The sequence below is a fragment of the Coloeus monedula genome (assembly GCF_965178545.1).
Source record: "Coloeus monedula genome assembly, chromosome: 2".
NCBI classification, from domain to species: Eukaryota; Metazoa; Chordata; class Aves; order Passeriformes; family Corvidae; genus Coloeus; species Coloeus monedula.
The window spans coordinates 45,544,000-45,602,714 of NC_138782.1; the positions used below are offsets into that span (position 1 = coordinate 45,544,000).

The window sequence follows — 58,715 nt, forward strand, 5'->3', positions numbered from 1 at the left end:
TGCAGCCAGGGATGCCTGATGTAGGGCTGGTACTTGCAGCAAAAGGAGACCAACAGCTGCAGCATGGCTTGGTCATGACCTTCAGGGGAGCTGGAAGCAGGAGATACCCAAACAGCAACATACTCTGGATGCTACAGCACAAAGGCATAATGATTTAAGAAAAAAAAAAATACAGTGGTTGAGGGGTTTGTGATTCGCCCTTTCAGTGTTTATTGTCCACAGCAAATATATAACTCTGACAGCTGTACTATATATTATTAGCACCACCTGTAGCTTATTAGCCAAAGCCAGTAATTCTTTTTAGTAAGGATACTTTTCAGAGTTTTACAAAACACAAGGTGCCCTTCCATGAAACAGCCTTTATTTTTGCGCCCTCAATACAGAGAGTATTGGGCTGGGTTTTCTTTTTACCTGTGTTCAAGCCTCATCTAGAGGGACACAGCAGACCAGCTCATAGGCTCGGCATGGTCTGGCTCTTTGTGCACACTGCTGATGCCTGTCTAGTGCCTCAGGTGGACCCACATGGGTGGTGGTGCAGGAGATAAAGATTTGGGCTGTGCTCACGTCCCACCCTTAGCTCCACTGGCCTCTAAGGGACCAGCTGTCTCCCCAGGTCTGCCTGTGGGAAGGACTCCCCAGGGTAGAGGGGAAAGAAGGGGGATGGCAACCGAAAACCTAACTTGATCTTTCGGCATTTAGCTGAGCGAAATGTATTTTTCATGGAGGAACTACTTCTCCCTTTGCTTGTATTCTTAGCTGGGCTAGAAGCATTTTAAAGCTGTCTGGAGATGGTGCAGATGCTCAGGGATTGTTCTGTGGGCAGATGCTTCCTCAACTGAGATGCTCAGGCAGCATGAGGACAAAACACCTTAAATATTTCAAGCTGTTTGTTTAAGCCTTCAGTGTGTGATAGCATGTTATACAAGCCTGGGCTCAGAACCACTTTTGGACCTCATTAGAGTGAAGGTAATCAGTTTGTTTAAATGAAAAGCAGAACTGCAGAGACAGAAATTTCTCATCTCTTTAGCATTAGGCACCTGGCACACAGCCCTTGGGCTGGCTGGACTCAGCTGTTCCTGTCTCCACCTTCATCTCCACCAGCTCCAGCTGCCCAGGTGCACTGAAAACATTCCCCTCTCTCAGCTCTCTCCTTGAACCCAACATGTAGCTGGGCACTGTGGTACAAATCATGCCTGACTGGCCCTCTAAAATCAAAGCACAGATGATAAATCAGCCCTACTCCTGTTAGAGCCATGGGATTTTAACTACTACGAATAACAGGGGCACTGAACAAGACCCAGTCTGATCAATTGCATTATCCCTGGTTTGATTCACTGTTTATTTGCTTAAATAGGAAGAAAGGGTACACCAAAGTTGAAAGATTGTTTCAAAAGCAGCAGAAAGATCTGCAAATCCCAACCCCTTTTCCCAAATAAGACTTGGGAGACTGAGACTGGGACGGATGAAGTCTTTGTGATCCAGCTCTGGCAACCTCACCTATCTGGCTTTCATCTTCTCTATTTCAACACGTTTTGTTCAAGAGGAGAAAGAACAAAGCCTTGACATTCTGAACAGATCAAGAGGGAAAGAAGGGGTAAAAACTGAGAGCTAAATCACTTTATTCCGCAGTAGCATACACACCTCACACACTGGTGTGTCCCCAGGCTGCAAGGTAGAGATTAAAGGCAATTTACCTGTGAAGACAAAAATCTGATCCAACCATACAACAAATATAAGTACAAAGACATCTGCATTCTTTCAGTCTGGCCCAAAATGAGGTATTTTCAGCTCCTATAATCAGTTATTCTGCATAGTAAAACGCCTGTGTCTGTCTTAGTAAATGTGTAACTGCAGGCTTCACAAGTGCGCTGGGTCTGGCTAAAGGTTGTGTATCCACCCGGGGAACTTTCTATGCAGCTGGTGTTAAGGCAGGTTCAGGTTTCATTGGGGCCTGCCTGGCCTGAGGTAACTTTTCTCGGCCCCCCAGGCTGTGATGTAAAGCAGCTTTGCGCAATGCCGCCGCAGCCGTGTAGAAAGGGCAGAATTCCGCCCGCAGTCCCACCGCCCCAGGGGGAGAGGTGTCGTGAGGAGCTCGCCTGAGGGACGACAGCATCGGAGGGACAACAAAGGGGGTCGCCCCCCAGGACAGAGGCGAGTAAGCACTCTGACTGGATTTGCTTTGAATGCTGCTCTTTCAACTCAGGTGTTCACGCTTTCCCAAAGGGCTCGGGGCTCTCTTCTTTGGCCAAATAAACCAGGCTGACTTTCCATAGATGGGGCTTAGGGTAAGTGCTTGGCAGTGAGAACTACTCCTCTTGCTTCTGGTCATGGAACAAAAGCTGACAGGGGGGCTCCGGCAGCCAGAGAGAAGTAACCACTGGGTGCCAATGGTGCCTAATGGCACAGCCTGCCTGGGTGGCACAGGGTCACCCTCCCTGCTGTGCAGGAAAGATTAAGTAATGCCTCAAAAGAATTGTATGATGGAGAGAACGGTGTGGGGAGGGCATTCCTTCTAATTTGTGGCTTTTTGGTTCATTTTCCTGAGCATCCCAATGGGAAAAATGCATTGAGTATTCTAGAAATCCACTAGCACAGTAGCTGGGCTAACTGTGAAAGTAAAGTTGGGAAGGCACCTCTCAAGATAATTTTTTAACCAGTCAGAAGCAATGAATAAGCTCTGTCATGCATGTCACATGCTACCAGCAGGTTTGGGGAGGTGAAGAGGGGCCAGGAGCAGAGGCGACAGCAGCACAACTGTGCTGCCCATACAGTAGTTTAGAGGATGAGGTGGGAGTTAATAGGGAAGAACAATCCTTGGGTGAAGGCACAGGGACAGATCCACAGCAGGTCCTCCCCTGCATGCCTCTGGGGAGCAAATATTTTCAGGCTTGACCTACAGGCATTCAGTACGAAGACACTTAGACATCCTGAGTGACCATCACAGCAACAGAAACTCCATTTGCAAACTCAGCAGTTAGATAGGAGCCTACAGCCTGGGAACGTAGATATCCATGTTAGCTGGCATATGTACTTAGCAAGATATGTCTAATTACCAAGCATCTGCACATCTCCATTTTTGTATGTGCAAGAGAGTGGTGATACTGGGATATTATTAGGTATTAAATACTTGGGGACCCCTCAGGGGAAAGAATATGGTTATGCATTGTAAATTAGGCTGGGAAGGGGCCGGGTCTTGAATAAATAGATTTAAACCCAAGCAATTCCACCCTGTGTAAAGTGTTGGTGAGACAGACATTGCTCTGTGTGCTCTCAAAAGGCTCAGGCTACCAGAATTGCAATACCTGACAGACTGGTGTGTCTCAAAAAGCCTTGGAGAAAGAGAGCAGGGCTTGGGTACTGCCAAGGCATTGACAGCATTTTGCCCATCCAATGAGCTCTGCAGAACTTGAAATGGGTGAAAGAGGGTGAACAAAGCTACAATGAACAAGGAATTACTAGAAGAATAAAAATGCAGCTCTGAATAACAGCATTTTGGCTGGTGATGTGCGTTACAGATGCATAATTTTCAACACATTTGGATTTCAAATACACAGATTAACAGTCATATACTAGAAATCCAAGAAAGGTGTACAGCAGAATTACCAAAAAGCTGGATATAGGAAAAGAGAGAATTCTAAATACATAAAATTTGTCAGTGGGTATACATGTGTGTGTTTGTGTATCCATGACATTCTCATTCCCAATATGCATGACATCTTTTGTAAAACAAGAGCAGCAGGTGGTTTTTTAACTCAGGAGAAGACTGCCTGAAAACCAAAGTAAAACCCAGCCTAACCCTTCTAATTATGTATTCAGATATTGAAGGTTTCAGTGTGAGCACATTTATATAAGGGAGCCTGGAGTGTGTTTGCCTAGAAGCTAGAATAAATGTTTGCACTGGGCTATGAAAAGATACCATGCTCTGCTAGTGCCAAGTATTTTGCTGACTAGACATACAAAGCAGGATCATTCCATGTCTGGACCTTAAGAGAACTGGTTTCCAAACCCACTTCCTGCATAACAGCAGGCAAATTGCTTAGCCTGTCCGTGTGTCAGCAAGGCTCAGTGCAGCAGTTTGCAGAGATGGCTCTGACCAGGTCCCAGGAACAAATGGTGTTGCATTTGTTGCAAACCAAGGTTTTGCAGAAGTTGCATGCTCTAGGTTTGCAGGCATAACCAGCATCCACAACCTTTCCCATGCTAAATCCTTAGAGTACTGCAGTGGGTAATGGAGTCACATCCGTTTTACAATTTCCCACCTGCTGCCATTGGAACTGGTATCTGTCTCATCCTGGGCTTTTGAGGGGGCAGAGTCAGACCAAACACCACTAAATGCTGAAGTTCCCACCTTTGTAATGCCAATGCAGCAGTAGCACCTCACTCTGTGATTAAGAAAACTGTACTTAAAACAGGCTGACCAGTCTCCTTTCCTCATTTCTTCTTTCAGCAGACACCGTGGAGGCAATTTTCCAACATGAATCTGGCAGCAGATCTTCTCTGTTTGTTGGCTTGTCTTACCGTGGTGACTTGTGACCGGGTCTATGTCCATCCTTTCAATTTGTTTTCTTTCAAAGAGAGTGACTGCGACAAGCTGGAAAAATTGGTTCAGGAGGCAAACACCATTGTCCCTGTCTCCATTGAGTCCCAAACCACACCTGAGTATGAAGGTGACGTGAATGACAACAACAAGCTGGAAGCCCCAAGCCTCAATGCCTGGGGGAAGGAGGAACGGGGCTACCTGAGGGACTTGGTGTACGTCCTGGGTATGCGGTTTTACAGCACACTGCAAAAAGCACAGAGGGGCCAAAATGTGCTCCTGTCCCCAACCAGCCTCTACAGCTTCTTGGTGTCTTTCTACCTGGGCGCCTCAAACCAGACAGCACTTGATTTGCAGGGTTTTCTGGGATTTGTTCCCCCCTCTGGAAACCCTGACTGCACTTACACGGCAGTTGGAAATAATTTACTTTCCAGCCTGAGGACGATCGAAAGGCTTGCGAACAGCGGGGATGAGGAGCTGCTCTTCTCCAAGACACTGAGCCTGTTCTCTGCCCCTGGCATACCCCTATTCCAGCTGTTCATGGAGCACTTGCTCCTCAGTGCTGATGCATTCTACACCCGAGCTGTTGACTTTACAAATCCAGGCAAGGCAGCAAAACAAATAAATGCCTTTTTGGAGGCCAAAAGCCAGGGACAAAGCAAGTGCTTACTGGCAGACATCGACCCAGCCGCCGACCTGCTGTTTGCAGTGGATGTCCGCTTGGCAGGTATGAGGCAGCACTGCTCATTTTGGGAACAGGCATGGGGAAGGATGGGCAGTAAGGAAGGAAGCAAGGTCATGCCTGGCCAGTGGGGAAAGGGAAGGACTCAGATAAAAGGCTGGACCTCTGCTCCCCACCACTGTGCCAGGGGTCCTGCCTGCACTCTGCCATGAGCCAGTAAGGGCAACTGGGAAGGAGGAGCGGGGGGGATGGCATCCAAGAAATTTTCCTCATCCAGGACACTAAGGATTAGGAAAGGTGCGGGAAGGTGCATGAGAAAGAATTGCGCAGCATTTCTGGCAACAAAGGAACTAAAAGTCAAGAGGGGCCTCCAGCAAGGTTGATCTGGGTGTAGCTTTAAAGAAAGCCAAAGTAGCTGGGAGTAGCAGGCCAGAGGTACAGATACAAAAAAGGCTAAAAAATATAATGGGCATGACTCCTCCAGTGGCTATTAAACACAGAAGTCTGGAGGCAACATCTGGCTCAGGAAGCAATCAAACAGTTGCTTTATCAGTTATGGAAGCAGGGCAGCTTCTACAAACCTAGAAGAAACAAGGCAATTATTTTCATTGACGCTTCATTGCCTAGAGTCATTCCATGCTGCTGGCCCAGAAATCCCCCTGCACTGCAACTGAGCCTTCTCTTCTGAGTGTAGCCACTTTCCTAGATCCTCATCACTGAATGTAATACAAAGACTGCACACTTCAGACAGCTTGCCTACCTGTAACAGTATTTCAGAAAACTTGCAGTGAGCCCTAAGTTCCTGAGTGGGCCTCTACTGCGAAAGGTGGAGTTGTGCTGCCCAGAAAAACTTTTTGTGCCTCCATCTTCCCACCTCAAAATTGGATGTCAAGTTTTCTTTGCCTTTCATGGGTGCTGTCATTCTCTCAGCAAGCTGTGTGCATCAGCTTTCTCTTCATTGCAAGGTCTACCACAGATACGATATTACAAAAGTAATCGTGTTACAGACTTGAGCATGGTCACAAGAGCAGATTTTTCCTTTAATAGAACCATTTTTTCCTCTTCTCCTGTATTGCAAACTTGTAATTTGTATAAGCTTAGAAACACATGCTCAAGGGTCTGCCTCACTGGGTCAACTCTACTGCCTCCTCTCTCACAGAAGGTGCATTTGAAATGTTGTAGTCTCCACATGTGGGATGGACAAAATTGGCTCAAGAACAAATGAATTACATAAGCAACTCTCTTCTAATAAACACAGAACATGACTTTAGCATTTGCTTTGCCATTTGGTTGTGAAGGGGCATCCATGGCAGCTGATGCTGTCATGCTCCTTGTCTGTCCCTACAGCTGCAAAATGCAAAAAGTACATTTTTTGCTCTGGAGCATGTTATATATGCTCTGAGATGCTATTAACCGCCATAGCATTGCTAAAGTGACATTAATCAATACAAAACAACAGCTAAATGTTCCCATGGTCTCAAGTGTTGTTCATTTGCACACAGTTTTTTTCACATTTGTACACTTGCTGCCAAGCAGGGTCTGCCATTTAGAATTCAATGCAGAACATCAGGTGCAAGTTTCACTGATAGACGTAGTATTTAGTTCTTCGGGGTCTTTTTTTAGTTGCGAAATAATTACAAAATGTATGAAAATAGCACTGTGGGACTGCACAATCTTAAGCACCCCCCTGGTTAAACTCTCTTGAACAGACAACTCGTACCAACTTCATTTTTAACTAGAAATTTGTTAGGATGTTTTTTGCTTTTGTTTGCTTGTTTTGGGGTTTTGTTTGTTTGTTTTTTAAGTAAAAACTTTCCACAGAAAGTCATGCTCTCAGTAAGTTTGTCAGGCTGGCATAAAGCCTGTATTATAGAACATGGAGATCATCACCTGAAGCAGAGGAATACACCATTTATTTCCTGCACTCCCAAGTCAGTACTGCAAACTACTATTTTACCCTCCCAGGCTATGTCTTTGCTCTGTGACTGACACCATTTTTCACCTCAGTCATACTGTAGACAGTGGTTTCTTTCCTAACCCAGTGGGGTGCCAAACCTACAACTTCTGCGTCCTGATGTGAGAGATGTCCATGTAAGAAGCCACTTCTTCCAGTGTGTCAGCTCTCACCTTCTATAGATGGAAATAGCCATATTAGGGCCTTTCAGGAGAGTACATACCCAGTTACGTGTCTGAGGGCACACCCTCACCTAGCAGGGAGCCATTTCCAACACTGGGCTGCTGATTTGATACTGTTCACAACTGGCACAGTATTAATGGACTCACTCCCAAAGTCAGTAGCAGAGCTTTGAAATTTTGCAGTATTTTCACAAGAATATTTAAAAGCAATTACTACCCCATCTTGTTACATCTGGCTACCTGCAGGCTCTGTGCTTTTTCCTTCTTACAGTCTTGACTTCTGCAAATTCTGGTTATACAGACCCTGTGAAAGTGGCTCCTTTCTGCTTGCATTCCTTATTCTTACAAAAGAAAAAGGTGAACAACTCTACTTCCTTTTTCTTAGTTTGGTTACACCTTCCCCATCTCCTAACTGCCGCTTCTTTTGGTGAAGTTAGAGTAGGTGAAAGTGCCTAAATGCTTTTTTAACGCAAGCCCATTCAAAAGGCAAGTGTTCATATGCTAAAAAACCACTTACTGCAGATTAAATATGTTAGGATCTAGCATTTAACTGGATTTAATGGAGGAAAGAGTAGTTAACAGTACATCTAGACCAGCTTCTATTTTAAATTAATATACCAATAGTAATTAATTTAATGTAAGGAGCTGCTTTCTTTACTACAGAATATACATCTGTTTTCCTAATTCTGTAATTCCACTAAACAATTTCAAGATTTCTGATCTCTGCCCTTCTCACTGAGGGCAGTAGTTTCTTTAATGCTAACAGGATTATCTGTCCAACTGGGCAGCAGCACGGATCTATGGCAGTGAGAAGATAACATGTTGAAATGCAAAGCTGCACAGAAGCAGTGGGAGGTGAGAGCAAGGATTCTCATAGTTGTGAACTGGGAAAGAAATTTATTTTAAGGTCTAGGAACTGTTCAAGTATGTCCTTTTTAACCTCCTTGGCTCAACCAACACTTCAGTGTTGTGCTTACAACCTTCCCCATTGCTTTGGTTTGTAAGATGGTAAAAAGGGTGAGACCTCAGGCAGAGCTTGTGCTGCCTTCCCTCTCCTGAGCCCACCCAGCTGCCTGAGAGTGCTCCTGCAGCAAGGGCTGGCCCTGATGGATGTGCTTCCAAACATGCCATCACCACACTCAAGGGAAAGAGAGGAAATCAAGCAGACCCTCTGCACAGGCCTGTGAGCCCCTGGGGACTATGTGGCAGCCTGGGAGGAAGCAGGCAACCAAGCAAGCAGGGACACTTTCTGTCCTCAGGAAAGGCCACAAAGCCAACAGAAATACAGCAGCTTTGGTCACAGTCCTGATGGTTGTGGTCCCTGTGCTGTGAGCTGGTACCACCAGAAGGCAGATTAAAGGGGGGATATGTTTGCAGTAGCTAAATGTGATTTTATACACGCAGTCCTTCTCTAAGGCACAGTGTGTTGTTCTTAAAAAGACCGGCTAAGGGGCAGAGGGGAGTAGGGAAAAGAGAGAAGAATCAATTCCTCCTTTCTCAATCTGTTTTTCAGTGAATTTTAAGCAAGCCTTCCTGCTCAAAGAGCCTCAGGAGTTCTGGGTGGATTCAAACAAAAAGGTCTTGGTCCCTATGTTGTCTATCACGGGGACGTTCAAGTACAAAACTGATGCCAGTGGGGCTTTTTCTGTGGTGGAAGTCCCCATCAGCAAGACGGCGCTGCTGGTGCTGCTGCAGCCCATCAATGGCACTGACCTGGAGCACGTGGAGTCTGAGCTGACATGGCAGTCCTCAGCCTGGCTCCAGCAGCTGTCCCCAAGGTAGGGAAGGGGCACATGCACCCTCCCATAGGGAGGGAGGGGATGGGGTGAGCCACACAGGCCTGCCTGCTCACCTGGGGTCGGATCCAGCCAAGGAGGCTTTATTACCAAGCACAAAGAGAAACCCCCTGCACAGCCAGGGGGCTCACTTCAAAGGAGCTCAACTTTGGTGGGATCAGCTTTTTATCTGGGGGTATTTCAAGGAAATGAGCAAGTCCCTTTGCATCCCACCCATGAAGTGGGATGATCTGGGGTTTAGCAGCAGACCCAGGGTGAAGTCTGGGTCAGTTCACACTTGGAAACAGTAACAGGCACCCACTGTGTTTGTGCCCCCACACCAAGCACTTGTTGCAGCTGTTTTCACACGCCCATTCCCCAGGACTGCCCAGCCACGATGTTTTCACAGTGGAGAACAAGCACTCACTTGCCTCTCTCTCTCCATCTCTCTGCAGAGAAATTAAATTAACGCTGCCGGCATTGACACTTGAAGACAGCTCTGATTTACAGGAGCTTCTTGCAGATATGGAACTGCCAGCACTGCTGGGGAAGGGCGCAGATTTCAGTAAGATAAGCAACGCCAGTATAACAGTTGGAAAGGTACAATATTATCACCGGCATTCAAAAAAAATCATGCTTCCTGCAGAGTTTCAGCCTCTTAAACTGAATAAATTTACCTAGAACAAAGCAGTTAGAACCATGTGGGGGACTGAGTATTACATACAGTGTATGTTTTGGATTTAGAAGGAGAATAATGTTGATAACACAACAGTTTCAGTTGTTGCCAAGTTGTGGGAGGAATGAGTGAGCAGCCGTGTGGCACTCAGCTGCTGGCTGGGGTTAAACCATGACACAAAGGTAACATGATTACAGACCAGCCCAGTGTAAAAGCAGTTATACAGCTTTTGCATGTTATGGACAAGTACTCCCAACACTTTTTTTAAACATCTGTGGAGTACAATGTGCTTTATTATTTACTCAGACTCTCATTTGTCCCATCATGATCATGCTCTGATGACTCCAGAGTTACCCATACGTTTTTCCTTTCAGGTAATAAATAAAGCCTTTTTCAAACTGGCCAGTGATGGAACAGATCAGCCAGAAGAGCCCGCAGCACAGAAGGAAGATGGGGCGTACGTGGATGTAACACTGAACAAGCCATTCCTTTTTGCTGTTTTCGAAAAGCAGTCAAGAGCAATGCTTTTTCTTGGCAGAGTAGTAAACCCTCTGCATGAGGATTAAATGCAAACACAGAGGATAAGAAAGGAGTGGAATGATGCACATTTCCCATCACCTTCTTCTTATTCATCAGATACTTTTGTGATGTTGTTGAGTGCTCTACTTAGCTTTGAGATGAAGCAGTTAGCGTTTGAAATACAGCTTTTTGAAAGCTAACACCTTGCAACATTTCATCCTTGTTCATTTATTTCATGTGAGGTGACTGACATCCTTCCTCCAGCTTCCATTTATTGTCTCCCTTTTGCTCCTAGTTCCCTTTTTGGATGCCGCAGGGCAGGGCAGGGTTTTGATGCAAGGCATCACCTTGAAAAAAACAGATATATAAGCAGCATTTACTATAGAAAAGAACCTCTTCATTCTTTAAAAAGATTTTTTAATTGTATGGTCAGTTTTGCAAGAGAGACCCCCTTTTACATTGCAGTGAAGATTTTACAACTATCCACAGAGATTTCTAGCTTCATCAGCAACATTTCCTTTCAAAATGCTGCCAACAGCACAGGAAAGCTTCGCTTGTCCCACTTTGACAAGAATTTTTGCCTTGGAAGCAAAAACATGCTTAGAGGAAGTTTCTTCTTTCTGCAGCCCAGATGGATGTGTTCACTTCTTAACTCTATGGAAATGCTAAAAATAGGGTTTAGTAGTACTAATGAACTGTGATGGATAAATTCTCAGTGTGACAGAATTATCTGATTTTTTTAGGGAAAAAAAACCAAACCACAAGGTCTACTATTCCAATACAATTCAATTTCTTGGATTACTTTATAACCTGTGAGGCATTCCTTACAGCCTTATAGTAAAGAAGGACATTACTGGTTAGAGTCCAGTTCTGTAAACTTTAACATCCAAACCATATGTTCTTTAAAAATAGCATTAATGGCAACAATATATATTAGTATAAATAGTGGATGTGGTGCTGCTTCTTGAGAATAAAATGATTACAGCAGTCCAGTCCAACTCTTAACAGAGTCATAAAAATTTGGATCATTAAAGTGGAACAACAGATTATTAGATGACTGTTGAATTAGGAAGTGAGGAATTGGGAAACAAACCTTGGTACTAAGGAAAGCCTGGAACAAGGATTTCCACGTCCCATCTCTTGATTTATTGTTAGCACTGATGGCACTTAGGAAATAACTGGAAGCCTCTTTGGCATATCATGTGAGACATATCCTACAGCGCACAGCAGCTCATTATCATCCACAGTGGTCGAAATGTGTATCTAATCTAAATGCACTAATGCCAGCAGCTTGCTATCAGTGACGTTGATATGTGACACATCCTTGTAGTTTAATGGAAAATGCCATAACACTACAAATAAAATAACCCTCAAGAATATTAGCCTACAGCATCCATGTATTTATCCATTTATATTGTATGTATTCCAGATGCTCTAACATCTAAATACTGTACTTGTTTATATACAGAAGTAATTAAGTATGAATATGCAGAGTGGAAAGACACAAATAAACCCACTTCCAAGTTTCTTTGCGACAGTTCAGTTGGGCTTTTGTCCATAAATAAGTTCAGGCTTCTGAAATCTGCTCCGAATCAGATTTATGTCTTTAAGACAGTAAGTTGCATATTATTAAGCACTACAGCCAATGGCATAGCTGTAAGAATGAAAGCGGCAGCTTCATAATAATTCAAATGTTATCCCATTTACTTGTTGAAGTCAGAAGGTAGCATTAGCTACAAATGAAATTTCAGATAATGAAATGTTACATTTTTATGAAGAAGGTGGAAAATAAGGAAGGGAGCCCCGGGATGCACTGACAGAAAGTTCAGGGGAAAATGCCCTTATCCACAGACAGGGGATCCATGCTCTGGGACTCCATATACACATAATACCCTGTTTAGCGGGTAAAGGAAGAAAAACAAAAAACCAAACCCAGTAAAAGCCGCATGCGGGTAAGGCTGGTGCCAGGGAGAACAGTGTGGAGAGAGCAATGCTGGGGCAGTGCCGCCCTGGCCTTGGCGTGCCTTTTGCAGCTGCAGCGTCCCTGGAGCTCTGGGCTTTGCGGTTTTCTCAACCCTAACCCTAAGTATAACCCTAACCCTAGGCGGAGCATTAAAAGCCACATGGGGGTAAGGCTGGTGCCAAGGAAAAAGTGTGGCGGAAGCAATGCTGGGGCAGTGCCGCGCTGGCCTTGACATGTGTCCTGTTCCGCTGTATAAAGGGAGTCGGGGAGGATTCTTTCTGATAGATTTCTCGGACGAAAATAAAGCGCAAACGCGGCAATATTGTATCTGAGAACTATTTATTGACAGGAAAAGGGTAAGTATTACTAAAGGGAGGTAGAAAAAGGAGGAGAGAGGAAAAAAGAGAGGGAAAGGAACAGAAGACAGGGACAGGGATACCACAGGAATTCCGAGCCCTTTGTCGGCGTCAGCTCAGCAGGCGGAGCGTGTGTGCTGCGAGCCGCGGTGCATCTGCGTCCGTCTCGCGGCGGGCTGGGCGCGATGTCCGAACAGGAGCCGGCTGCGTGTCCCTTCCGTCGGCAGAGAACTGGTTGCTGTGGTTACGGGCGTGCTCCGGACTCTCAGAGTCCGGGCGCAGCTGCTGCAAGGTGGGTGCTGCGGGGTCGGCTCTGGGTTCCTTACGCGGCGGTCGCGGCTCTGGCTGCGCCCGGCAAACGCGGCGTCCGCCCCGTCGGGAAGGCAGCGGAGCACCAGGTCTTCGCGGTGACGGGCTAATTCACAGAAATGGCAAAGCAGGGCGAAACAGGTACAGGCAGGAAAGCAGGGCCACAGGGAAGAAAAAACGAAGGGGGGAAGGGGGCGGGGCTGGCCCTACAGGCGAGCCCCCCAACCTCCAAAAAACCCAAAAGCAAAATGGCTCTCGTTTTGTTGCAGTTAACTGTTTTCTGTGTGCTAAGGCACCTCCCACAAACCAATTTCGCAGCCTTCAATCCGGGCTTTATCCCACAGGCTGAGCGTGGAGGGTTTTTTTGCCCTGATGGGTTGCTAGAAGAACCTTCCCCGGGACAGGGTTGCCACTACATGTACAGCCTTTCTAGGAAAAACATGTGTTGAGGCATTAAAAAAAAGTAAGATCGGTTCCTCTCAACATGCCTTTTAGAGCTGCAGTGTCCCTGGAGCTGTGGGCTTTGTGGTATCCTCAGCCCTAACCCTAACCCTAGGCAGACCATTAAAAGCGGCATGGGATTAAGGCTGGTGCCAAGGAGAAAATTATGGAGGAAGCAGTGTTGGGGCAGTGTTGGCCTTTGCATGTCTTTTGCGGCTGCAGTGTCCCTGGAGCTGTGGGCTTTGTGGTTTTCTCAACCCTAACCTTAGCCCTAACCCTAACCCCAACCCTAGGCGGAGCAGTAAAAGCCACATGGGGGTAAGACTGGTTCCAAGGAAAAAGTGTGTGGGGAGCAATGTTTAGGCCACTGTCATGCTGGCCTTGGCCTGCCTTTTGGAGTTGCAGTGTCCCTGGAGTTCTGGGCTTTGTGGTTTCCTCAGCGCTAATCCTAACCCTAGGCGGAGTAGTAAAAGTCGCATAGGGGTAATGCTGGTTCAGAGGAGAAAAGTCTGGAAGGAGCAATGTTGGTGCAGTGCTGCACTGGCCTGCCTTTTGTAGCAGCAGTGTCCCTGGAGCTCTGGACTACCAAAGACTCTCTTCAGAATAGAAATTTTTTGGTGGAGAGCACCTCTCCATTGACACCCTGGAGAAGAAAAAGAAGAAGGAAGGGGCAGAGATAGGGAACTAAAAACATTATTCCCAGAATAAGGACTGCAAAGAGAGAAGTGCTGGAGCAAATGCTACAATACCAACAACCTAAGCTATCTGTACAGGTACCCATTCTCCTAAATATTCAAATGTAGAAACACAACCAACCAACCAACCAACCACCCCCCCCCCCATCCCAAACCCCAGCTAAGTCTTTCTGCTTCCCCAGGAAAGTATACTCTTCTGAGACTTTGTTTCTGATATCAGTTTTACATGTAAAATTTTTACAGCATATTGTACTCTTCACTCTCTTCTAATTTCACTGAATTCCTCTGTCAGGCACACCGTGATGCACGTTCCAAGCATTCTAGACACCACTCACATACTTAGCTCCCAAATGCAGTCTACAGCCTAACAATCTAGTGAATGAAGCACCTAAACGCGGGGTCTAAAAGGTGGGAGATTTGGAGAAAGAGAACTAAGGCATGGATGAGCTTTTTGCATTTCATCAAACAGCACAGTTCATCCCTGAGCATAGCTGACAATTTACTGACAGTTTAAACACCAAAAAATTTTTAAAAGTCTATGCAGTTTGCTTCCTCATCCCTCCAGTTCAACGTTGAAAATACAACAGTTGATGAAACAAGGAGAGTAAATATTCCTCAAGCAGTCCAGCCAAATACTGCTAGTTATCTTTAGATGATGAGGTTAGAACAGTCTAGTCCACTTCTGGTATAACCTACCAAGTGAGAACTCAAGAGGAGAACATGACACTGCTCTTTCCCTCCTCGATATTGTACAAAACCTCTTCCAGCTGAATTCCTTCCAAGATTAGAAAAGCATAGCAAGTTTTCTAAAGGTCCTAGAATGGAAGAAGAAAAAGGCACAAAATCAAAACTGCATTACTGTTATGAAGTGAAATGCATTTTAAAAATTACCTAAGGAATAGAAGAAATAGGATTAGTAGCAGAAGACATCTCCATTGGAACACACTTACGTGGTAGATCCTCTGCTCGTTACTGATCCAGTGTTTGAAAATGCTAAAATTCATTTTACCAAAGTTAATTCACACATTTCTTTCACCAGGGGTATCACACAAATTCATAATTGATGTCTTACTCCACTGAAAGAAGATTAAATCCTATTCAAGTGAGCAAAGATAAAAGATGGGGAACTGACATAGAACTAGTGATATAGACATTTAAAGCAATCATAGGACCATTCAGTAATTTTGATTTTCTATACAATGTTACTTCCTGCCCTGAAATTAAAGCTGGTCTTCAATGGAAAAGAACAGAATTCAGCTTCTATCCTCAGAAATTTGATGAAGACAAGTAGAAAGCATTGTTATTGCAGGAAGATGTGGAAAATCACTTGCAACTCAAGGGCAAGTAATCTCTCCATGCCTTTTTGGTTTGCTACACAGACTACATCCTTTTCCCCAGTTTTGGAGGATACAAACAAAACTGTTTAATCACTAATGTGCACAGATCTCAGAACCTGTTACTTTGGTGACAGCTGTTATAGAAATGTGATTGTATAGTGATGCACACCTGCCGAAATGAGCAGTTGCACAGATACTACAATCTCAGGCTACAACTTACACATCCATTTTATAACAAGAAAACATTGCTGAAAACAACAATATCTACAACAAGATGTGTCTACTCCTGACTCATTTATTAGAAGCCTGGAAAAATATAATACATACGCAATGTGGTGTTGTATTTCCCATTGATTCATTTATTAAATGCCTTTCACATTGTTCCCCCCCACTGTCCCCTGCCCCTAGTCCTGGCCACTCCCTCGGGTCCTCCTTGTTGGTTCCTGTACCCCAACTCTGCCCATGTACCACCCCATAGCCCCTGAGGAAAAGCCCCTGCGCCCGGATCACGGGGTCTCTCTGCCTCTGGGGATCGCTGGGACAAGATGTAAGATTAAAGATCCTCTAAAACCCTCATGGGGAGACCCTTCTCGCCTCCTTCGCTGCCACTGTGTTGTAAAGCTGATAGGTGCTGGAGCAAAACTGCAGAGCCATCCAAAATGGACTACGGGAGGGCGACAGTGGTTGTACTGCCCTAAGCAGCTCCGCTGAGATCTCAGGGAAAGCTGCAGCTTGCTAAGCTAAACCTAGCACTACAACAACACAAACTTCTTGTTCATAAGCAGTAAGAGTTACATCCATTCTGTAGTGTGTGCCTAAGGCTGAGAATTTCCACGTGCCTGAAGGAGACAAACAGATCTGTCATCTGACAAGTTGGTTTGTTGCAGTGGGTTAGTTCTTGCACTGGTTTAGCAAGCTGCGGCCTTCCCAGAGAGAGCAGCGGGGCTGCTTTGGGGAGAACGGCTGTTCCGCTCCCCTGCAGCCCTTTCGGGCAGCCCTGCACTCCTGCTCCGGCTAGCTGGGCTCCACCACATGGTGACGATAAAGGAGGCAGACGGGTCCCTCCATGTGGATCTCAGAGAAGCTTTTATTACATGATGACAAGCCAGTTCCCGGAGGCAGAGAGAGAGACAGGAGGTCAGGGAGCTTGGGGTCTTATCTGGGGACAAAGGGGGGGGCGGAGAGAGCACATGGACGAATCATCTCAGGGTGCAGGGGCGGAGCATGGGCGGAGTTGGGGTACTGGTACCAATAGGGAGAACCTGAGGGTGTGGCCAGGACTAGGAGCAGGGAAAGAGGGGACAATGTGGGAAAGGCAGACAATTTAATAAGAAAAGCAGTGGGGAAATACAACACTACATTGGTTCACTTTGCTGTTTCTTTCTTCAGCAATAAATTTGGATGTTCCCTCGATTGTGAATGTGCCATGAACAGAGAGAAGCTAAGCAAATTAGAAAATCCAAATCCTGCTCTCCATTACTCAAGATTGAATCCAAGCACCACCACATAATTTTAAGCAGCAGGACTTTCATCACTGCCTCCCTTCAAAAAATTAATTTTAGAAAAGTCACAACAGCCACCTATCCTAATTGCTTCAAAAGCACCATGATCACATGGTTGTGTCTTCTCAACTAAAACACCATCAGTTTCCAACAGTGAGGATTGAAGGCCCTCAGGCTGTGAAAGGTTTGCTCACTACAACTTCAATGCTACACAACAGCCATGTGCTACAAACCTCCTATCTCTAAATATTTGGAAAATTTACATCATCTGGGCGTTGAGCCCCAAGGTCTCTAAATATTTTAGGAAGAAATAGGTATTTTTAATTAATAATCAGGAACTAGAATTTCCAGTGTTAAATTTTCACAAGGTAAAAAAAAAAAAAAAAAATCAGAACAACAAAACAATACCAGGGCATTCTCTGACTTTAAAGCCTTAAATTCACCTCCTACTGTGCCCAGACTATGTTGCCTATCCTTCACATATGAAAGAGAAGCATCAATAGGCAGATCACTCTAGGTTCAAGAAAGGTCTTTGTTAATCCTTCTACCATTTTAAACCCTAGTAACACTTTCAAATTTCCTGCTATATAAAGATGCACCTTGTACTGATGTAACTAGGTTACAAAAATTCTACATGTGTTCAAGCGAGTTCTAATAGATAATATAATACAAGTCAGAAATATGCCAGCTCTGAATAAATTCTAGATAGTGAATCAAGTTTTAATTTGAAGGAAAACTGTGGTGGCCGGTTAGCCTGTGGTAGAAGGGACAGAGAGTGCTCTCGGTAAGACAGTCCCTGGTACCAGAGACTTAAGTCCGGTCACGGTGACAAAAGAAGCCTGTCGCAGAACGCTTCCTTCTGTTATGGTAATCTACCCCAGTTCTGCTGCCCGGGTTGGCTGTTGGCCGCTCTGCCCTCTTGCTACCTTATACGTTCCATGCCACAAAAGTTCTCCACTCCAGGTTCCCCCATTGGCCTCTGCCCCTCGCCACTCGCCCAGAGCTCTCCCATTGGACCCCATTCCCTAGTCCTGCCTTTGTACCGCCCCCATGCCCTCAGATCATTGGTTTCTGGCGCTTGCTCCACTCCCGTACTTAAACCTGAGCTTTGCATCGTTCTTGCCTTTGCCTCTGGAACCCTCCACAGTGTAGGAGCAATGAACTGCTCCTGTGGAATTCTGTGCAAAGACCCTTCCTGCCTCTTTGCCATTGAGCAGTGTTACTGAAGCTACCCATGCGTTTGTGCATGCGTGGGTGAGTGTGTGTGTAGCTGGATCCTGCTGAGCAGCTCGCTTTGGAGACACTTTTTAGAGATCGCTACACCTCACGCTCTGGCACAGAAGCTGCAGAGCCAGTGATAGCAATAGAAAACAGGTAGTCTGAATGTAATAACCTCTAAGTTAGATACTTACATTAGAAATTATTTTCAAAATTTAAAGTGCTTTAAGAGCTTTTGTCACACAGCACCTCACGCCAACCTGGTCTGTGAAAAAACTGAATCAGTTTAAATGAAAATTCAAAACCCAAACAAGAGCTAACCATATCCCATGGTGAGGGAAGGCGGGTAAGTGCAAAGCAGTAATGAGAAACAGCAGAATCCTCTCTCTGCGAGTACTTTATTCCAGAGTTAAGGCGCACAGTTGCCTGTTTCAAACACTGTCAAGCCCACAGATGGAACTTGCCATAAGAACAGCTACCACAGTGGCAACTTGAGAGAAGCACAGAAGGCAGGAATCTGTGACAGGAAGGTGCCGATTCCAGACCTGGCACAGGTGAGATGTGGTTAGCACATCCTAGTTAATGCATCCAGACAAAAAACTCTGGCAAACTGTGGGAAAGGAAGCAAGTGTTCTACCCAATATCACTGTTCAAAATCACCCTAAGTTATGGGACAGGTGGCATCTGTGACCACCAACAACCCTGATGTGCCCCCAGACTCATTTCTGGGACCTTCCACTGGAGGACTGACGCGATCCACAGTGTTACATCAGACAGTGTAGAACTTCTCTCAAGGGGAGGTACTGAATCGCTCCAAACCAAGCCTAGAGACACTTCAGAGACAGAGTCAGAGAAGCGGGTATTTGCTTTATTCAGTGCCAGGTGCGTGGGGGATCGCTCCTCCTAACACACACACAGAGCATTCCATACAGCACAGTATGAATATTCATCACATTCCTTGGGATAGGAGTGGTTAATACAAATTACTTCTTGGAAGTCATTAACATCATTAGCCTACGTGCCACGCATGCACTGTTGTTCCGGTTTGGCTGCCACCCCAAGACAACTGTGTACCCTGGTCACACTGAGGAAGGCTCCTCTTCTTCCTCGGGGGTCCTTCTGATGAAGGTTAGTAGTCTTCGTCACCATGCACTTTTCACCTTTCTTTCTGGAGCATGCGCAGTTCTTCCTTGGCTGATTCAGCGGTTTCTGCGCTCGTTTCAAACAGGTTCTGTTCCTCTTATCTTGACAAGGTGCATCGTGTTTCTCTTACCTTAACACGGCTAAGGCACATCTTGTTTCTAAGGCTTGTGATTAACATTTGCTGACTCTTAACAGTTAACTCGTGCTTACATGAGTTAACTATTGATCAACCCGTCTCCAGTGGGCATTCCCACGTGAACCTAAACATATATGAACTCATTGAACTCTTTGTTTCGTGGACTTCCCCCACCCCCATGGATCAACACTGCAGCCATCACTTTGACCAACAAACATCTGGAATTGCAACAATGTTGTGATCTTGTTGCTGGAGCTGTGTGTGGTGATATCTTTCCTCTCCCCTATGTACTCATATACTTTCTTTCTTTTCCCGGTATATTTTCCTAAGTGATATCTTTATACTTTCGTATTGTTCTATTTTTATAGACAATAACCAAAACAGCTACATACGTCTTTTCCATTGCAACCAAACTGTTCTAAAATAACATAAATAATCTGATATATATAGATATATCAAAACACTGGTCATTCAGTGTCCTTTCACTCTAATCAAAAGTTCTGTTAACAAGAACCTCAGTTACTTTGCCTCTGGGGCGGGTTGTAAGACAGCCATCAATCAATACATTTGATTGAAAAACATATGGGACATCAAAAGTTAGGAAGACAATTTATTACATATTATTTTCAACATATAACTTCATTCTTGTACATTTCAAGTTGTACAACAAAAATAAGAAAAACATTTTCCTCTACTTTTTTTCTAGAGTAGAAAGTTTAGAACTTTGCTTGCTTTCCATATAATGGATAACTATGATAAATTCTCCATCTTTTGGTGAAACAAGTTTATCGAGGCAGAATATACACTGATTTGTTGCTCAAGATACATTAGGAAGCACTTCATTGCTCTTTATTTGGTAAAACAAAGAAGAGTTGTCTCTCTTTCTTTTAGGGACATTGTTTATCTTCAATCACATGCTTTCAAAAATATCTAGGATGGTTCCGTTGTGGCCTGATCCTTGGCAGTTAGAACCAGCTCTGCAAGGGCTGAAAAGCTTTTTATGCTGCTTGTTTCCAGTCCCATCTTTTGTACCTAAAAAGATACAGAAAACCCATTAATTTTCTTTAAAACATCAAAAATCACTAATTATTCCACTTCAAACATGTAGTGAAGCCTATGTTTTATCCTGCATCTGACGTGCAGTAAAAAACCCAACTGCATATACTGCAAACTATAAAAAATTTGCATCCAACTTTGCTCAGTTAAGTCTCTTGCAGAGTAGTAGTGTCTTGCAGAGAAATATTTCACCATCTTGTAGGCAACTTGTAACTAAAGCCAGCTGGAAGTTTTCCAGCGAAGCAGTCAGAAAGAGAAAAACTTGGCTGTAGTTGGTTTAAATGCATTGATAGCAACTAATTTTTTTTTTTTTTTTCAAACTCCAAATGAGGTTTCTGGGCAATACTTTAAAGATCAATATGAATACATCCATGAACAGCCAACAGCACAACAGTGAAACCATTTCAATAGGCTGCAAGAGCCTATGGTTCTAGCCTTGAACTTCCTGGAAGACAAAAATGACTCTACAACTACAGAGGTTGCAGCAAGTATTTTCTTAGCCAGGAAATCTATTGCTCTGACAACAAGAAAAATATGGCCATGAAAAAACTAAGAGTGCAGTGAAGCAGAAAAATCTGGATCTAACTAAAACCGTAATGAAGTGACTCTGAAAAGGTGTTTGCTGCTGGAACTCTTTGTAAAAGTCACATGTACCAAAACATCTCCTAAATGATTATGAATAATCTGTCCCAGTTCAGCTTAAATTCACACTGCAGTGATGGAAAAGAAAAACAAAAGCTCAACCCCAGGCAAAAACTGACAAATAATAGTTCTTGTTATTAAGATTTCCAGAGTTCCACCTAAATCTTCTTTGTGATTAGTCTCGTATCTGAGAAAAGCATCTGCTCACACACAAGCAAACTTAATCTACCTGTTATAATGCATCAACAGCATCTGCTCATAAACAAGATTGATGACAGCTCCTTGGCAACTAATATTATGAACTCTTAGTTGAAACTTTGTTTATATCTAGATACGATTTTCAGAAATAAAGGAGTACAAAACAGTATGCTTATACATTTTAATGTAGCTACTGCATACATTTTCTTCTTTTATGTTTTCCTATTTAAAATTTCATATTTGGCACTGAAAAGCACTTACAGCACAACAAATCAGGCTGACATCCTCACAGCTCTTGGGAACAGACCCTGACCATGCAGAAAGTCAAGGCTGGAAACACCCCAACCGAAGGCACACAAAAGCAGGGCCATAAAGAAGTTTCTATCAGACCTAATTCAGGTCCCTGCTCTCTGGTCTGTAAACACAGTGTTTCTTCTTAGTGCTTCCAAGCACTAAGCAGTACTTGAATTTTGAGTAGTAAGAAATACAAGCTTTGCATTTGTATAAGAAAGGACAGGAAAGCATGTAAAGTGGTATCTACAGTCACCAAGGTCTCAAATAATCTCCTTTATATAAAGGCGAAAACACAAAACAAAAACGCAAACCCCAAACCCACACCAACAAAGCTTTCAAGACCAAAATCAAGGTTCCCTTTCCTCTTCCACCTCCCTTCCAAAACCATTAATAATAAAAAAACTCGTTTCTCATAACTTACTTGTTCACCAAAATACTCAACGTCTAGGGCCAGCTGCAGTCGGATTTTGTTATCATCACTCATGCCCCCATTTGTACCAACAGGATTTGAAGTTGTAGTTCTTCTGGCTTGCTTCAACCTTTTTAGACTCTCTTCCATTTTCTTAACAGAACTGAGCACATCAGATACAGTTTCATAATACCTAAATTAAGGAAGGTTAATGAGAAAGAAAAAATTCCACTTTACAGAACAGCCTACTTTATACACAGAAGTACATCACTGGCCCTGCTGACCAGTGCCAGAAGGAATGGCTTTCCTTGAAAAGAAGCTACTTATTATCATTATCAATTCATCAGTATTTCCATTATTAGTTCCAGAGGTTAATCTGAAGATTACTATTCAGTCTTGAAGACTCCTCATCACAACATTTTTGACTTGTTCAAGATGTTTGTACTCAATAGTGACCAAGGAATGCAACTGCTCAATTTTAAACAGTCAAAATCAGCCCCTCTACAATCAATAGAATACTGAATAAAACTGCTTTTACAAACAGGACAAGAATAACAGCCTGACAGACCAAAACTCACATATTCTTAGGTAAGTTATAAAACTGTGTATGAGAGCACACATGTGCACATCAGTCAGAAATGCCTCTTTCTACAATGAAGAAACTGATTTAAACAGGAGTCTCAAGAAGCTGGCAAGAAAAGTCAGAAGAATACTAATCCTAAATTAGAAATGATATTGATAAAATAAAACATCACTGCCCACACAGTAGGATCCACATTAAAGAAAGCATAGAATCAAACAAAGTACACACATCAACTGCTCAATGAAAGTTCAAGAAGCCCTAAGGACTGAAATCCCATGCCTAAGTGGTAAGGGCATGTCATACAAATTAACAGATGCCTAGGACAGTGAGTTAAGAACAAGAAGAGAAAACAGAGCAACAGTGGGAAATTAAAAGATCCTAAGAGAAGTTACCAGATTGAGCTATTCTGTAATTTGCTATAAAATCTCTAACTTTCAAAGAGCCCCTCTATGAAAACTATGACTGTAAGAATTAAAAAAGTTAAAGAATCTTCCTGATGATTACTTTTAAACAAGGAGGCAACAGAAAGCAGACAAGCTCTTTTAAAGGATAATCAGATAGGGATAGCTAAAAAAAAAGTGCTTGCCAGTGCCATGGAAACTTGTTTCACGATACCATTCCATGAAAAGCAAAAGTATTCCAATGACAGTCAGTCGTGTTCTCTTTTCATATCTTGGTATTTCCTTGTCCCACTCACTTGTGATTAATTCCTACTTCTGCTGTACTCCCAAGTCCTTCTGCCATTTAAGCAAATTTAGCCTCCAGTGATTCTTAACTAGTGTATGCTCTTTTCTCTTTTTTCATTTGGATGCAAGAATGTATTGTCACTGCAGGAAATTAATTACTTGCATCTGTATTCTCAAGTTTCTTTGACTTGTCTCTTGTCAGTGAGGATAGATATTTTAAAACAAACTAATATACATAGTAGCAACAAACCAGGAAAACAGAATTCAAAAGAAAATTCCTTAAGAAATGAACTTGTCAGTCTTACAGGTGTTTAAGCACTGCCACTGTGTTTAACCTAGAATTTAATTCAGTTTTGGTAATGTTAACATGGAAAGTGAAGAACTGCTTTTTGGGGGGGGGAAAAGCTCTGGTTGGGTCCAAGGAACTATGTAACAGCTACTTTGCGTGGTGTCACCAGATTCACTGAAGCTTTAAAAGCAAGACTAACCAGACAGAGACGTAGAGAGACAGACAAGAATTCATTCTAAGATATTTTAGCTCTTGTGACTTGAGATTCCAGGAATCTCTGCAGTTCTTCAGCAATGTTACTTAACAAATGCTGTGGGTTAACAATAAGCTTCTTTTTATGCACTAATAAATGGTTAAGAGACACCAAGCTTGAAAAAAGAGGTTTTGTGCAAAATGAAAGTGACCAGTGCAGTCTAGACCAACCTAAGCATAGCCCTGTCCAAAATACTTAAGAAAAATTTTAAGAACAGTTAGTGAATGTGTAAAATTGTCTTACAATTTTAAGTCTATTCTGAATAACAACAAAAAAAGTGCACATTAATAAATACCTGAGAGGTACCAGAAATGGAAGACTAGGGAGGCACAAGGAGGCAAAGAGCAAGAAAGAACTTGTCTTCTGACTATGGTTTAAAACCTCAGTAGTATTATGTGGCTAAATCTCAGAAAAAAACCAATCCATGCTCAGAAGCAGTCAACGGACAATATAATATGCTAAGAACTATTAGGAAAACCATATCAGGACAGACAGAAATCACACATTATACTTCAACCTACATGGATTCTTCTGATACTGTCATCTCTGACTAGAAAGGTCAAAAAAAAACCCCCAACAAAGCAAAACTATAAAGATGGGAAAAGAAAAAAAAAGCCATCAAAATAGGCTATGGTGACTCTTTAGTTATAGGCAAGGCTAGACATATAAAAAAATTACAGCTAGCACAGAGAAAATTGTCCACAACGCAAGAAGTAAGGGGTATCCTGTGAAATTCTGTGGCAGAACTTTCAAACAAAAGCAAGTCTTGCTGTCTCATGTTACATGCTTTACTGGCAGAGCTCACAGAATGCAACATCCCTGCTCAGCAGGAATTTAAAATACAGCAGTAAGAATGTAAAATACAGCTAGACAAATGGAAACAAAATCCATTAAGGAACTTAATGCATATGACTATTCATGTTCAAAAGCCCTCAAGATGCTAACTAGGAAACAGAAGATCTACTAAAGAAAGTGTTGCTTTATGACTGCCTTATTAAAACTGTGAACAATTAGCTCTTTAACAGTTTAAAAAGTCCAAAGTTGTTTTTTTTTTTTTAAACCACTAAAAAGTTGGATAATCATTACATACATTAAAAAACTCAAAGGACAGTAGAACTCAAGTGTCTTGAGAATTCAACCAATGTTCATTGAAAATAACATGAGGTTAAGGTCTTACATGAATTCAGTTCTGAAACAGAACGTAAATCTTTAGTTCACTGTTGCATTCCCAGAGCTAACCAGTTTTTCCAATGCCCTATCCACCACGTCATGGTTTCCACAGCTCTGAGCAGGAGCCAGGTCTTTGGATTCCCTGCCCAGCTTTTCATCTGCTGAATACGCAACACCAGAGTAAATCCAAGGAAATATATCCCACCTAAAGAGTGCTATATTTTGGCTTTCTTACAATTGTGTTAATTAATAGCGTTTTGGTTTTTTCCTGTGCCTGTTCAATGGACACTGGGGTTTTTAACTACAGCAAACAATGTTCTGTATGGTTCTCTTACTTTTGTGTGCTTTCAGAGAGAGCACCTTCCAGCCACTGATGAATCATGGGCTGCTTCAAGGTATCTCTGTAGTCATTCTGCAGTCGGTGGAAGGGCTTAAGAGCACTGTCAACATAAGGTGAAGCTTTAGTTGGCACCTCCTGGTAGATGACAGGGAAACAAGTCAGGGAAGAAAGAACCAGTCATTTACTTACTAGAAGTATTAACACCCAATTCTAGCACATATACAAAATGCTAAGGCTGTACCTAAGCAAAGAGATACATAAACCATTTAGGACAAGTCAGTGAAGTGATCATTATACATAGGAAAGGCACCACCACAAAATTATTCAGTAGTGTTCTACAGCATGATATAATATAGAACAAGGTTCAAAATGACCACAGCTTTTTCAGAGATGCATGTGCCAGCCATTCCTATTACCAGGGTATGATCCTAAATGCTCTTTCTGCTCATGCCAATTCCAGAGAAAGCTGAGCAGACTCAGTGCCCAAAACAGACTATTACACCTTGGTTAAAATACCTACAGCTTTGTACTTTACTTCACTAAATTGAAGACACTGCCATGGGCTCAGTAAAGCAGATATGGACAGGCCTGAAGAACTCCTAACAATCTCAGCACAGGCCTTTCTGAGATTTGTCATTTGCAAGCAGCACTGACCTTGTTGGTTCTCCTGTATAATCTTGGAACTTCCAGTGCACTCTTCAGGTATGCAAAGGAGGACTCAGTGAGATCCTGGATAATTCTGTTATTCAATGTTGGCACACAGGCTGATAGAGAAGTCTTGGAATCTTCCAAGGCTCCTATTAAAGTAAAAATGCTGAAATTTAAACTGAGCTACCCTGCCCAATCACACACAAGTTATGTGAATCCCCTCATCCTCCCAATCTCACTCACTGTCTGGTGTCAAGTACAGGATATGCTTACCAAATAAATACACACCAGCCATTTATAAAACACTGCCAGTAATGCCAACCACTCCTCAGGCAGAAACACAGAGACAGGGAAGCAAAGACAAGAGGAATAAAGTAACATTCTCCAGGTTCAGAGTTTTTCCAGTATTACCAATGAAGCAAGGGCTTGAATCAAAAGGCTCTGGCCTTCCAAAGAAACAGTGAAACTCTCTCTAAATTCCCTATGGAATGACTGGAATATGTTCAACTCAAAGTCGTGATTGGCAATAGACCATCTACTGAGCAGGGGATGCGTACAAGCTCCTACATCTCTGACAGACTTGGACATCTACCAGTAGTTCTGATTTAGAGATTTAAGTGGAATTCATGATGCAGAACTTCTGGCTATGCTTGCAGACAGGAACTAGTTCACTCATGCTACATGCCTAGATTTAATTATTAAATTAAAAACAAACTCCATATTTCACATAAAGAATCATCAGATGAAAGAAACCAAACAAACGAACCAAAGAAAGCAACCCAAAAACCAAACCAACCCAAAACAAAACCAAACCAAAAACCTAGAAAAAAAAAAGGAGGCTAAAATACTGAATCACTTCTACCCTCTGAAGTTAAGGTATTTAACTATGATACTCTGATAACCCTCTGCATCACATGATTCATCAGGCCTGAGAGAGAACAGTCGTTTCAGAAAAATATTTTAATTTCAACTGGATAATGGAAACCCTCTTCTTATGTCTTCTTCCCCAGTTCTTTCAAAAGTGGGAGGTTAAAGATATTATATGAATCTCCTAGGATAATGTCCCCACTTTCTGGAGAAAAATCCTAAAAGCACTTTAGACTCACTCAATTTTAATCATTGAACATTTTCCAGACTCAACATGTCTGTTCAAGATTGGTTCTATTTAACAATTTAAACAGAAGGCAAGTTTCATTAAGTATTTTCATCCTAAATAATGAAACTGTAAAAGTTGATTTCATTTGTTAGGCAGAGGGAATTTGAGAGAAAGGGGAAGGAGCCTCTCAGCTTTACCTGCAATGCAAGATATATTCTTGAAGCCAATCATTTCAAGCTTTGGTTTAATCATGTCTAAGATGTCAGGAATCTGGAAAAAACAACCCAAGACCGAGACAGATATAGTCACGTTATAAACATTTTAATTACTTTTCCTACATCCTGCAGGTTTGAAGCGCATCACAAGACACCTTCAGTTTCCATGGTTTTACTGCATTTCTGGTAAATCAGTACTAGAAATTTACAATATGCACAGGAATTTAAGCCTACACACTAAATCCTCTACCTTACTATTGTACTCACAGGAAATAATTTAGAACTAACAAAATCCACTTGCAGTTTACAACTTCACAAATCACAGAAATTTCAGCCTTACTGAAAATAAATACACAGGAATCATCCCTACTGGAAGAAAATTAACACCATACATCTCTCCTCAAGATTCTGGATCATTAATCAAGTATAATCATAATCATAAAACCTTTTCCAACCTCCAAGACTAAAACCAGCAAACATTTAAAAGAGAAGATAGTATTAAAGCTGAATGTTGCACCACACTCCAAGCTGCAACAGAGACTTTACTAGAAAAGGTAAGATCAGCAGAGTGACACTTCACACCAAAAAACTGCAGAAACATATTATTTTAGGGGTTAAGTCCAGCAGCTACCAATAAAAAAAAGTTAAATACCTGAAGTGGTTTCCCCGTAATCTGCCATTTCAAATAAGCACAGAGTAGGACCCGTATTTCAGGTATCAGACACCCCAAGTTTTAGCATTTAAGATTACAAAAAAATTATGGTATGTTATTTTAAACAATCTAATCCCCTTACAAGATGCCAAAAACATAAATGAAGACTCTTTCTAAGTAAAGTCAAAAGCACAAACCCGATCCTGGAGTTTGTCCAGATCTGCAGCAACATATATCAGCTGAGTACTAGATATAGAAGACAATGGCAGACTTTCTGGAGAAGATCCATTCCCTTGGTCCTCACTGGGGTTGAGACTTAAAGAAGATTCCTTTCTACCAACTGGCACAGGTTTTTTGCTTTCCTTTGTATTCTCACTGGAAATGGGCCTTGCAGAAACCTGAAACATCAAATTGAAACGTGAACTATAGCAATAGTGAAGGCAGTTAAAGTTGGACAAACTGAAACAGTATACAAAGGATTTCTATGCTCTTAGCATTAAGAATGCCACACTTTCAAGGGATATTACCATTCCTAAATTAAATAGATCTTAATATATTTTAAATAAATGTTAAAAAAAATTTGAGTGCACTACAAAGTTGGACGATTTGGAACAAATATGTCACTAAGGTTAGTAGAGGGCAGTCTGGTCTGGCTGTCAAACAACTCCTTTCTCCACCTCCTCAAGCTCTCTGCTGTCAGGCAAGTGCTTCCCTTGACTACTTTTAACTCTGGTACTTATCAGTACTTTTCACGAGGTAATTTAGCTGAGAGAACTAAGTCACTGAGTCGCAAAAGAAATTATAAATGGAGATCTTACTGCTGTCTTCAACTACTGAAGGGGCATGTACAGAGAAGATGGAGTCACATTTTTCCTTGAGGTACAGTGACAGAGTAAGAGGCAATGGCTATGTACTGTAGCAAGAGAAATTCAAATAGGAGGAAAAAGCAATCAGTCATTGGACCAGGGTTCCCTGGAAAGACTGCAACCACCATCTTTGGATATACTCAAAATTCAACTGCAAGAGCCTCTGAACAACCTCATCTAAGCTGGTCCTGTTTTGAGCAAGACATGTGGACCAGATTACTTCCAGGAATCTCTTCAAATTCCAATTATTCTATTGTGCTGTCTCTCCATGGCACAAGAAACAGAGGCTCACGTGTATGGCTGGGAGCAGGCAGCACAAGAGCAAAGCACAATTTCTCTGCTCAGAAGAGTGATCTTTGATGCTGAGTCAGTTGCCCAGGTAGCTTCGGTAAAACCGAAGTTTTACATTCTCAGTACTAAACAACTGATCCAAGTTATATTATTCCTTCTTATTTGAAGGGTTATTTTTCACCTGGCTCTGTTTCACAACCTCATTCACTCTATCAACAACACACAAACAGAAGAAAACTAAGACTTTGGCTTCTTGTCTCAGTGGCAGAGGCAGCATTAAGCAGTATGAAGTACAGCTTTGACAACCACCAGACAGTAGCACTGCAACAGTATTAGTATTTGTGACTAATCACTTATTTTGCAGTGATACTTTTTGTAAACCAAACTTGTGAACTGGGTGAAGGTTAAAAACCATTAAGTTCCCAAAAAACTCTTAAAAAGAGGTCATACACTTTGCTTCAAAAAGTCTGTTTTTGATGGACATGCCCCATCATCAAGCCCACAAGCAGGCTGCTCTCACCTCACCGATGAACACAGAGTAGCGTGCCAAGATCTGCAGGCTGAGTTTCCACAGGCGGTGCGCTAAAAGCGGTAAAAACATCTGATCTGACCAGCACTTCAGAAGACTCGTCCAGACCATGTGAGTGGCCAAGAGACAGAATGAGCTCCCAGCTAGAAATGATGAGGCAACAAAGGTCAAGTTCCTAAGCACATTTTTAAAAGATGCAACATCAGTGTAACTGCATTGCCGGAGATTAAAAAAAACAAAGTGTTCCAAAAAGATAGAAATGTATTAAGCATTGCCTGAAACAAACTCTTAAAATACTATCTTCTCAGTGCTTTAGATTTCACATTCCACTAAGTCTTGCTGTAGCTGTGCAGGCAAAAGCAAGAAATGAGAATTTGCCTGCAATAAAGACAGAAACAGCTTGGCCAAATAATCCACCTCAGGAAATAACATTTCCAAAATAATTTTGGCAGTCTTTTGAAGTTACATTAAATATGCCTGCCAGCCATAACATACTACTCCCTTAGCACTAAACTATTGCTCCTCTCCCAGTTATATGAGATATTTGCTATAAATATTTGTTTTAAACACTGTACAAATATCTATATTTAAACACAGTACTTTTAAAGCAGTTCACACAGTCACGTTTTAGAGAATACAATTAGAAAGACAAGGAATGTGTCTGCAAGTTTCAGGCCTATGCCTTGAAGTGGTAAGATTTATGTATTTTGTCTCCATTAGGATTTTTTTCTCCTTGTTTTCTTCAGAGAGCACATGTGTATACACACATACAGACATTTATATGGCTCTTAGCTACCTTCTTCATAAGTACTCACCCTGTCAGCTGAAGTTAGTTCTTCTAATACAATTACAATATGCTTCTAATGCATATACCAGGTTATACCCTTCCACTCTTGTTCCCATTCTTCCTGTGCATACCTCCTCATCTCCTCATAAATCAGTGTATGTTTTTGGAGCAGACACCAACACTATGAATGACAGCAAGCCTAACTGCTGCCAACAGACAGCCTCTAGCATTTTCACCTCCACATAGTGCTACAACAATTAAGAAAAATATGCTCCAACAACACAGCACAGCCTTTTCGTTGACACTTAGAGGATGTCAAATGCTAACTTAACTCCTTCTTGCACTGAGGGGATGGTTCTGTCAGTATGTTAATGACTGCTGCTAAAGAGGGGGTTTTTAGTAAGCAAAGTGATCACTGAACAGAACTCTCACATTGCCATCTCTATAGTCATGTTTTATACTGTTTGATCAAGTTAATCAGAAATCAGAAAGCTCATGTGAACCACGGGATGCATGTTACTGAATACTCAAGAGACAGAGTAATCACTGCTACTTATACAACTGATTCCTTTACAATAAATGTTTTTTGCAATAAAAGTTTACCTGGTGCTTCCTCTAGCGTATCTGAAAGTGCTTCTTCTAAGGCCCCTGCGACTTCTCTGAATCTGAGAGAAAGAAAAATTTTGAATATTACAATGCAACAGTTGCTTAAATTGATGCCTAAACATTTTTCAGTAATACTTTAGTATTCAATAATACTTTAGTATTATTTCAATGTGCTATCAATGGATACACACAGATTTTAAATCTGGGGTTATTTTTGCCCAACTTATATTGGAATATAAACCACACCAGCATTCAAACACTTGAAAGAGAACCTTTGACATTCTACAGACACATAAAAAGCTTATGCTTTGGGAAATTATAAAAGTCATGGTTGCAAACATTACCAAAATGATAGCTCACAGAGTGACAAGTCCTCAGCTTCGAGGAGGGAAGTTTTTTGTTTTGCTACTGTTTTTAAACTAAAAGCAAACAAATTGACACATACTTGCTTTAACCTTCAGATACGTCATGTGATACAGGAGCTCTAGCTTTCAACATGTTTGTTAATGAGCAGTAGCATAAGATTTTGCAAACAATTCTGTACCTAATAAAAATCAATAGTTCCTCACAGGACACCTGGTTTTTAAAAATTCCCCCATTTAAAAATAACCCTTTTCTAAAAATTCACCATTCAAAGCAAAAAAAAGAAAAAAAAAAAAAAAAACAAACCAAAATCACACCTCCAAAATTTTTTCAGGTGTAACAGCAAGAGTTATTAAAACCTCCAATACTTTCCATACTTCCATCATTTTAAGCTCCCCTATAGGAAGTTATATTGTCATTCGTTTCCTCTTTTTTGCTTTTATGTACATCACAGAAACTCAGTAAATCTTTCTATCAAACTTACTAATTACAAACCTGTAGGGCTTCTCTTACAGTCTCCTGTCATTTCCAGATCAGAACAGGGGCTCACCCAGCTTTTCTTGTTCAAACTCCTAATGGACTAAGATGAATGTCTGGCAACTAAACATGTTTCTGAAACAGCTTCAAAACCTCCTTTCTGCCTATGCACTGCTTCCATCAACAGAGCAGTGTCTTTAAGTCTTATGGTGAACAGGATTAGAGAACAGAGTAAGATTTTTAACAGTTACAATTTCTGCTGAATACTTCTTACTTAAGAAATAATTTCCCCAGTGTGGGGTTTGTTACAGTTCCACAATCAGTTGTACTGACATAACTGAAAGAATGAAACACGGGAAGGAGTTACTGGGGCTTTTTGTGCCAGCACTGCTACAGAAGAAATGCCTGAACAACCATCTGTTCCTCAAAGGATCATTTCTAAAGGTTTTAGTACTGGCTGATTTTTCTGGGTAATTTCTGTAATTGAAAAAAAAAAAAAGAAACCCAACAATCTTAACTATAAATGCCATAGTGTGAGACTACAGTTCAATAAAAATCTTGTATGACTTAAAGGATATTAACACACATCAAGAAAAAGCTTTCCTGATATATATAATTAGCATGTTGCATTATTTTCACAGTTATGCCCTAAAGACTTCATGGACACTTCCAAAGTTAGCAGATTATTCCAATATAAAGTAATAATATGGTTAAAGGTGAATAAGCTGCTCTTATCCAACCATTTCTCAAAATAGTACACTATTTAGACTTACAGTAGTCTTGGATTAAAGGAAAATGGTTTTTTAAAAGTGTTTTAATCAATCAGAGCTCAGAATACCTAATGGGAAACATTTTTGAAGAGAAATAATATGCTGAAGCTCCATTTCAATTTTATGAGCAAGATTATCAAAGTTTGATCAATTGATCTCCTACTAGAAAAGTTGCACTTGAAACTAAAGGGGCAGACACAGAGACCTATTAATGATACATATCTGTTAAAAGGATCATAATGGCTGCAGTTCCACAGACACTTCTAGTCTGTGTACCACTGTGTAGTGAATATTCCTCACCCCTTCCCTTGGGCCAGCATGAATATTTGTACAGTTAAGTGGTTTGGGGCAATTGGCTGGAGCTGAACATCAGACTTTTTTTTTGTATTGAGTAACGATCCTTATCAGTTCACTACACAACTGCAGGAACAGATGTGCAAGCAAAAAACCAAACCAGGGTATCTATCAGATGCTGTGACTACTGTTTTACAAAACACCATGGACTACCAAAACACTAAGATCCAGCTCCGAGCCCCATGATCTTGTCACTTAATACTAACTCTACCACTCATAAGATTCCTGCATGGAATTCTTCAGCACAAGGGTAGATTCACCCTGGATTAAAGAAACTGTATAAATGTGACTATGGCAGTGTTATTGCCAATTACAGCATTGTGCAATATAAAAGGTCACTAAAAAGTGAAAAGGTGATCCAGGTTTAAAATAACCATAAATTTTTCTTCCCCCTCTTTTGGAAAGTCTACCTATTTTTATTTATTTATTTTTTAAGAGGATCTCAGAAGGCTTCAACACCAAGAGAAATCACACACAGCACACTTGGGACACAGGAGACGTCATCAATGGTTCTGTTCCTTGCCTGGAGGGTTGCTCTCCAGCCCTACAATGACATGTAGACTACACTTTCTAAAAATACAGCTTTACATTCTATTTTGCTCATTAAAATTCTAACATTGCTAGAATTAAAATAGGACTTTCTTAGGTCTCTCTGTTCTCTTCTAGCTGTAAGGTCTATAAAAGGTAATACTACAGGTACATCAGACCTGCTGGTAAAGTAAGCTAGAAGTTATTCCTTAGCTCCTCAGGAATAGGGAATAGTGGGACAATCTTTGGGAAGGCAATGTTACAAGACCCAGCACTTTAAAGAGTACAGCCTGTGAGACAAAAACAATATCAGAAACATGGCTAGATCTGAAAAAGCTGCAAGTTCTCAAGGGCTTTAATTCTATATGTCTACAAAAAAGATTTCTTCCCTCATAGTAAGTATTCCTCCGAATTTGCACAAGTAGCATTCAATATACAGGGACACTGGAGAAAAAGAATTTGAAACAAGAATTGAAGACTTACTTAGATCTGTTCCTGAAAATCTTACGAGTAGCTTATCAAATCTGGTGTAACAACACAGTACATACTGAAGAGTAGCTATGTGTTTTTTGCTAAATTGTTGAAAGATACATAAAACAATTACTTAGTAATTCAATTCTTAGTTTGATTTCTACTATGATTTGTTGACAAGTGAAACTTTGAACAACAAGGAGATGTGACCTTAAGCCAGATCATCTTGCTGTGACTAACCTCTACTTTTGAAAGACTGAACAAAAAAATGCACGCCAACCTTATTTGAAAATATACAGGCAAATTCCATTTATTGTTAAAGCTGTGGTAAGAGGGATGAGCTCTTAACCGTTTCACGCTGGCCTGGGAGCCGCACTGTCGTTCAAATTTCCGTACGAAATCCATACTTGTGGTGTACTTCTGCAGGAAGAGAAGGAGCATTTTGATCACACACAGGCTCCCAGCAAACAAGGAAGGTCTCCACCCATTCAGCAGAACTCTTGTCTCATGCTACGACTAAGCTCGAGGTTCAGGATGGGCTGACACTGCCCCTTATCACCGAATCATACAAGGCTAAAATCCTGGACTCAGTGAAACCAAAACCAAATTAACTCGTAGGTGTCACTCTATGGTAACAAAAGCTAGTCCAGGACACTTCTAAAAATCTAAAACTCTCCAAGCAGAACTGATCAGAGATTCATGAGTATTTCTGAGCTCAGTCACTGGGGTGGTGCTGCACAGTACTAACAGAGTCAGGTGCAGGAGGTAAAGGTATACAACAAACACAAATAATCAGGAATGAAACTCAGAAGTACATATAACCAACCACACACGAGAATGGAAGCACAATATTTTTGTCTGTTACACAAGACCCATATTATAAGAATTTATAGATATTTTTCCCTAAAAATGTTTTGCAAATATCAAATATTTGCAAAAGAACTTCAAACAATTTCAGACAAACTAACTTCATCCAGTGTATACTTTTAATAAAATGTTTATGAATATTATGAGTATTAAATTGGATGCAAGCAAAAAAACCCAAAACATTAATCCCCAAACACACTGTGGATTTGGTCTCAACAGTATGAGAACACTTAAAATAATGAAATAATAAATTAAATCATGCACAAAGCAGAAAGCCAAACACTTGATGAAAACTAGAACAGCACCAAAAAATGTTATTTCATACAAAATAGACCTTGTTAACAGACCACAAAACTTATGTAAATAAATTTAAAAACAAAATACAACTGCAGTTAAAATTACTTCTATGGAATGAAAACTAGTTCGGTTTCTGTGCAAGTTTCTTCTACTAAAAAAAAAAAATAGGAAACAGCCATAAAACCTATTATATATTCTCATAAACCCTCCTCTCCTGAATTAATGAAATAAGCCTGACTGAATCTCTCAGTGCTTCTGACTTCACTGCAGGGTTAGAGTTCAATCCACAATCCAGAGCACTGTGGGAGTGACGTGATTCTGCCTCTTGTGAAGCAGTAACACATCAGGAGAAGCTCCTGCATTGCTGCTTAGAGGGTCTGCTCTCAAAAATTCCTGTGAACAAAGGACATGAACTGCTACGGAGATGCTTTTGTATTGTGTATCTCAGTAAGTTCATAACTTTCTTTTAAAGGTATAATTACAGAATATCTTTTTTGTGACATGGCAGTTTCAGTGTCAAGACAGTATTCTGAAAAATGCACACAAAAGCTTTTAAGTAAGTTCTTTTCTCCTAACCTGGTTGTATATATAACACAATGGACCCATAAAAGGTATGGGAGTTAGACCCGGACTGAATGACAGATTAGTTCTCTTTCAGGCCTCCTTTCTTAGATAATAAACCCAGCACTGTAAAAACGTCAACAAACTGTTAATGCTCTGCTACCCTAAGTGTAAGTCAGAGACATAAACCAAACACTCTGTAAAGACCTATTACTTTCAGAACAGAAGGCACCTCAAGAGTCATTTATCTCAGTACTGGTAACATTATATCCAGGAGAGGGAACTAACTACAAGATTCCTATTTCAGCTTCTAGGATTGGATTGTTGACTCCACAGTTACTTAAGAGAAGTAAAATTGGGAACAAAAATGGAGCAATTTTCAAACAGAGAAATCTAAATTTAACCTCAAATGAATGTTTAGTGATAAAAGGAGTATTCTTTTCAAATACCCATAAACCTACACACCTGACTCAAATAAGGGCACATCAACCTGAAATAATTTTAAAAAACCACCTTGCAAAAACAAACACTTACTTTAACACACTTAACATTGTCAGTCTGATTTTTAATGGATTTAAAACAAATGTTTCAATCCCTCTCTCTCCTCTATACCTAAAAACCTCTTAACAGATAATACTGCATATTCACACTTTTCAGCTTTAAACCTATACATAGACACATATGGAAATAAACATGGAGAAAAATACTTTTCTGCATTTCTATCAACCTAGAAAACAGATATGAAAGATTGCCGTCTAAAATCCGTGTAGCGTTGCTTGGCTCATCATCAGAGCAAAACCAATTTTAAAGGTCTTTCCCCCCACTCTTATTCAGAACTATTTGTCTTTAGATAGGTATAATAGCATTTTCACACTTGGCATTTCAACCTTGTACTGATTTTTATGCAAAATATTTTAATGACTTTAATGACTCTGAGTCGCTTAAGTAGTCAAAAGCAGTCTGGAAAGTACTTTGGATTTACTACGTGATTTACCTGAAAGTCATGGGTGGGTGTTGGGTTTTTATGGGGTTTTTAACACAATGCCTTCGTTGGCCAGTATCAGTGTAACATAAGACAGCCTTTTAAGCAAACCCAGCTTTTCTGAAGACAAAATACATTCCTGTGTACACCATGCCGCAGAGTACAGCAAAAGCCCAACAAGGCTCACAAACTGCAGGAGTATCCAGGGCATAACATGAAAGCTTGAATAGTGACTTGAAACTTTATGGTAAACTTAAAATTCTCACGAGGGAGGGGGAACACACTACGGTGTCATTTGCATGGCACTACCACAGCTTTCTTCAACATCCATGTAATTTGTTTCTTCTTCAGAGACAGCACTGCAAACACTCACAGTCATGCCTACCTGCCTTCAATTATTCAATCTATCTGTACGAAAGTGTTCTTAAATTCCAAGGAAAAAAAATCTAAGTGTTTAGTAAAAGCAGTTTTGCAGGAACACATGAAGAATCACATGCCTTATAAACCTCCACCAGCAAGCCTGCATTTCCTTAAGTCATTTGTCCTGATATGCCTAAGATGCCTTACTTCAGACTATTTATCACTGCCTCCCATCTCTTATAAAATGTTTCACACTAATCACAAGTCAAATTTCCAGGAATAAAAAAATCTAATTTTTCAGTAATCATGGTTAAACACAAGCAGGCGAGACGTGAGGAAAAGCAGGAAGTCATACTTTCTACTTTTGACATACTGTAAAGTACTGCCAGAGCCAATCTTCATACCAGGCCAAGAAATCTATTTCACAATTAGTAAAAGATGATATTTTAGAGACAGAGCAGCACTGCCAATGAAGAAAATGCAAGAGTGACAAGTACTTTAAATTCATTATTTAATGTATACTTGCTTCATAATTATTTAATGTAAGTTTACATTATTTAATGTAAGCTTGTGATACCAGAGAAATACTACTTCTGTATTCTAAACCTGATGGTGCTGCCTCCAAGTACATTCAGGTTTTAGGTAACTTGGGTTTATAATCACAACACAATTTGCAGTACTGTAAGAAAGCAAAAGCTAAAACAAGCAAGTGAAACAAGGAAATTTTTTAATCTTCCCATAGTAAAAAACAAGTTGCAACCCAGGTGTTTAATTCACATGACAGCTCTAGCTATACAGAAGTTCTAAACTTGAGTGAACACTGGAGTCATCCACTCCCACCTTCAATTATGTTGCAATTCTACTCCCAAAATGAACATTAATTCATCTGACTAAATGGCATTCAATAACTTCTGCATGGGCTTTCCTAACAAACTTGAGGGGAGAATTAATTCCTATGAAAATTGAACCAAGTGGTTTGAGATAACATCCTCTTCCAAGCCATGCAACAACATGAATTTAGACAAAAGCAGCAGAGGGAAAAAAGCTAGAGAACATGACTCACCCAATTCTCATGTGTGTCATGGAAATTAAAAATGGAAAAAACGAAAATTAATTACCTCATGGAACACATCTGGGTTTCCAGGGTTAAACAGTGATGGTAACTGCTCTTCCAAACCGCGTACTATTTCTGGCCACACTGAATTCACTAAGAAATCATACCCAGGAACAATATCTGCTTTTTCACTGAAAAAAATTTGCAATTATTCCATAGTTATAGTTTACCACCAGGCTTCTATTTGGAGGCAGGAATAACTAAAAAATACATGCACTGCATTAGACAAAATGCAATGAAATTTTTTTACATATTTATGCTGATTCCCTTAAACTGTTTTTCCTTTGAAGACTCCTTATCTGATTCCACAGTCTCAGCAAATCCAAGGTATTTTTTGTAACTCTCAAAGTGTTTAAAAACTTTTGCAAGTGTGTACTGGAAAATTAGTACATTTCAGCTGAGAACGCCTATTATTATTGGTATAATTCAAGTTTTAATAGCTCCAAACTTCTAAGACCTACCAAGTAGGAATAATGTGACTAATGCAATGAAAAGAAGAACTTTTTCCTAATTGCTCCAAATTGTATTTATACACGATACTGTGTTTGAAACAAAGGATTAAAAGCTACCTCGATTATGAAAACTTATAGATTGAGAGCAGAAGAGATAAAAGCATTAAATTCCAATTTAGTACACCCCAGTACAAAGTAGAAACATTCCATTATTAAGAAGAACAATTAAAACTTGCTGAGGGATTGAAAGAATTGAAATGTTAGTAAAACTTAGGAGTCATAAAAAGCTCAGCAATGGATGACTAATTGGAAAAGTAATTCTGCAGTCCCTAGGGGCTACAGCCATAGTTCTGCTAATTACAGCAGCCTACTATATTAACCATCCTGAAAACAGATGAATAAATGGATACAATTCAGTAGACCTGAATTATTTAAGCTTGAAAACAGGCAATTTAATTGCATAAGGAATTAAGCACTTTTTGAGAAGACAGTGGAAGCACAAATCAATTAAAGCTGTAGTTTTGGTACATCCAATGATCAGTCAAACCTCTGAGTATCATCCCCACTTTTCTGATGTGCACTAACAACTCAGTAACTTCTGAACTTATACTTTAATAGCTTTTTTATGCTCTTCTCCCTGGATGAAGTGTTCAGTCATATTTAATGGGTTCACAAAACCAAGCTATCTGGCACATCATATTATGAACAGGACTCACTTCTACTAATGAAATACAGGATTGCTGCCTCTGAAGGTCTGGGCCACAGCACCAGGAAAGTCTGTTCAGTTTTGTTTTGAAAAACACAGGCATGAGATACAAATCAAACCTGACTATGAATCTTCAGGAAAGGTCAGATAAGTCATTAATGCATGAAAGCTAATAATGCAAAGCATTTCAAAGCATATGATACTTGTTATAACTTCAGTGCAGCTGAGAGAAAGCCCCAGATATTTACCTGGAAATTGCTCCCCCTGTTACTTCACGCAGGAGACGGCAATGATGAGGAACAAACTCCAACAGCCTATTGTACATAGCCTGGAGGCCATTAGGGTGGGATTGCACATACTGTTCCACAATCACCTGCCAGGAACAGCTCAATGTTAAACGCCAGAAAAGTGAATATAAAATATGCTGTAATGCAAGACTCACTGTAACAATCAAATACTGGGATAGTCAGTATATTACTTTTTTTTATTATAGCTTCCAAGTATAACCTGCCAGCTTGAATTATTACTTCCTTTAACACAGCACTCTTAACTACCAAGACTGGCCCCAAAAATGGGAAGGAGCTCCTTACTTTTAAATGTGAGCCATTGTGTCTGGCTCCCAACCCACTGCTGCACCACTGTCACCTGAAGCAGTCTGTCAAGTTAAACAGGCAACTGGCAAACGCTAATCAAACTCAGAATAAAGCAAAACTCCTTCTAAATGTAGAGGTGGTTGGTCCAATCCCAAATACAGGCAAGCCAAAGCAAAGAATCTTCTTTGACATTGCTAAGCCTTTAATGCAGCTAGCAAAGCAGTTTGTCTGGACAGTACCTCATACTCAGTGAAAAGGGATAATCTCTGCCATAAAGAGAAGGAAGACAGCAGGACAAGAACAATAGCTTGTTTCTTGGTATTCTCCCACATGTCTGAACACATTTGCCTCTTGCCACATAAACAAGTGGAATGGTGCAGAAGTGGTGAATGAATAGACCCTGAGAAAACCGAGGGGAAAATGACATGTCCCACGCTGTAGAAGTTGTTACAACACTTAGCAGACACCCAATGAAAACCTGTCCTAAACGGGAGAGGTTTGTTTTTTTGATTCTCTAGCCCAAGAAAAACGTAGGTAATAAAAAGAATCCCAACTGGATATAACCGGAAATTGGTGACAGGCAGGTAAGAGAATTCCTCCATCCTTTTTTTCTTAAACAGCAGCAACAAACAAATTGACATTTTGTTGGGGCTCAGCTCTCCTGTTCTCTCCACAAAGATATTTTGAAGCTGCTAGCAAAAGCTGGAGGTTAACAGGAAAACAAGCATGTTTGGAAAACAATTGGAATTTTTTTACGTTATCTCACCTCATCTACATAAGGTTTTACAAGCACTTGACCAACTAATGCCTCTGCATCTCGTGTTTTGTCAATTGTTGCATAAGTGCGTAGACAGTGGCGTATTATGTCAACATTTGAAGTCTGAAGGCCTTCCAAGAGCAGCCCTTCCAGAGACTGCTGCAACATGGCTGTTATTCCAGCTATACGCTACCAGGAGAAAGAAAATACAGTCATAAAAAGCCAAAATCAAAGCCCTGTCATCATTGTTGAAATAAATTCATCCAGAAGTACCTAAGTCAGCTTTCTATCCTCACTTGAAAAGTACAAAAGTTTTGGTAACTGCCAGTGTTGAATGAACATTAACAAAACTTAATGGGTTACTGATGCCATGTAAGACAGGATTTACTATAATAAGGCTAAAGGCAATTATTTTCTTCTATATGTTGTAAGTTATGTGGTAACTTATCTCAGGTCTGCTTTATCCTGAGGAATACATCAATAATTGTTCCTTGTTCAACTGAACCAGTATGTGACAATAAACAAAAGATTTACAATAAGTGACCAAGGATAACAATTGTAGCATTTATCCCTCACTGTCAGAGACTAAAAAGACAGTGTGTACCCAGCACTACTTGTCAAATTACCACAAACCAATGACACTGAGTGACACCAGCAAAAACCAAAGCAGTTAGATTCCTTCTGGCTTTGGCCAAACAGCTGCTTCAGTCTACATATATATCCCCCTTTTGGCAAACCATTTTTCCTGATCTCCCACTACACCTTTTCTACTAGATCCAACTCATTGCTACACTTCCTGCAGATATACTCATGGCCCAAGATGGTCCCTTCTGTATTTGAAGGGAGTTCAGCAACACACATTAAGGTAGTCAGTTGAACTATGAACATGGCCAGACAAATTTCTTCTCTGCCTTTTTACATGCTGCATTGTATCCATCCATCCTAAAATGATTCACAGAATTCGTACTGAACGTACAAGGTCAGGAACCCAGCTGCCAACTAGTCATGAAAGCTACATTTTGAAAGCAACAACAGGAACAGGACAGCAGTCCTGGCAAACAGCATTAAGGAAGCTACATGACAGATGTTCTCCCACCACATACACTACTCTGCTGCTCACGCTCACTGCTGCTATTATCCAAGTTTCGTAACTCAGTGGCCAGAACAGTCTTGTAAACTGTCCATGTAACAACATGATTCCATGGATGTCTGGAGCTGAAACAAGTTTATATTGCCAACAGGCAGAGGTACAAAGTGGAAAACTGGAACTATGAACTACCTTACTAGCTTGAAAGCCATTAAGAATGACACCTTCATGGTAATCATCTTAAAGCATTACCCCACCTCCATATTCACAACTTTCTTTAAGCACGAGTTTTCATTAATTCCCTCTCCCCGCTGAATGAAGAAAAAAATCCCACCAAAACATCAATTAATCTTTTACAGTAGGTAAAACAGTACACTAGGAGATTAGTAATGGCCAGCGTAATTTCATGAGAAGACAAACTTTAATATATTCAAGCCAGCCACTGTGTAGGCACATTCCATTTATATTCTGGTCTGTACACTGCAGCTAACAAAACCAACGTAAATCTCTACAGTAAGGCCTCAAAACCAATAAGCAGACGAACTGAAAGACATTAGGATGACAAAAATGTCTGTTGTATTTCCTACTCTTATTCTCAGTAATTTATCCTAAAGAAGCTAGCAAACAGGGCAAAAATCCCCAGAAAAAGCAATAGTTCTAGTCAATTGATAAAAATGACCCCATGAAACCCGTTTTTCTCCATATATTAATTCAATAAAACTCTGTGGAAACAGGTATTTGTCTTCCAGTTATACTGGTTTTGCTTGACTGTGCAAGTGTTAAGTGTCACGCAATACTTACTGGTCTCACTTTGTCCAAAAGGGGCATTCCTTTGCTTTGTACTGCATGAAATTGTAGCTGATTAAATTCTGTGGCAATTCTCTCTAAAACTTGTCCAGTTAGAAGTGGACTGTAAGAGAGATGATATAAAATGAGAATACCCAGTTAGATCCCTTCAAACCAACTCACTTTCACCTGTAACACGTAGACAGAGCTCTCCCTCAATTTCAAAATATTTTGAATTCTGATAGGTACTACTATAATTAGTGCAATCACACAATAATGATTTGGAGCACACTACATGATTAGTGAGTTTTGCAGCTCTAACATGAAGTGGGTGAAGCAGAAGCTGAGAGGAACATAAGCTCTTGCCTCAGCAGTATGAAGCACTTTTTTCTAGATGGCAGTTTTATTATCACATGAAAAGTCAGTCTTAAGAGAGCTCAGAAACTGCACAAGGTGACCTTCACCATCTGGATTTGTTTCTTACTTACCCCTTCTGTCATATAGTAAAACTAATGACAGTTATCACTAGAGAAATAGTCCTGCTCTTCTCAAGTCCACACAATCCCAATAATGAGCCAAATTTTCAGCTGATCAAGTATGATCTTAATTGCAAACTTAATTCTGCAAAGTGCCTCACCCAACTGAAAACATCTGCTTTTGTCCCTCTAGGTATCAACCTACTTTTTGGTACACCTCCCCCCCACTACCATGTGATCCAGCACACTGAACTGAAGAGACAGTCTCACACTGTGTCTTCCCTCCAGCTTAAATTGTACTTGTGTCCCAGTAGAGCCTTTCCAGTGCATGACTGGTATATAAGTTCCAAAATTGGCTGAAAGACATCTTCCAATCCTCAGCAAAGGCAGAGGAAGAGGTCTGACTGGAATTTGTTGCAAACCTTCCTTGTACCTGAAGTACTGTTTGCATTGCATGCCTTCAGCTATTCTTTCAGCAGTCCTTTCACTTACACATAAGCAGGGAAAACAAGAAAAACTATTTTGTTTCACTTACAAATGATATTGGCATAAACTGCAAAGAATATTTCAGACATGACAGGATTAGTGACTATAAATAAAACAAAACAACCCCAAAAAACAACAAAAAACCCCTGCACACCAACTTCAAAAGCTTGCTTACTGAAAGCACCACGAGTCATGTGGAACTTTGGAGTCTGAGTTACACATTCTGTGAATGACCGGCTTGCAGAAGACTAAAACCAAGAAAACACTAAAATCACAGTCATTTATTCCAACAGAGTTACATTTCTAAAGATATATCCTCGTGCTTGTAAATTCACCTTCAACAACACCATGAAATTAAGTTAGTCCCATCAATTACAAACAAAACTGAACATTATGTATTTTTTACCTGTTTCCCTCTAATGAGGACAATTCTTTAGTGCCTTGGGAATGCAGAATCTTCTCAATTTTCTCAACGGACTGAATAACATGAATAAGTCTTAGGACACACATCTGTAATTAAAGAAAGATTTTTCATGTCTAACCCCAATCCCAACTGACATCACCTAAAGAACAGTATTTTGGATGGTTTCTTAGTTCTTTGGGTTTTTTTTCTGGTGTAAGTTTTCTCCCTTTATCTTAAGACCTGAGTCATGTCTCAGTTGAAGCGTTGTTCACATAAGTCCATAAAACCCCACAAAAAAATGTTTGTCACAGATGTAGGACAGCTGTTCCTATCCCTGATTTTTTTCAAAGTTAAACACAAAGACAAATGTTAGTGTGTCTCCCACCCATAAAAATTAAACAGCTGTACTTCAATTCCATTCATAGTAAGTAAATTTATATACTACTTTAGCCAGAAACAAGAATAACTACAACTTAAAAAAAAATCCAATCAAATCAACATATGTTTTGGGCAACTACAGTAAAACACAGATTTATGATCAACTAGACACCGTAAAATATAAAGCCTGTCAACCAAAATGTCAATATATTTTACAAGTACAAAATCCTGCACAGTGTGCATCTAGACAGCCTAAAACCTTCTAAATTTCATTCTCTCTGAGTTAATGGCAAAACCAAAGTCATCTTAGGGGTGATCTTTCAAAGGTATTAATTTATCTGTTGTACCTTTTTTCTTCTAATATCTTCTTGTTTAGTCATCCGGTCATCCACTGCTTGAATTCCTTCACTGACACATGACTTAAGACTCTGTGAGAGAAAAAGTCAGTATGTAAAGCTTGCTTCCATTTAAGGTTTGAAAAAAACCTAAAAAAATAATCTAAACTTAAAACAAGACACAGATTAATAATAATATGGGACTAATTAAAGCTACAGTACATCAGTTATACTCTTAAGTGAAAAAGCCATAAATACAACCAAATAATTGCAAGTAGAACCTGCTCCTTAGGTATTGCCACTGCAAACACAATTATTTCCACCAGAAGTGTTCTTTTAGTACCTTAGAGAGACAAATGATCTTTGCCTAAAAACAGGCAATAAATCCACTATGCTTTTACGTCTTCCAACTGAAACTATAAATCAGTTTAAAATAGTATTTTTCATATAATAAGGATTTCTCTACGCTAACTGGACCCAGTTTTCTGTTTTAGACATGAAGGGTGCGATATTTTGAAGACACATTTATGCAGCAAGCATCCCTCTGAACTGGCTGCTATGATGATCAAAATTTGCCTCTTCCTATAAATACCAAGTCAGTGAGGAAGAGCCAGAATAAGACCCACCTTCAAGAGGGTGATGTTTTATGGTTAAACCACAGAGTGAGCAAAGTAAGTCCATAAGGGGACTGTGTTACATCTGAATTTTCTACTACCATCTTTAAGTTACTCAAATATTAAAACAGTGTCAAGACATCTCCATAGACTTTTCCTGTAAGAGTCTATTCACTTGTCATGTTCACAAAATTGTTTATCTCTTGGTTGAAATGCACTATAGGAAACATAAATTTACTGCAACTACAACTGCTTGAAAACACAATGCTTCTCCTACTAGCAATCTAAGTCATCAATTTTCAAAGAGAAGTTTATTATAACAAATACTAATTTGAGTAGAAGACGTTCCATACATCCTATGAAAGTGAGCTGAAGTTTACCAAGCTGTCTACAACGATTGTTTTGAACATACCATAACTTCTTCCTTTAACTGTCCCAAGGGTACTGAAAGCTGATTGAGAGCCTTGTCCATGCCAACCTAAAGAAATTACCACAAACACATTTATTACTTTTTTTATAAGTTCATATGTGAATTACTGAAAAAGCCTATCATTTTACAGATACTAAAAGAGAACTGAGAAAACATATCTTCCTTTATAATTTCCACTTTTAAATTCAGTGCAAAAACTTGTTATCTCAAATACAGGCATAAAGATATGAGACTGCTTTCACACAAAGACAAATGATAAACAGAATCTATGGGAATTTTTCCTCTGAAAAATATGCTAAGTCTCAGTCTTTGAACCTGTATAATTGGGATGACTACAATTTTCAGACACGAAGGCGGGGTTTTTTTAAAGATATTATGACTATACAAAAAGTTTAAAGACTCCTAAAAGAATCCTTCAGAATAGTCTTAGTTGTATCATTGCTATTCTATTTTAATAACTTATTTCCTTCAATTTTAAAAGTGCTGACAGTTTGAAACAAAGTTTGCCCTGAGTCTAACTCCCTAACAAATCAGCTTTTCAAGACAAAATGCATACATCTAAAACATTTACTACAGGCCAAGAGCAATTCTGTACAGCAGCTAAGTTCTACAGGAATGGTGTCTCAGTGGAATGGGTGACAGTTTAAGATGCCTTAAATTGTAAAATGCCAAAATAAAAATCCCGCTGAACCACATTAAGCCTGACCTACACAGTACAACTAGTAACACTTACTAGATTTGTTGAGAGATTAACAAAATCTGCATAATCCTTATTTATGAGTTCTACCATTGCAGTTTTAAGGAGTTTGTAATAGAGCTCCAGATCCTCTCTGAGCTCTTCCAGCTGCACACGTTTCCTGCAGTCTGACACAAAATGATCAACATCAAAATCCGCCTGGAAGTGAAAGAGGAAAGAGAGGAGTATGTAAGTAAACAGTTCACACAAGGAACACACCCAAAGTAAAGTATTCCGTATGCCTGTGAGTTGACCAAACTAAACCTCTAGGAGGCTTCTTAACGCAGTAGTTTCCAGTGTTCCAAACTCTCGGGTTTTAGGCTCAAAAGCACAGCGAGTCGTGGGGCTAAGTACCTGAGTGACCAGCTCTCCTAAATACAGGAGAATTAAAAAACAAACAAACCACGAAACAGCAGCCAAAAGTCGAAATTCAGTACTGAGAACTACTCCAAGCTCTCCAAGCAGTGAGGCCTTTCGGTCCTGCCAGTCTCAGAGCCCAGCCCTGCCTGCACCCGGCCGCATCCCGGATCCCCCTGTCAGTGACATCCTCGGCGCTTCTCGCCGCCCCCAGCCGGGAGAAGGGCCGTGGCGGGGCTGTAAAATCCCGACCCAGGCTCTGGGCCCCTCTCTCCCCGCAGGGAGCCCGCCTCCCGCATCCTCAGGAGGCTCCTCGCCCCTCCACAACCCTCCGGCCTCGGCGGCCCCCGCGCACCTTCATGAACTCGTCCTTATCGAAGCAGAGGTTCTCGGGGCCCCGCGGCAGGCTCATCCTGGCCTCCATGCCGGGCCCGGCGCGCGGCAGCCGCACCCCCCCCTCGGCCAGCGCGGCGCCGCAGAGGCGCGGCCGCCGCCGCAGCGCCCCCTGGAGGGCTCCGGGCGGCCCTGCGGGAGGGGGTCCCGGCGGGCGGCGTGTGGGGCGCGGCGGGCTAAAGCCGGCCTGGGCAGGCACTGCGGGGGACGGCAGAGAGTCACAGGATCGAGTAGGCTGGAAAACGCCTCTGAGATCATCGAGCCCATCGAGTGACTGAACACCACTATGTCAATTACATCATGACATTGAGTGCCACGTCCAGTCTTTTCTTAAACGCCTCCAGGGACAGTGACTCCACCACTTCCTAGGCAGCCCATTCCAATGTCTAAGCACCCTTTCTGTGAAGAAAATCCTTCTAATGTCCAACCTAAACCTTTCCTGGCCCAGCTTGAGGCCATTTGTCCATTTCCTCGTTATGGGAGAAGAGACCGACCCCCACCTGGCCACAAACCCCTTTCAGGCAGTTGTAGAGGGCAGTGAGGTCCCCCCTGAGACTCCTTTTCTCCAGGCTAAACACCTCCAGCTCCCTCAGCTGATTCTCACAGGACTTACACTCCAGACCTTTCACCAGCTCCATCACCCTTCTCCGGACACGCTCCAGCATCTCAATGTCCTTCCTGAACAGATGAGCCCAGAACTGGTCACTGAACTCACCAGTGCTGAGTCCAGGGGAGCAGTCACCACCCCGGTCCTGCCAGATACACTACTGGTGACAGAGGCCAGGATGCCATTGGCCTTCTTGGGAACCCGGGCACATGCTGGCTCATGTTCTGCTGCTGTCAGCCAGCACCACCAGGTCCCCGTCCAGTGGGCCTCTTTCCAGCCACTTTTCCCCCAGTCTGTGGCACTGCATGGGGTTGTTGTCGCCAAAGTGTAGGATGCAGCACTCAATACTTGCACCCAACTTTGTGTCCTGTGGATTTACAAAGGGTAGACTCAATCCCCTCATCCAGATCATCCAGTAGCACTACCACTGTAACCTCTAAACCACTAAACCGTTTCACCCAGAGCCAGATCCAGATGCCTCTTGATTCCACCACCTCCCTGGGCAACCTTTTCCAGTGCCTGACCACTCTACCAGTAAAATTTTTTCTAATATCCAATCTGAATCTCTCCTGTCTCAGCTTAAGGCCATTTCCCCCAGTTCTCTCAGTGCAGGCATAGGAGAAGAGACCAGTCCTCATCTCACTACAACCTCCTTTCAGGTAGTTTTAGAAAACAATGAGGTCCTTCCTGGGCCACCTCTTCTTCAGACTAAACAAACTCAGCTCCCTTGGCCATTCCTCCTAAGACATGTTTCTCGACCCTTCACAAGCCTTGTTGCCCTTTTCTGGACATGCTCCAGCACCTCAACGTCCTTGAATGATTTGGGTTGGAAAGGACAATGTCCTTGAATGGGTTAGGTTGGAAGGGACCTTAAAGTTCACCTAACTTCAACACTCATGCCATGGGCAGGGACACCTTCCACTAGACCAGGTTGCTCAGAGCCCCATCCAAGCTGGCCTTGAGCACTTCCAGGGTTGGGACATCCACAGTTTGTCTGGGCAATCTGTTCCAGTGCTTCACGACCCTGACAGTAAAGACTTTCTTCCTGATATCTAATCTAAACCTATGGTTCTTGCCACCCTGAGATGTCAGGGTAGCTGAGCTGTGCTCCTGGTGTGGGTGCCTGGTGTGTGCCCCACAGTGGGCACTGACTGCATCAAACTGACCCAGTCATGTAAAGCTGCAGAGCCCAGCCATCAGGGCCCACGGCACAAGCCATGGAGTCCCAGGGCTGCAGAGGAGGAAAGGGGCTCCAGGGGACGGAACCTGAGCAGGGTCACCCAGATCTGGTAGCCCACAGCCACGTTCCCTCAGGGTTTGGGTATTACCAGGGGTGGAGAACCCCCAGCCTCTACAGGCAAGAATATGCCAGGGTTTTACCATTCTTTAAAGCAAAATAAGCTTTTTCTCATGCTTAAATTTATTGTAGTCTGTGCCCATGTGATCCTGAGTAACAGGAACTGAGTCAGAACATAATTTACTTCCCCCATCCTTCTTTTCAGCAAACTTTCCTCTTAGGCTCTTGTTTCCTTCAAAATCTTTTGTTCAAGGTCGCTGATGCCTTAGCGAAGACAAATTTAGCTCTAGAAAGCCTCCCTGCTGTCACTTGCATTTCTGTTTGCGCCTCAGGATGGAAGACAGCAAATGATCTCGTTCCTTGCATGAGCATTTTATGGATTTAATTTTGTCTCAGTGAGCTCAAATGAGGAGCTAGCCCAGTGCCTTACCAGAGTTGTAAAGGTGCATCCTGTACAATGGTTTCTCTGCGTGTTGCTGTATGGATAACAATAGAGAAGACTCCCCAGGCCTGGATGAATGTGGGCTCAGTGGTACACTGGGCTGGAAAACCCCAGACCTCTTGGGCAGCCAACATGTTGATACATCAACACGTACCTACCCTCCTAACTCCTTCAGCACTGCCACAGAGCCTGGCTGGCCTGTAACCAGCAACGATTCATGCTGGTGATTCATGGCTGGCACTGAGTTTCTCAGGACTTCCCTGTGTTACTAGGAATATGAAGAGCCAAGCGGGTCAGTGGTGAACATGGTGGACATGTGCACCTGCTGGCTGGCTCCTTGTGTGCTCACTGTCCCTACTTGCTTTCACCCTGTCCCTTTGGAAAGCTCTTCAAGACTGACATATTTCACAGTGTCCAACCCTCTCAGAGATCTCAGAGGTTGGCAGGCATGATCTGTAACTGTCATGTGTTGTCAGCTAGAGACCAGAAAAAAATACACCCACCAGACAAATCTACACCGCACTTTTTTGCAATAGCTATGACTGCGTGTGTCAGGTTCCTTACATTGTGATATTTAAATGTCTACATTCTGGTACAGGAACAAAGCCACATTTTTGCTTAGCCATATTTTAATTTAATGAATTGGATGCTTGAAATTGAAATTCTAACCAGCTTTTAATGTTAACTTCTTAACAAGGAGTTACACCTACTTCTTCTAAGGTCTTACATACTAGCTAGGACAAATCTTTCTCCAAAAAGAATTGCTGTTGCCATTTATGGTTTTGTTTACAAAGCTCTAATTATGAAGTGCTTTGAGGAAATAAAAAATATGCTTAAAACATGAATTTGTTTATGGATGGGCTCTTACACTCTTCATATTTATTGATGTAATTGTAAATTCAAATATGAAGTTTGTGGAATTTAATAATTTACCAGCACAGACTGCAATATGGCACCTTCAGTAAGTAAATGCTAAAACCAGAATTAGGAGTCATAGGTTATTTCCACATGCCCTGTGTCCCCATACAGATGTCTTCAGCTGAGGTAGTGGTACATGAAGTGAAGTTTCTGCAAGGCAGAAGAGACAGGCAGAGCAGTTAGGGAGCTAGCAATTCCAAGGAGTCATAGAAAGCTCCCTTTACTTCTATCATTTTTGTGCTAAGGTTACTTAGTCCATTTGCACTAAAAGCCCCTTCATCCTTTCCTGTTCTGACTCTTGTTACTGTAATTCCAACACTTCTTGGCTTAGAAAACACAGTTTCAAACACTTTTTCCCAACCACAAAGATATGACACCTAAAAAATTATTGAAAACTTTTAATCACCATTTAATCTGCAGTTTTTGAATAACATATCATTAATGGATCCATTAGATGAATGAAGAAAGAGCACCTGAAACTCTGTCTCAGTATTATTGCTATTATCTGAATAAGGATGGTGTAGGTGCCTGAGAGTAGAAGAGCTACTTTTAGCTGTTGTGTGGGTGCTGAATTTTAAAGATTCCAGGACCCTTTCTTATTCTCAAATAAAGAACATTTCAAGGGAGGAATAATGATACGACAAATTATGTTTAGGATAATTGTATCATCATTATACTGAAGGCTGCCAATGACTAATCCACTATCTTGGAAATATCAGTATATACCAGTTAAATTGGGAAGGAAAGCAGTTAGATTTACCTTTCATCACATTCTTGAAAGTCATCTCTGGTTTTATTATTTAAAAAAGCTGAAGGCATCACCTACCATTTATGATAAATGGGAAAAGTGTGACTGTGTACAACATGTAGGGACAAATATACTACAGCTAATATGTGGTACAACACTCCAGGTACCGAGAACCTTCAAAAGTTTAGGTGGTAGTATTAGGCAAACTGAGGTGCCAGTGTTAATGTGTTATTTTGAGTATCTTGCCTTCCTACAAGAACACCTCCACCAATGTATCTTTTGGGCCTCCAGCAAAACTGTGTAAGAAATATTCTTTGTTAGCTGCTTTCAGTAGATGTTAAAAACAAAGAGCATCAGTTAATAAACAGAAGCTCAGAAGGCAAAAAAGGATATTTTCCTAATATTGACCTCTTACTAAGTGCCTTTATTTTGTTCAATTTTGGAAATTGAATTAAATATATGAAAAAGTCTAGAAAAGTTTATATACCTGACTCCAGTTCTGAACACCAAAGTCAGTGAGTGAATCCTGCTGATTTCTGTGGTTAACTGTCAGTCACCCAATTCCAGAGGTGTTAATAATCCTACTGAGCTGGTGAGGGTCTGGTCATGCTTAATGTCAGTAAGTAGATTAAAAAAGGCTTGGTCCTAAATAAACAAGCTAAAGAAGCCGTTTGGAAATTCCTCACATGATGGGTCTTGGAAGCCAACTATAACATTGCAGTAATGACATTGCTATGTGGATATATCAAAGTATGAATTTACATGCATGATATAAAGGTGCATCTTGACATAAAAACAGAAATTTCTGAAACAATCATTCACTGGAACAACCTTCCCAGGGACATGGAGGAGTGCCCATGACTGCATCACTGGAGGTTTTCTGTTGCCCTCACTGTAACAGTTTTCAAAATACAAATTGCTAAATAACTTCACCTAGGCTCCCCTTCTCATGAAAGGTTGGACCAGATGATCTCTGGAGGTCTTTTCCAACCTGGGCTATCCTATGCTTCTGTGGCACATACGACAAGATCTATAGTGAATGTATGTAAAATGTAGAACTGCAATATGAAAGTATGCCAGCTTAAAACCAGTTTTGAGCATACATCATCTTAAAATGTCTTAAATTGGATTTAGACCCCCTGCCCTGATGGGCTAAGTACAGACTGATACTTTACATCAAGATTTTTTTGTGTGCAGTGACATGAGAAAGGAGAGAGGCAGGAGGAAGGAGAAGGGAAGGAGGAGGTTTCAGCTTCCTCATGCTTGAGTTGCCACACCCAAAAAAGGCATAGCGTAAAGGAGCTGCTTAGCTTAAGACATCCTGCCTCAGGGCCCCACATAGCTGAAAAAAAGGCTGTGATTTTCCACTTTCAGCTCCTCCTGACATGCTCTCAATGACAGTTAGGAAAGCTCTCAAAGTGGAACTTAATTATTTTGAGTTAACCTGAAAATTTCTTCTCAGTTGTTGAGTTAGCTGGCTAATCGGAGTTCAGTGATATCCCAGGCATTATAGAAGTAGCAAGACTGGAGCTGAGATAACTGTATATACCTGATTCAGCAGACTCTTACCCAAAATTCAGGTATTATCAATTTATTTCCATCAGGAGAGGAACCAAATGGCAGAGTTGTTTATTACTTTGATAATGTGCTTACTACAAGAAATTACAAAAGGCTACCTCTTAAAGACATGAACATTCAAACAACAGCTCAATGTGTTGGTTTATACAGCCAGATCTCCTTTAGTCAGTGCTTTGCCCAAAAATATCTGTTAAACTTTTGATCAAGGATACATTATTCACAAGCAGGGCCATGAAATCATCATAGGGCTTGGACACCTCTCTTATGAAGGCTGAAGAGAATCGAGAATTTTCAGCCTGAAGAAGAGAAAGGTCCGTGATACCGTATTTCAGCCTTTTGGTATGCAAAGAGGGCTTACAAGAAAGATGGAGAGGAACTTTTTATCAAGGCCTGTAGTTTCAGGACAAGGAGCAAAGATTTTAAACTGAAAGAAGGTTGATTTAGATTGGATATAAAGAAAATTTTTTACAGTGAGGGTGGTGAGATACTGGAACAGGCTGTCCAGATAAGGTGTGGATGCCCCAGCATTGGAAGTGTTCAAGGTCAGGCTGGATGGGGCTTTGAGCAACCTGGGCTAGTAAAAGATGTCCCCGCCTATGGCAGGGAAGTTGAATTAGGTGGTCTTTAAAGGTCCTTTCCAACCCAAACCATTCTTTAGTGCTGTGGTTCTGCAATGCTGTGACTGTCCAGAAGATCGCTGCTGTTCCTTTTGTTTCATTCTGTATTGTTTCTTCAGCATGTCTCATTCTGCCGGGCACATACCTGCCTGGAACACTACCTAGTGAAACCCTTATCTATATTTGGTTTATATTTCTCAGCATTTTCATATGTTTGTTTGTTTGTTTGTTTTGCATTGTAATGTGTATGAGTTTTGATTGGAGGTGGCATGGTTTCAGCCATTTGGTTTCTTAAGGGAGCTCTATGGTTCTTTAGGGGACCTTTATAGTTTCTTACACTTATCACAAAGGAAAGATAACAGTTGTATGTTGCAAGTTCAGTGAGATTTAATTAAGTCCACAAAGTGTTGTGGAAGAGCTGGGGAACACAATTTTTCACCTTTCTCCTTTTTCTAATAGGTATCTCTTAGAGAAAGAGATGGAAATTTAGGTGTCCCTTGACAATAGGAATTATGAATTTTTAGCATTTTAGCCACTGGATGTCACTAATGATTCACAGAAACATAGAAATCTGTGCACTTTTTCCAAAGGGTAAAAAATTATTTAAAGAGCACAAGATTTGGAGGAGAAGCATTTCTCTCTGAAATGGGAGCAAACTTTATTAGCAGAGATCTGGTTGGGCTTGCCAAGTTCTGTTGAACTTGATGACCTTTTAGGTGGCAAACAGATCCTCTGTTATAAGATTCTGAGGAACAAAGCCTGCAAAGTCTTTTGCACAGCTCATTTAAGAGGCATGAGCTAACCAAGCTGGAAGAAAAACTCTGCATGAGAAAATGTATGTGTGAGTTGCGGTGCATATATCACAGATATTCCATGTAACCGTGTACTTACACACATGGAGCCCACCTAGCAACACCGCAAGAGAGGAAATTATGAAAAAGACTCAGATGTGCCATGTTGGGGAAGATGAAACAGGAAAGCCTTATAAATATGATTGCCTGACAAAAGATTTTGGGAATATGAAAACTACAGGCGACATCGAAATGAAAGCCACTTTTGAAATACCAAGTCTTAGTTACTGAACAACTGGAAAACAATGGTATGGCCGACTGAAGGTAATCCCCTCTTGATTGAACAATACGCTCTGCTTGCAGGCAGGTCCAAGGGTCAGAGCAGACCCTACTAGCTCAGCAGAAGGGGTCCAAAGAGTAGTTTTTAGAAGTTAAGATGTAACACTCTATGGTAATATAAGAACTCTTATAGGCTGTATGTAAATGCTATAGGATTTGTATCTTGTATTAGATTGGTTAGTGACAATTAGAATATTCAGTACAGAAGATGATTTATTGTATTGTAACCAGGACTTCAGACACTCTTAATACACACTCTTACTATACACTCTCCTACTATTCTCTCTTACTATACACTCTTACTATTCACTCTCATCTCTACACACATTCTCTCTTACTACTTCTTCACTCTCATTCCTCTCACTGACCCGCTTACTCTCTTGCTCTCTTGGGCCTGCTCAGAGCTGCCAGCTGCAGCTCTAAGCAGTACCCCTGTACCCACGCCCTTTGCAATAAACTGCATGTTCCAAGATCTGACTTCAGAGATCTCTCGTCTCCGTCTGTCTATGCCCGGTCCAGACTGAACCCCAAGCTCCTACAGTGCCATTACTGTATAAACCAATTAAGAGGAAAAATACACATCTGAGGATTTTAATAAATGTGCTTTAGGATGGCAAACCATCTTCTGGCCAACACCCCCATGTAAGTGCCACCACTGCTGTGCCTTTTGCACTGCAAGTCTCAGGAGTACTTGAGAGTCTTCTAAACTAGGGCTTCTAGACTTCTCTTCAAGAAATCCTAGAGAGCGATTTCTATTTATGCAGCGCTCATGCCAGATATCAGACATATCCCGGCTGCTTCAGACTTGCTGTGAATGTACAGATCAACTGTGCAGCTGCTGTGCAAGGGACACTCTCTGCTGTAGTCCAGGCAGGTGTTTGGTCAGGTCCACTGGCCTCAGACACATTCCTTTTGACTGGAATGCCACGAATTTCCTGACATACGCAGTCAATCTTCTCATGCACCACCAGCCGTCTGCTAGGGATGCCTGATTTCTAGAAATTGCAGAAAAATAACCAGACTCTGCTTTTTCTTCTAGGACATAAAATGCAGGAAGGAAAAGAGGGCATGCTGATCAAAAATGAATTTATGAGCAACAATTCAGAGAGATTTTACTATACATTTAGGCAACAATACTACAAACACAGTAGAACCATTTCAGTCTGGGGCGTGACCCACATGTTAAAGCAAGTTGCCCTTATTCATAAACACATACTTGACCAAATTTGTCATTTCAGTCTTTTTTTTTTTTTTTTTCCTATCTCTGTTTTGAATGCTATTATTTTTTGGTTTGTCCGTTATCAATTCCTTCCATTTCCATTTTAAAGTTTCATCCTGGTTTCTAAGCTGCAGTCATGTGAACGTTTTTGTGCTTATTAAAGCCCAGGCACAATTGAAAGTGTTGGTAGCAGTATATTCAAGGTGACAGTTTTATAGTATGGGTTACAAAAAAACCTCAGACAGACTTTAATGAGGCTCAATGTACTAACCACCTTGGTACAACTCTTATGACTTCAGATGGATTATATGAATTGAATAAAATTTTCCTCTCTTAGTGTGTACAAAACGACATTCTGAGCCATGAGGCACGATCAGTCAATGGGCCCTGAACATAAGAGAGACATCTGTGCTTTTAAGGGACTGATCATTCGCAGACAGCATACCCCCAGCTCTCTTTTATCAGTGCTAGAGGCCAAAGAGAGATACTACAAGATGTGCTATGAGTTCCTTTGTGGGACTGTATCTTGGTTTAAGGGCTTGGGGAGCTGAAACTTAAAATCTCAGCTCTGACATTAAGTAATTTTTTGATCAGAGACAATGTACTTATTCTTTACTTGTCTCTATTCCTTTACATTCTTTAAAATGACTGCACAACTCTGTGACATTATTTTTTAAAAAAATCCTAAACTAAAAAAAAAAAGGAAATTAAGTAAAAAAAAAATCTAAAAAATAATAATCCTAAGATTTATTTAAATTAAGCTTACCCAAATGTTCAGAAAAACCTGTCTTTTAGGAGAAAAGTTGTATTTGATTGGAATTAAGTTTGCCTGTTCTTACCAGGATGCTGTCAGGCTGCATCATTTTTTTCTGAGAAGAATTCTTAATCCTCATGCAGATGGGAAGTAACAATAAACACCATCTGCTGCAAATTAGGTTACTCTCTTAGCAACGAGTGAGATCAGGCTGTGTCTCAGCCTCCCATTTTCAGTGCTGAAGTACACACTGGCACTTCAGCCTGTAACAGAGCAAGTGATCAGAAACAAAGTGGAAATAAGAAATTAAAAACCTTTCTTGGTCCCCTCCTGGAAAGATCCTTCCTGTCCCTGACAACCCTGCAGTTTTATTGCTGTATGCTAAAGAGGCCAAGATCTGCTCATCACCCCATCTCCCTCTGGCTCCCAGCTGCTCCTGTGGGAGTGGGAGCAGCATCATGAAGCACTGGCAATCTCTCATGACTGCTAGGTGTTGGGAGCCAGCCCAAGAAGTAAATAGGATCAGCAGGGGAGGGCTGTGTATCAGCTGAGAGTGGATTTAAAGCTGCCTGCTGCTGGCAGAGCTCACAGGGAAGAGGGCCAATGAAACACTCTACCTGGCTTCCCCTGCCAGAACCTGTTCCCTGACTCGGCTGCCCCATGGGTGCTGTTTGCCTCCCCAGCCAGCTGTCAGCCTTCTTCTCCCCAGCTCCACCCCAGGACTGCTCCATGATTACACCATGTCAACTTGTTTAGAACAGCAGGTGTTGGAGCAGACACTTCTCATTAACTTGGCATGACATCTCTCCACACAAAGCTCTCCTGTACCACGACAAGGTGATTTTGAAAGAGAATGGTCTGGTTTTTTCCATTATTTTACACTGTGTCTGATGGACTTTGTCTGTTAGTAATGTTCACAGTGTCTTGACCAGGTTCAGGCAGCTGTTAATTCAAGTACTGTGCAGATCACAGATTCATATGCACTCCTAGAAGATAGAAATTCATGGTCTTTCAAAGTCATTTAAAGCATCTTTCTGATGCAACTATATAAGGAGATGTTATATTTGCCCTCAAGTCACCAAAAATACACTTGTAGTTAAAGGACTCAAGTTTGACTCATTACCAGGGGAAAGTTCTCTCTGTTCTTTATTCAAAATTTTGTGGAAAAACCTGCACATCTTGACAGTTTCAAGAGCTCATAGAAATAATGTTTGTGTCATTCCTTTTTTGTATTTGTCATACTATGGTTTCCAGTTAATGTGCAGGTAGGTGAGTGTTAGCATGATTACTCACGGGGACCCAACCTTTTTTAATCTGCTCACAAAATTTTACTGGCTCTGTATTGGATTTGGTAAATTAACACTGGTGATGCTCCTTAAGTTTTAAGACTCAGATAAATACTGAAAGCCATATAGAATATTCAATGCTTCTGTGATACATCACGCTCTCCTTAGTGTGTATAGATGTGCTCATCAGCTGGTGCTCCTGAGAAGGACACAGGTCATGAGCACACATGTTACACCATCCACATGGCCACATGTTGGTCCTGCAGGCCAAGCTCTACAGAGCATCTACTGACGCTCTGAGGAAATATCCCTGTGTTCTAGACATACAGTAGGCTAGTTGGAGCTAGTGAGAAATAATGCCAGCTGCCCAGAAGTCATAAGCAAATGTGAGAGATCCTTTCATTAATTCTACCCAAGAAAAAATTTTGAGGGGAAAGAGACCATACCTGAGACATACAGTACCCTGAACTACACATAGGGCTGTGAGTCACTGCCTTTGTCTAATGCTGGACAGATAGAGAGGGGGAAAAGCTCAAACCACAAGACTATGATTTTCAATCCTCATTCTGCCCTTAGGCTAGTTTTGTCAGACTCTCACTTAGGCTACCAAATAATTTACACACAGCAATAAATGATTGGACATGAGCTCTTATTTTCTGTTGATTCCACCATTTTCTGCTTGCCCTCTGCCATCTAATCTTAACAAATGGCTCTTGTCAGGACACTTGTGCAGCCAAGTGCCTTTGATAAAAAAAGTTTTCCTCTGGCCTCAGCTGCAATACAGAAAGATATTGTAATTGCAGATGAAATTTTCAATCAACTAGTTTTATGGAGCTTTTGGTTTAGATAACTTATAACATTTTGAAGGGACTGCATATTTAAAAGCCATGCTTGAGGCTTCTTCTGAATCAGATCCCTACAAAATGGACCACATTCAGCATCTGAAAAGCA

The 58,715-nt window shown here is 41.2% G+C and overlaps 2 protein-coding genes across 3 annotated transcripts; one reads left to right on the plus strand and one right to left on the minus strand.

Moving 5' to 3' along the window:
* Window positions 1-4,453: 4,453 nt before the first annotated feature.
* On the plus strand, window positions 4,454-10,372 carry AGT (angiotensinogen; the record flags this gene model as incomplete). The annotated part of the gene is made up of 4 exons (XM_082276990.1): window positions 4,454-5,264; window positions 8,869-9,133; window positions 9,586-9,730; window positions 10,181-10,372. Exons 1-4 carry the CDS (start codon window positions 4,475-4,477, stop codon window positions 10,370-10,372), a joined length of 1,392 nt encoding a protein of 463 aa, XP_082133116.1. The 5' UTR covers window positions 4,454-4,474.
* A 9,452-nt stretch (window positions 10,373-19,824) lies between these two features.
* COG2 (component of oligomeric golgi complex 2) lies at window positions 19,825-47,211 on the minus strand. 2 transcript variants are annotated; one of them, XM_082303402.1, is made up of 18 exons: window positions 47,131-47,211; window positions 46,416-46,577; window positions 45,665-45,730; window positions 44,651-44,731; window positions 43,929-44,032; window positions 42,576-42,684; window positions 40,697-40,876; window positions 39,586-39,710; window positions 38,184-38,310; window positions 34,279-34,418; window positions 31,033-31,094; window positions 29,634-29,785; window positions 28,154-28,354; window positions 27,287-27,359; window positions 26,000-26,142; window positions 25,341-25,480; window positions 22,037-22,217; window positions 19,825-20,457 (listed from the first exon to the last, which is right to left on the minus strand). In XM_082303402.1, the coding sequence occupies exons 1-18, from the start codon at window positions 47,197-47,199 to the stop codon at window positions 20,356-20,358; spliced, it is 2,217 nt and encodes a 738-aa protein (XP_082159528.1). In that variant the 5' UTR covers window positions 47,200-47,211; the 3' UTR covers window positions 19,825-20,355. The 2 variants fall into 2 exon arrangements, with proteins under 2 accessions (XP_082159528.1, XP_082159529.1); XM_082303403.1 differs by lacking the exon at window positions 40,697-40,876.
* Between the last annotated feature and the right edge of the window lie 11,504 nt (window positions 47,212-58,715).

Bases quoted from the DNA above. Each gene is read 5' to 3' on its own strand.
- COG2 (XM_082303402.1), bottom strand. From the start codon at position 47,199: ATGGAGGCCAGGATGAGCCTGCCGCGGGGCCCCGAGAACCTCTGCTTC. The intron at 34,419-38,183 runs GTAATTAATTTT...CTCTTCCTGCAG, and splicing joins ACCCAGATGTGTTCCATGAG to AAGTACACCACAAGTATGGA. The intron at 28,355-29,633 runs GTGAGAGCAGCC...TTGATGTTTCAG, and splicing joins ACTCTGTGTTCATCGGTGAG to GTTTCTGCAAGGCCCATTTC.